This window comes from Phocoena sinus, chromosome 16 (assembly GCF_008692025.1).
Source record: "Phocoena sinus isolate mPhoSin1 chromosome 16, mPhoSin1.pri, whole genome shotgun sequence".
NCBI classification, from domain to species: Eukaryota; Metazoa; Chordata; class Mammalia; order Artiodactyla; family Phocoenidae; genus Phocoena; species Phocoena sinus.
In genome coordinates, this window is record NC_045778.1 from 11,443,942 (window position 1) to 11,506,997 (window position 63,056).

Genomic DNA, 63,056 nt, shown 5'->3' on the forward strand with positions numbered 1-63,056 from the left:
TTCGTGCCCCAGTCCAGGAAGATCCCACATGCCGCGGAGCGGCTGGGCCCGTGAGCCATGGACACTGAGCCTACGCGTCCAGAGCCTGTGCTCCGCATCGGGAGAGGCCACAACAGTGAGAGGGCTGCATACTGCAAAAAAAAAAAAAAAAAAAAGACACATGCACCCCAATGTTCATTGCAGCACTATTTACAATAGCCAGGTCATGGAAGCAACTTAAATGCCCATTGACAGACGAATGGGTAAAGAAGATGTGGTACATCTATACAATGGAATATTACTCAGCTGTAAAAAGGGACAAAATTGGGTCATTTGTAGAAACGCAGATGAATCTAGAGACTGTCATACAGAGTGAAGTAAGTCAGAAAGAGAAAAACAAATATCGCATATTAATGCATATATGTGGAGCCTAGGAAAATGGTACAGATGAACCAGTTTGCAGGGCAGAAATTGAGACACAGATGTAGAGAACAAACGTATGGACGCCAAGGGGGGAAGTGGCGGGGGGCGGGGCGGTGGTGTGATGAATTGGGAAGTTGGGATTGACATGTATACACTGATGTGTATAAAATGGATGACTAATAAGAACCTGCTGTATTAAAAAGAATCATACACATACTATATGCCTCAGTCATTCCACCCCTTAATATTTACTGAAATTTAATGAAAACATACATCCACACTAGATTTATACACTAATATTGATAGGAGCTTTATTTGTAATAGCCAAAACCTAGAAACAACTCAAATGTCCATCAATGGAAGAACAGATAAATAAAGTATGGCATATCCATGCAATGGAATCTTATTCAGCAATAAAGAGTGAACTATTGATACAGTAACATGGATGAATCTCAAAGTAATTATGCTGATGGAAAGAAGCTGAACAAAAGAGTATATATATTATATGATTCCATCTAAATAAAATTCTAGAAAATGCAAACTAATCTATAGTGGCAGAAAGCACACCAGAGGCTGCCTGGGGACTAGCATTGAGAGGTAGGTGAAAAGGGAGGGATGGATTATAAAAGAGACCAAGGAAACTTTTGAGGTGATGGATATGTTCATTATCTTGATTGTGGTAATGATTTCATGGATATATACACATGACAAAACTCTTCAAATTTTACACTTTAAATTTGGGTAGTTTATTGTCTGTCAACTATACCTGAATGAAGTTATAAGAATAAAAGACTTCACTGATGTGAGACCCCCTGAATCTTTGTAGAATTCATCTCCACCCTTCTGGAATACAAGGCTTCCAACATCCTTCTACACTTCTTGGTCTTCTAGGCCAGTCAACTGATGACACTGATGCTGTCAAACAGTGGATGAATGTGGTGGGCTATGGAATGCCCAGATATTCCAGGTCCTTTGGCTCTATATCTTGATAGAGGGAGAATTAACATATCTCTGGGGCAACACTTTACATGTATGGTACCGTCCACTCCTAGTGACTGTCCACTGTTCCTGGCCTTCCTTCCTGATACGGATGGTAAGGAGTGGATTTTGCCAAAAGTGTTGTGAACTGTGTGACTGAGAAAACAGTAATCTGCTCCAGCAAAGATAATACATCTGGCACAAAAGCTACAATTGGGCCACTACCTGGTTGAGTAGTGGTGGTCCACTGTCATCCTCCAAGATCTAGCTGGTTTTTGTAGCGGTCATTAAATGGGAATTAGATGGGAAGCACCAACCTGCATCTTTTTGGTCTTCTGGTCAGGTTTGGGGTTGGGGGAAGCAGATTTCAGAGATTTTCACTTGGACTCCCCCAACTATGATAGCACATAACCCACAGTGGGCCAAGGGACCAATGTGATTGTTCTCCAAGTATCAGATATGTCTATTCCAATCATGCATTCGGCACCTGGGAGAATGATCTCTGGCGGGTCCTTGGACACAGTGGACCTCCTGGAAGCCATTGGGCCAGGACTCTATTTATCACCTAGCTCTCAAATGCCCCCAACAAAAACAGGGGGCCACAGTGATGTTTTGGGTCCCCAGGTATCAATGTTAACTTGGACTCTGTGTCCAACAGTCCTTGAAATGTTTAGATTCCCTTTCACGCAGTGGATGGTAACTCAAGTAAACAACCATAGGTGTTTTGGGGAAGAACAGGGGAATCATTATCATTACTACACACCCCGCTGTGAGGTCACAGGGTCCTTCCTACTGGAGACCCAGCCTCTCCTTTGGGCACTGGGGTCCAGGAAGGAGACTTACTGAGTTGGCTCCCCTCAGCCTCATGCTTATTCATCTCTGATTTCTGTTGATTGTGTAGATTAAGCAGTAACTTCACTGGCTGCCCATCTGTGTTGGCCCTGGGGATAACTTACTGCGTCAACCACCTGCGTCACCCTCTGCAGTTCGGGTCTCCCTGGCTGCCACACTGATTATCATCATAATTGAGCCCACCTTTCCTCTGAAGTTTGAGCACAGCCCCCTGGTTTCTATGGCTTCGAGCCCTCCTGCTGGTGAGTAGAAAGAACCACTCTAGCACGGCCACTTCCCTTCTTCCACTGTCTTCCACAGCACTCTGGCATCTCCACTGCTTCCTCCAAGCTTCCAGGAGCTCCAAGGACCGTGTTGGCACCATCTCCTGGGTCCTCCCAGGATATTACATCCTCTATCATGGAAGAGTGCCCTCACATTAACAAACTCTGCCTGATATAACTTTAGGTTCTGCCCCCTCCCCATCTGGACCCAGCACCCTCAGGATTCCACCACATACTCTCCAGTCACCTTGGCCAAGTCCTGTAAGCTCTCCAGAGCTTGGTCCTTTTCCTTTCTTACCAAGCCCAACTCTTCTTCAGCCAAGTTTAGTTGAGTCTCAATTCAAGTTCTTGGTGGTGTTGCCAGGAGGGGGGAGGGGTGGAGCCTGAGGGGAGGGGAGGCACTTCTGCAGGTGCAGAGGGTTCGTGGAAATCTGAATACAACTGTCTGCTCAGATGTCCCCATGCTAAGCCTCAGGGAACTTCTGTCCCAACACAGGGAGGGAAACTTGCCAAGGCTGAGAGTTCTGTGTCTGCTCCAGCTCTAATTAAGCCCTGGGCCCGATTCTCAGCATTTTCAGCTCTCTAGCAGCAGGAAATAGAGTCTCTTTCAACACAGCCTGGAAGGCCCTCTGACTTTGACACTTCACTATCCGTTCGTTGGTGATGAGTCATCCTTAGCTTTTCATTGTCTTTTCCTAGTCAATGGTCTCAACAGCAGTCATCCAGTTTCAGACCTTATAATTAGTCCTTCCCCAGAACCTCTCAGAAGCCTGAGATATTGTGTCCCCAGTGCATTTTTTTCCCATTCCAATTCACCCCCTGTGAAAGTGTTAACAAGTTCACCTCTTCCCAGCATGCCAGGGGCATCAATACACCCCCAGCACCAGTGATTGGTGGGGGGAGGTTGTCACCAGGTGGCCGGTTGGCAATGAAGCGCCAGAATCCCTTGTAGTGTCAGCTTCCTTGACCCACCCTGGAGCCAACTGCCTTAGGTCAGGATCCCTGGGGAAAAGACTGAACTGGCCACGTGCATGCAGGAAGTTTATTAGCAAGTGTTCTTGGGAACAGTACCTGTGGGACAGGGATGAAAGCAGGATGGGCCGAGGAGGCGTGGCCCAGGACGACTTTGCACCAGTGCACTTGGTCAAGCCCACAGAGCTCTGGAGCTGGGCTGGCTGGTCAGGGATGTCCTGCCTTAAGGCAAGGGAGCCTTTACTCTCCTGCATTGCCAAGTCACTGGAGGTGGGCTGCCCCAAGGGAGGGGTCGTGGCTTTGGCCAAAGGCAGTTCCTGGAGGGGGACTCAGCTGAGAGTCAGCAGCAGTCACTATTCCCAGTAGCTGAGGCCATGAGTGCCTCTGTCTGAGGGGATCTAACCGTGCATCCCAGCCCCTCCTGCCAGTCCCGATTTCGGACACACACGACAGTGAGCGGTAGCTGACAGTGAGCAGCAACTTGAAGCGAGACCTTAGTTCCCTGACAGGTGATCAAACCCTGGTTGAGGTGGTGAGAGCGCCAAATCCTAACCACTGGACCACAGGGACCAGTGGCTAGAGTGTGGGTCCTTGTCTGCCTTGAAAAGAAAAACTTCTGACAAGGAGATGGAAGGCAGAGAGGAAAGTAAAGCCTTTATTAGAAAAGCAGAGTACATGTGGACAGGTGCATGGGCAATCATGCCTCTGGGAAGTTTCAATCCTTCATGAGGGGGCAGTCTTCCGGATCTTTGTTTTCCCTCTGGCCAATTAGCTTGCTTCGACCGCGTGGCTGATTTGCCTCTCGACCCTCCGCTGTGTGTGCATGCACCCCTCAGCAAGATGGATTTTAGCGGAAGGGCCTGGGGGGGTTGGGGTGTGTGTGAAATGACTTATTATGGTCTGGCTCCCCCTGCCTTTTGACCCGTGAGGAGCCTTTCTGAGCATGTGTAACGTCTCCCTTGCCCCAAGGATGGGAAATATATGACTTCTTGATCTTTTACTCAAATAGGGTTTAGCCCCTCTCTGTCCCTGACATAACTGTTATCTTAAAGTGTCCACAGGAAACAAAGTCCAGCTATTTACCCTGTTCCTGTCATTTCTATCTCAAAGTGGAGAGAGGAGGCTGGTCATAAATATCTCTCCTGGAGCCCACCTGCCTCCTGCCCCAGGAAATATAACCAGGAGTCTGGTTGTAAATGTGCAGCCTGGAGCCCATCTTTTTCCTGCCCCAAGAAATGTGAACAGGAGGCCAGTTGTTAATGCCTAGCCTGGAGCCCATCTATCTCCTGCCTCAGTCCTGCCCTGTAACCCCCCAGTGTCCAGCACCCCAGTTGCCCCTGAATATCTCGTCCAGTGCATTCCACCCTGGACTGCACAATGCTGTGGACACACCTCCAATTCCAAATGCCATGAGGGCCAAGGCTGACTCGCAGCAGTTGTGATGTGGAGAAGAGAAGGGAACAGACAGTCAGACTGAGCACATGGTGAGTTTGAACTGTTGTACGGGCATCTGGCTGCCTGGAGCTGATGCTGGGTGTTGGGGAGAAGCTGGAGATTGGGTGGAATAGGCAGGGTGTGGTCAATGGGCAGGGAGCTGAGCTGAGGAACTGCCCGTGACTGGGGAGGAAGGGGGAAGCCACGGGAGGTTTCCAGCAGGGACCAGACATGGTTAGAGCAACGCTTGAGAAAACTCCATCTGACCTGGAGGGGAGGAGTGGCCAAGGAAGTTTTTGCAACTGTCCACATGTGAAGGGATAAGGTGTGGGAGGAGGGTGAGTCCCCCAGGAAATAAGGGGAAAGAGGGATCTGAGAGACAGCTAGCGGCAGCTGGCAGAGAAACTGGCTGCAGGGTGGGCTTGAGGCAGTTCAGCTTTGAACCCGGTTCAGCCAGAAAGACCAGAAGAGCAACAGCAAGAGGCAGATCAGAGTGGGTACAAGCATGCATTTCCTGGGGCTGCGCAAGGGGCCCAGAGCACGGGTTTCACAACCTGCAGGAGCTTCAGGATGAGGAAGCAGGAATGCAAGAGGTAGAAACGAATGTGAGAGGCCAGAGCAGCAGCTGGGGAGGCTGAGGCAGGGCCCGTGGAGGGCACCCACAGGGCTTTGGATGAGTGTATCCAGGAGGCCCAGATCCAAGGGCTGGGGTGGAGCCTTGGCTATGTCTACACAGAGGCCTTACTAGATGGTGGAGTGAGGGCTGAAGAGAGGGCCGTGCACCTGGGGCAAGCCTGGAGCACAGCAGAGAAGAGGTGCCCTGGAACCAAGGGGCCAGTTTTTTTTTTTTTTTTTTGCTGCGGTACGCGGGCCTCTCACTGCTGGGGCCTCTCCCGTTGCGAAGCACAGGCTCCAGACGTGCAGGCTCAGCGGCCATGGCTCACGGGCCCAGCCGCTCCTGCGGCATGTGGGATCTTCCCGCACCGGGGCACGAACCCGTGTCCCCTGCATCGGCAGGCGGACTCTCAACCACTGCGCCACCAGGGAAGCCCATGGGGGCCAGTTTTTGATGTAGGATCTACCGCTATCAGCTGTGTGGCCCTGGCCGTGGTCCGGGTCTCTCGGTGCCTCCACTGATCAGTACAACGGTATAAAAATAGCTCCTGCTGTCTGAGTGTTCTCTGAGGGAAGGGGCAGTCAGAGAGGCTGGGACTAGCCCAAAGTCAGTCCATCAGAGAGCCAGCAGCGAGCATGTCAGGCAGGAGACAAAGTCCTTCCGGTAAAACACCCATGTGTTGAGTGCCAGCAGCCGGGCACCTCCGCCTCAGCTCATCCTCGGGGCCAACCTGGGGGGAGGTGTGCACTCATCTCCCACTGTCAGGAAAGGAGCCTCCTTCTCCCAAAGGAAGTGATGAGCCCAAAACAACACAGCCAAGAAGTGGCTGGTCAGGACCTGAACCCAAGCTGACGCCAGAAAACATATCCCTAAACGCCAGGCCCCGCTGCCCATGGTGAGGCTGCAGGAGGTCAAGAACAAAGAGGGCCAGGACTTCCCAGGCAGCCCAGTGGTTAAGACTCCACACTTCCACTTCAGAGGGCCCAGGTTCAATCCCTGGTCAGGGAACTAATCCTGCATGCCGTGTGGCACAGCCAGAAAAAAAAAACGAACGAAGAGAGCCAAGGAACAGCCTTGACAAAGTGGCCCCCAGTAATGCTGGGGCTGGGGGAGGGCAGAAAGGGAGTGGTGTGGTGGAAATAGACACTCCTAGAAGGACATTTCCAGAAAGGGAAGAAGATTCCCCGTGGCGGCTTGAGATCCTGGCAGTGTCTAATAGAGTCTGTTACAGGAGCTGGGAGAGAGGCCACAATGAAGAGGCCAGTGGAGGTGGGGGGAGTGGGGGAGGGGGCAATGAGCTCCGCAAAGGGCTGTGTGTGCACCGAGGAGAGTCACAAAGAAAGGTGGGGGAGGGGGGCTTCCCTGGTGGCACAGTGGTTAAGAATCTGCCTGCCAATGCAGGGGACACAGGTTTGAGCACTGGTCCGGGAAGATACCACATGCCGCGGAGCAACTAAACCCGTGTGCCACAGCTACTGAGCCTGAACTCTAGAGCCCGCGAGCCATAACTACTGAGCCCACATGCCACAACTACTGAAGCTTGCGCACCCTAGAGCCCATGCTCTGCAACAAGAGAAGCCACCACAATGAGAAGCCGATGCACCGCCATGAAGAGCAACCCCTGCTCTTCCAAGAGCAGCCCCTGAATGTAAGACCGGAAACCATAAAACTCCTAGAGGGAAACATAGGCAGAACACTCTTTGACATAAATCGTAGCAATATTTTTTTGGATATGTCTCCTAAAGCAAAGGAAATAAAAGCAAAAAAGTGAGATATCTAATTAAACTTAAAAGCTTTTGCACAGTACAGGAAATCATGGACAATATGAAAAGACAACCTACAGAATGGGAGAAAATATTTGCAAATGATATGACCAATAAGGGGTTAATATCCAACATATATAAACAGCTCATACAACTCAACATCAAATAAACAAACAACCTGGGAATTCCCTGGAAGTCCAGTGGTTAGGACTCTGTGCTTCCACTGCAGAGGGCACAGGTTCAATCCCTGGCCAGGGAACTAAGATTCTGCAAGCCACCCAGTGGTGGCCAAAAAAATAAATAAATAAATGAAATTAAAAAGTGGGGTTTACACTGTAAATAAAATAGATAACCAACAACACCCTACTGTATAGCACAGGGAACTATATTCAATATTTTGTAATAACCTATAAAGGAAAAGAATCTGAAAAAAATAGATATATATATGTATAACTGAATCACTTTGCTGTACACCTGAAACTAACACATTGTAAATCAACTATATTTCAATTTTAAAAATGTAAACAATAAAAAATTAAAAAAAATAAAAAGTGGGGTTTATTACAGGTGTACAAAAATGGATTCATTTGACTATCAATAAATGCAATTCACCACAATAACAGACAGAGGCAGGAAAAAGTATTTTACAAAATTAAAATATCCACTTATGATACATAAAACAGCTTAACAGAAAAAGAAGGGAGCATCGTAAATCTGTTAAAGGGGAAAATATGTGTAGATTTACCTTTCAATGAACAATAGTGAGCCAACTGGATTTCCATATGGGAAAAAAATGTACCTTGACTCCTGACACCATGCAAAATCGATTCCAGATGGAGAACAGGTCTAAACGTGGAGGTTAAAAAAAAGAAAGAAAGAAAAAACCTTTAAGAGAAAAACAGAGGAGAACATCTTCAGGACCTTAAAATAAACACATTTCTTTTTTTTTTTATTTTTTGCCTGCGTAGGGTCTTCGCTGCTGCGCACGGGCTTTCTCTAGTGGCAGGGAGCGGGGGCTACGCTTCATTGTGGTGCGCGGGCTTCTCACTGCGGTGGCTTCTCTTGTTGCGGAGCTCGGGCTCTAGGCTCGCGGGCTTCAGTAGTTGTGGCTCGCGGGCTCAGTAGTTGTGGCTCACAGGCTCTAGAGCGGAGCACAGGCTCAGTAGTTGTGGCACGTGGGCTTAGTTGCTCCGTGGCATGTGGGAATCTTCCCAGACCAGGGATCGAACCAGTGTTCCCTGCACTGGCAGGCGGATTCTTAATCACTGCGCCACCAGTGAAGTCCAAGCAAAGATTTCTTAAATGGCAGGTGATAAATAAATACTGATCATAAAAGAAAAAACTGGCAAACTGAATATTTTCAACTTAGGAATTTCTCTTCCTCAAAAAATACCATTAGGGGCTTCCCTGGTGGTGCAGTGGTTAAGAATCTGCCTGCTAATGCAGGGGACACGCGTTGGAGCCCTGGTCTGGGAAGATTCCACATGCCGCAGAGCAACTAAGCTGGTGCGCCACAACTACTGAGCCTGCGTTCTAGAGCCTGCGAGCCACAACTACTGAAGCCCACGTGCCTAGAGCCCGAGCTCCGCAACAAGAGAAGCCACCACAATGAGAAGCCTGCGCACCATAATGAAGAGTAGCCCCTGCTCGCAGCAACTAGAGAAAGCCCACGCACAGATACGAAGACCCGACGTTGCCAAAAATATATAAATAAAGTAAATAAATTTATTTAAAAAACATACCATTAAGAGAGTGAGAAGGCAACCCATAGGACCTGTATCTGGAATATATCTACAGAATTGCTACAAATCAAAGGGAAAGACAGACCATCTAGGAGAAGGGGCAGAAGACTCAGACCATTCCTAAGAGGAGATGCAAATGACCAGGAAGCAGCTCCACTGCATTAGTCATGAGGGAAATGCAGATTAAAAGCACAAGCAATGCCTACCAAAGAGCTTAGAAAATGTTGGAAAATGCCACGCCTGTGGTGGGGAGCAGCTAGAACTCTCCAAGGGAGTGTGAATTGGAACAACTTGGAACCTGTTTGGCAGAATCCACGCAAATCCTGTGGTCCTATGACTGACGTTTCACTGGCAGGAACATACCCAAGGGAAAGGTGGGCAGAGGTTCACTTAACAGCACTATTCTCAAGAGCCCAAATCTGGGAACTACCTAAATGTTCATCAACAGGAAAACAGATAAATTGAAGTATATACACCAATACAATTCCAAACAGTAAGGAGAATAAAAAGGCCTCGATCGCATGGGAAAAGCTCACAAATGCCTAAAACACTATATCCTGTGTGATCCCATTTATATGAAGTTCAAAAGCCAGCAAAACGAAACTATTGGATAGAAGTTGAGAGAGTGGTTACTGGGGCCGAATCAAAGGGGACAGGAGGGGCCTTTGGGTACCGGTAATTTTGGTTCTTAAACTGGGTGCTGGATACCTAGGCGTGCTCACTTTATAAAGATTCATCAAGCTGGACACTTAGGTGCACTTTTCTATGGGTATATTATACTTCAATAAAAAATTTCATTTAAGTAATCATTTTTAAAGTCACAAATTCATTAACAGAAGGATTTTTGCCCTAGGGACTGCCAAATTTATTTCTCACAGTTTTGTATGCTGGCAAGGCCAAGACCAAGGGGCTGGCAGATTCATTGTCTGGTGAGAGCCTGCTTCCTGGTTCACAGACAGCTGTCTTTTCACTGGTCCTCACATTGTGGAAGGGGTGAGGGAGCTCTCTGGGGTCTCTTTTATAAAGGCTCTAACGACAATCATGAGGGGTTCATTGTCATGAACTAGTCACCTTCCAAAGGCCCGCCTCCAAATACCATGACACTGAGAATTAGGTTTCAACAGATGAATTTGGAGTGACATAGACATCTATAGATACTAACCCCTATGTGTCAAATGATGATCAGAATCCTAACGCTCATGTTCATTTCACAGATGAGAAAACCATGGTTCACCATACTTCCCTAGGCTGGGACCCTCTGACCACAAACTCTGGATCATAGTGGCCACCAGGTCCTGCAGAAGACAACTGCTCATAATGGCCAAAAGCAGCAGCCTGTGTGGAATAGGTCCTCACGAAGAGCATTGGAAAGGTGCACACGTCAGCGATATGAAGCACGCAGTATAAAACATTTTATGAAACAGAAGGATTCTGACTGCCAGCTATGCAAGAAATGTATTACACGTCTTACCTCCCTAGAGACAGAAATGTAGATGGGTTTAATAAAAACTATGTGGTTATGTAAATATTGAAAAAATGAATAAAAAGTGTAGAATAGTGCTTAAATTAATTCTAAGTAGAGAAATGGTATATATATGCAAATATGTACCCATTTATCTCTGTAAATAATAATGTTTAAATGGACACTATATACATAGGAAAATAACCTTTTTTACATTTCTCAATAGATAATATACATACAGTGATTCGATAAATATATAATCAGATACTTAATGGTTAGTTAAGTGTATTTATTAAGGCACCTGTACGTTGTGAAGACAAGTTTTTCCCACCAAAATCTCCAGCCAGGTCAAGCCAAGGACAGTCCTGTCCAGTCCTGTGCCGAGGGTGCCAGTGGGAACATTGATCCAAGGGGGTAGCACCAGCCGGTGGTGAGAATTGATGAGAAATATGAGAATGTAATGGTAATGGCATTCCATAGGCACTGGGCACTAAGTATGTACCAGATGATCTCAAATTACCACCCCAGGTGGATTATTCCATTAACCCCAAGTTAGAGTAGAGGAAACTGAGGCCCAACAAAGGAACATGTGGCACACTGGTAACTTTATAAAGCTTTTAATTGTCATGAGAACTAATGGGATACTTAAGATTTTTTTTTTTTTTTTGGCTGCACCGTGCGGGTTGCAGAATCTTAGTTCCCCAACCAGGGATTGAACCAGTGCCCTCAGCAGTGAAAGGAGCCCTAACCACTGGACAGCCAGGGAATTCTTTACTCCTGATTTTTAAAAATTAATTAATTTAGTCTGTGCCGGGTCTTAGTTGCAGCATGCGGGATTTTTAGTTGCAGCATGCAGACTCTTAGTTTGGACATGCATGCGGGATCTAGTTTCCCCGACCAGGGATCGAACCCAGGTCCCCTGCACTGGGAGCGCGGAGTCTTACCCACTGGACCACCAGGGAAGTCCCTACTCCTTATTTTTAAAGGAAATTTCAGGTTAGAATAAATTTGCTGCACCCAAAATCTACTCCCCGCTAACGTGGGTGTCGGCTCAGTGAGAGCTGCAGAGGTGAAGGACCAAGGCTGAAACAGTCCTTGACTGCCACCTAGTGGCTACTGGGGGTGGACTCCAGCCTGTCTCCCACAAATGAAAACCGCCTTGGGATCCCACACCGTTTCTTGTCTGACTCAGAGGTGAGGCCACCAAAAAGACCCTGGGGTGGGTAAAATGATGAGCTAACCACTGGCTTCACGCCTGGCGGGGCTGTGGGCTGAGGGGGGTAGTTTCTGGGCCTGGCTTGGAGGGAGATACAGAGACACCTGGAGCTACAGTAATGTCACAGAGAAGCAAAGGCAGGGAGGCATTGAGAGACATGTGGGTATAGCAAAGATATAAAAATAAAGATGCCAACAACGCAGAGACCCGGAGGGATGAGAGAAAGAGACAGACAGAAAGAGAGAGAGAGAGCCAGACAGACCCAGAAAGCAATACCAAAGGATTCAGAGACACAGACACAGAAGGCTGAGGGCAGGGGTGGGGGTGGGTGGTGGGTGGGGGATCTCCAACAGGAAGAGCTCTTACCCCTGCTGTTCCCATGGACGTCCAGGCAGTCCTCCAGCCCCATCCGAACATCCTCTTCAGGAGGTCCTGGGCACTCTAATTCTTAGTCCTTTCTGGGATTCACTGGTACAGATTAGCTTTATTTCAGAGTTTTCCCCAGGACAGGCTGGGTTGCTACCTCTGCTGTGGTAGGTCCAGCTTTACAGCTTCTAAAACCAAGCTGCCATTCTCTCTTTGTCCTCCTCTTTCTCCTGGTGTATGTATTTCCCAGTCCTCCTTCATATACATTAGGCATATCTTCCTATGCGTAATAACTTCTGTAGCACTTGCCTGGAGAAAACAAAACTGACTGTGGGTTTCCTCCCATCTGGCTCTGTCCTGAGTAGGCTAATAAAGAGCTGTGAATTTGGAGGGCCCAGTGACCTTTCCTGGCTTGCTGAAGACCCCTGCGTGGCTGATGAACAACGGGACCTGTTCTAACACACTGTGGCCAGCTCGTGGCCTCATCTGCCCCATGCAATCTGCTAAATTCACTCCTGTATTCCGGGACCACCTCCCTGCTGGCACTTAGCAAGCTCCTGGAGAATGTGGGGTCAGTTAACAGCAGAGGGACTTGGGAAGGTAGGAAACTTCAACTCCCAAATTCAATCCACCGTTCTCCTGCATTATCCTCTTACCATCCCCCACTCAGCCTCACGCTGAGGCCACATTCAGGTTTCTTCCACAAACACTGCCAATGTCTACGGCCCAGAGGCCTAGATTATGGACCCCGACCTTCTGGATTCTAATTCTGATCTCACCACTTACCATCTGGCTCTCCTTGCCTCCGCTTCCCCAAGTATAAAATAGAATATTGATAGGGTCAACTTCATAGTGCTGTTGCGAGGATGCAATGAGTTAATATTGCAAAGTGTGGCACTGAACCGAGTTAAAATCAAGGATTTTGGAGTCAGACTGGCCTTGGGGAATTCACTTAATCCCTCCAAATTTCCGTTTCTCCTCTGTAAAATGGACACAGTGACTTAAATTCACAAGGTTGGGAGTATCTAATTAAATGTTGTGAGAGGCCCCTGAAGGGCCTGAGATGAGAGACGGGGCCACTGTGGCTTTCAAATGTCCTGTCCCTGCAGCTGTGCTTCTTTACCCCTCCACCACTTAGTCCCTACCTCTTCCTCTTCACCCCTCCCCATAAACCCCAGCCTACCTAGCCTGTGGCTGCAGATCCTCAGAACAATGCCTCTATTCCCATTTCAGAAACCAGAGCTACCTTTCCCATAAAACACTTTCCTCAAATTAAAAGTCCCTTTGCTCCCTCAGAGCTTCCTCCTACCCAGCATTCCAGAAGAGTCTTAACTATGACAACAGAGCTTAGGCTGCTTTTCTTGCGCAATATAAAGCAAGAAGGGCTTCCCTGGTGGCGCAGTGGTTGAGAGTCTGCCTGCCAATGCAGGGGACACGGGTTCGAGCCCTCGTCTGGGAGGATCCCACATGCCGCGGAGCGGCTGGGCCCGTGAGCCACGACTGCTGAGCCTGCGCGTCTGGAGCCTGTGCCCCGCAACGGGAGAGGCCGCGACAGTGAGAGGCCCGCGCACCGCGATGAAGAGAGGCCCCCACTTGCCACAACTGGAGAAAGCCCTCGCACAGAAACGAAGACCCAACACAGCCAAAAATAAATAAATAAATTTATAAAAAAAAAAGCAAGAAAAAGTGAACAGTGAATAGGCGGCACCCAGTTTAACAGACCCATTGTTACTGGGACAGGTGGAGCCTCCCTTTCTTGCCTCCAGAGGTAGGTAAGAAAGTCTTCCAGGCTGAATTGAGCGCTTACTTTTTAAATTGTTATCTATTCTAGTAGTTTCATTTATAGTTTTACTAGGCAGTACAGACTTGGGCTATATATAAATGTTTTTCCTCTACAACTTTGTTTCATTTGATTCGCTGGTATTCACCTTAACCCATGTACGTATACGTACTAGTTCACTCGCTTCACTGTGGAATAAAGTTCTAACCCACAAAAATGTGTACTTATCTATCTCCCGTCAGTGGTCAGTGGAGATTAACGTTGTTTCTAGTGTTTTTCTATTAAAAACAGTCCCGGTGGGAACATTTCTGCACTATAGAAGCTGCTGAAGCTGAAGCTTAGGGTCCCACGCTCCAGCCTCACCTGCCCAGGCCTCCATCCACTGCCAGATGCCCCTTCCCCGCCAGCCCCCCAAGCTGAGCTCCCCATCTGCACCCAGACTCCCTCATTTCCTGCCATCTCCCACCGTCACAACGCCTCAAAGTCCCCCCTCCCTACTCTAGCCACTCCCCACGCTCTGAGGGGCTTCCTGCCCCACGACCCGGCCCTCCGCCCAAGGCCAGCTCCCACCCACAGCCCCGAGCCCCTCCCACCTCACCGCCCGAGCTCCCTCACGAGCCCAGCCCGCCCACACCTGGGCCTCCACCCACACCTGAGACCCTCTTCAGTGCCTCTGCATTATCCCGATCTCCGCAGTCCACACCCCTGCCCCGCCCAAGCCCTGGCGGCCCACCCACACGTCCCAGCCCCCCGCCTCAAGGTCCGGCCCCTCCCCACACTTGGGGGCCTCCCCGACATCTGTTCCGTCACACCCGGGTCCCTTCCTCAGGGCCCCCCGCCCGCGCCTGCCACGGCCAGAGCTACACACATGCTCTATCCAGGCTCCACACCTCCCCCCTCCCCACACCTGGTCCCAGGGCCCCATCCAAGGCCTCTGGAGGCTTGGTGGCAGCAATGTGGTCAAAGAGCATCGTCGATTCAAAGAGTATTTGGGTGCCGTGAAGCAAAACGTGAAACACTCTGAAATCTTGCTGCTCCTACGTGAAAAACCCTCAATAGACGTTTTCCCGAATTTGACAACACCCCAGAATTTTACAGGATATTAGCGGTAATACATTGTGAAGCTGAAAGCGAGTTTTCTAAACTATTAGTAAAAAAAATTTTTAAAGAGTGGGTCAGCCATGCTGGAAGACTCAGTTATCTTACATTCTTTCTCATAGAAATGATTCTAATTTTACATGTTCTGATTTTAAATATTCCAGGGAATTCCCTGGTGGTCCAGTGGTTAAGACTCTGTGCTTTCACTACCAAGGGCACGGGTTCAATTCCTGGTCGGGGAGCTAAGATCTTACAAGCTGAGCAGGTGTGGCCAAAAGAAATAAAATAAAATAAAATATTCTAAATCACTATCATAGGAAGCAGTGGCTATGATTATGCAGTTAATGTTACCACTAAGATTGATATTTTAAAAGGCAATTAATTTTAAATTTGTTATCCTTGAAATTTTGTTGTCAGCTTTTAAAATTTTGCAATTATTTTGCTTTGTCATTCTAAAGAAATATAAACTTTCACACAAACATATTATGTTCATAATTTTGTGTTCTTTTCTTCCAGCTCTGGGCCGGCTTCAGCTCCTGCTTCCGGGATCTGCCCTCGCCCCTCTTCTGGGACAGGTGTGTATGTGCTCTGAGCGCCACACCTGGGTCAATACATCGCTGCTGGGCACCATGTTTGCACTATTTCAGTTTTTAGAAGCAGTGCCTCTTTCCCAAGCCAGGTGCGCCAATTTAGATATGGAACTGAGGTGCGGTGCATCCCACTCTGCCCAAGCCTAGGAGCCTAGAAGGTCTTAGTCACCATGGATGAAAAAATAGAATACAGCAAACTCCACCCAGCTCTAGCGGCAAAACTGGTTCTCCAAGCGCTCTGTGGTGGAAGGGGGATGGCTTCAGACCCTCACTGCGGAAAATTCCAATGTTGATCATTAGAAGTTAATATATTAATATTTTACTGGTTTATTAAGAACTTGAAGGCAAGTAATCGCTCTCAAGACTTTACCCATGAAACTACAAGACGTTCTACATGACAGGAAAAAAGTTAAAACTGCTACTCAATTTTTAAAATGTGATTTATTTATTTCCCATTGTTTACTAAACTTCAACTTTAGTGGTTCATTTTAATTTGGTAAACATTGCTTGGAGGTACTTGTTATTCTCCTTTGTAGTCTGATTGGAGTAGAACAGAACACTAGCTCCCTTTGTTTATTGGTAAAACTGCATAACAAATAACTGCAGAACGTTGCAGGGCTTTTAGAAGAGCTACTGCAGTGGAGACAACAAAGACTTTGTTAAGCTTTGATTGCATTTGAATCCAGATTTCAGGTGGCCACAAATTCAATGCATTATTTATCGAACAGACAAGATTCTAGAAACTACTGACATTCACAGTTATGTTCAATGCTAACAAACACAGAATTAAGACACTTTCCAATCATAGTGCCTTTCGTCTGTTCAGCCACTGTTTTCAGTTTTTCAACCCTAACATTCAGTGGCAGTAAAAACATTCTTTTATTCTATTATTGCCAGATAAGTAATTCTCCTAATCAGACACTTAATCTTATTATAACTAACTTATACAAAGATGTAGAGGAGACACATTTCTTGGAACGAGAGCAACTGGTTCTAGATAAGAGACACTTTTCATAAATTATGCTCTAATCTGAAACCTGGGGATGTATTTGACTTCATTGGCTCAGTTTAACAACGGAAAAAGGGCAAAGGGAAATTTATCACTATGTCATGCAAATGTTTTAAACCTATGTTTCTAACACTGACCAACTCTAACCTCCCAATCTAAGAAAGCATTCTCTCTACCCCATCATTCTACATCTCAGCCACTTTGTGTGTCTTCACTACATTTGTCAATCAATACTTGAAATATTATACCATCTATTTCTCTTTCTTACTTGTCCCCATCATAATATCAGCCATTCAAGGCAGGAGCTTTGCATTACCCGGTTGGAAACTTCAGTTCCTGGAGAAGTGCCAGAACAGTAGTAAAATTCAAAATATATGTTGAATCAGTAAATAAATATCAAGTAATTATACTAAAATGAAAATACTTTGAAAGTTGTAAAATCAAATTATAATGTATTAAATTTAAAAAGCATGGTACAGGAGACTTCCCTCTCCATCCAGTAGTTAAGACTCCGAGCTTCCACTGCAGGGGGCACGGGTTTGATCCCTGGTCGGGGAACTCAGATCCCACATGTCACGTGGCACAGGCCAAAAAGAAAAAGAAAAAAGCATGGTACACATAGTACATGCATAGTGATACAAACTTTTCCACAATTGGCACCTTAGTGAAAATAAAATGTACATTTATTGACACAAAATGTCTAAATAGATAGCCATCAGCTTAAAATTCACACACATGCATGCACACCAAAGAGAAATATATATATAATATAATATATATATTATATGTATATATATATATACCCTGTAAACACCCTAAAAAACATTGAAATTGTACAATTTAAGTGGGAGAATTGGTTCTACGTGAATTCATATCTCAACAAAGCTGTTTTTAAGTCACATTCAAAATAAATCACATGCACAATTTAACGTGGAGAGTGGTGATTAAGAGCTGGTTCTGGGGCCACCGCTTCCAGCTATGAGGCCGGGTGCTTCTCTTAATCTCTCTTTGCCTCATTTCCTCATCCTGAAATGGGGTGAGAGTCCTCCCTGGAAAGGTTGTTTTGAGGATGACATGAGTTAACACATGGAAAGTCAGCGCTGGAAAGCAGCCTGCCAGGTAGCAAGCTCTCACCAAGGCTGCCATTGTGGATGCACCCAGAGTTCGGGGTGCTAGTCCCCTAAGGGGGTCATAGTCTGAGGGAGTGACACACGTCAGTGATAATCCCCATATGATGTGCTCGGTGGTGGCCTGTGTGACCAGGTGGATACGGGAGTGACCTGAGATAGAGAACTCTGAAATAGAGAAGGGTGGGTATAGGGGAGGTGACACAATGGGAAGCTTTATTTCAGAAGTTGTTGACTGGGAGGTGTGCCCAAGAGGTACTTCAATTATAAGATCGAGGGCTAAGTAGTCTGGTTGAGAGACATGAGCAGTAGTTGGACAAGGGAGCTAAGACACCCTTGGGGCAGGAGGAAAGCATCTCTGAGCTCTAAGAGAAGCGGAATGAAAGGTCGAAGAGAAATGACGTCGCCTGGCATCTCAGTTTTGTGAACCCTTGCGCTTCTCTCCTCTATGCACAGGTTCCCACCCTTACTCTTCGAAGGACTTCCTCAAATACAAATCTAACAATGTCTCTCCCCGGCTTGAAGTCCTCCCTCCAAGGTCCACTGCCGACTTTCTGGCCTTACTCCACGCGGCCCGCCTCCGCCGCTCGTCCCCCTCCTCCCTGGCCTCCTGAGCTCACCCGATGCTCTGTCCCTTCACCTCAGCTATCCCTCACAGCCTCTAAAGTCCTAGGTCCTGAAGCCCACGACCTCCGGAAGATCGTGGCCATCACGGAGGCGCGAATGGATAAATGGGTGGACAAAGGCTCCAGAAGTGACTCAACCAGAGCCCCAACCATTACAAGAGGATACAGCGTGGGGGGGGGGGGGGGGGGAGAAGAGCTGCGTAGGCGTAATAGGGCGGCTGCTTGACAGGTACTTGGGTGAACTGGAGCAGCCAATCCTCACGAAGAGGGGCGGGACCGCTTCGCGACAGGAAAGCTCTGCCCACACTGCCTGCACGAGAGCGAGTGGGTACGGATGGCTTCTTGGAAGGGGCCTCCTAGAAGCCTATGAGGTCTTTTCTGGCCGGAGTCGGCCAAAGTGATCCAGACCTTCACTCCAGACTCCGAGGGGGAGTGGCTGCCGCAGAGACCTCCATATCCCCGTTCGTGAGACACTCCCCCACACCGTTTCTGTATCCCCTTGTCTAGAAGGCTCTTAGATCTTTGCAGCGTGAAGGGCCCCTCCCGCTGCCTCCCCAGGGCGTTGGAGTCAGCCAAGGCCGAGATCCAGCAAAAGTCCGTCATCCCTCAAACTGTCGCTACCCTTCAGATGGCCCTCCTTGCACCCTGTCTTACACCCACTCACCTCCTGCTCTAACACTGGTAGGCAGGTGAGCAGAGTTAGGCTGCCTCCTTCCCCACGGTCCTCAAAGGGAGTGAGACCCAGACCTGTGGGCAAGGAGCCCAGCACCCTGAGCACACAGAGGGGGACCTGCAGGACATGTCAGAGAGAGGGGAAAGAAGAACAGGGGGCTCCTGAGGGAGACAGCACAGGAAGTGGTCCAGGTGGGAGTTCAGTATGTCTCAGAAACTGGCAGAAGCCTCAGAGGGCAGAGATTCCCTCTATTCTTGTTCTCTCATGAATGGGGTCTTTTCCCTATTCTACCAGACCCTTCAAAATAGACAATCTCAGCTTCCTACTGATGCCTGTGACATTCAGTCCATCTTGTAAGTTAGGAAGAAAACACGTCATGTTCCTATTATGTGCCAGGCTTGATGCTATCCACTTCCCTTTATCTCTGGTCAATCTTAGATAATTCCTGTTTTATTACCTTTCCTCAGGGAAATTAATGACTTTGAGGATGCATCTATGTTCTTCGCAGAGCAATCGGTAGTGCTTAGAGAAGGGGAAAAGCACCGTTTGGGAGTGTGAGGGGCTGTGGCGGTGATTGACGTGAACAGAAGAGAGTCCTGGGTGTGAGTGCCGATTTTCAGGCGGCCACTCTTGGCAACAGACTTCCCTCCTTCCACACAAGGTCTTTTGTATCATTTGCAGCACTGAGTCCAGAAGGGGAAGAGAGAGTTCAGAGTTGGATCTTGCAGCTTTCTCTCTTTTTGGTACCTCTAGGTTCTCATCTGCACCCACCCAACTCAGGCTGGCTCTCCATCACCCACTCCTCCCAGCCTTTCATCATTGGAGTTTTGATTTCCCTGTAGGTCTCAGTGCCTCTCACCCAACTTTCCCATCTGGTAGGTAAGAAATCAGACCCAGGGGCTTCCCTGGCCGTCTAGTGGTTAAGACTCCATGCTCCCAATGCCGAGGGCATTCCCTCTGGTGGGGGAACTAAGATCCTGCAGGCTGCCTGGCGAGCCCCCTCAAAAAAGAAAAGAAATCAGACCCAAAGGGATGGCTCCAGAAATTCTGATAAGGAATGCATGCCCAAGAAGCAGGGCAAGTGGCCAGCCCTCCTCGAAAGTGACTTCCTGAAAACAGCCTTCACTGCCAGTCTAGCCCCTCAGGAATCACACCTTGAGAACACAGTTGTTCAACCTAAATACTCCTAACAAATGAGACACTTATTAATACACAAAGCTTTAAAAATTTTCTACACCCAGTTTCATGACTATTTATAAGTGCATCATCTAAGAAGCTAAATTCATTAGCTTGGGACCTGACTTGTGCCACTTCCAGTGAGGAAGGCATTGTTGCCCGCTGCTGAGTGTGTGTCTGGCCTTTGGGGCCTCTTAGAGGGGACAGATGCAATACTCAGCCCTGATGCACCTATACTGAACTTTGGCAAAAGGGGGAGATGAGGTGGTGACTTACTGTTGTGTGCTTGCAGAAGCCACACACAGGTAGCTGGGCTCTGTCTCCCTGGTTCTGCCCTAGGCTCAACCTGTCCTCTGTCTTGAGCCAGTGTCAATACCACCTGGCTCAGGTGAAGTTTTCTTTCTACCTGTTAAAGGTGAAATACCTCATGGTGATAGGGGTGGGAGTGGAGGATCCCTAAAGAGGGCAGAAGCTTCAGGATGGGGCAAAAGCACTAGAACCTTCTGGAGAAGTGGATCTGAGGTCCTTTTCATACTTCCTGGAGACCTTCCAAAGCACCTGGGACTTAAAGGGTCCTCTTCCTCAAATGCCTGCTTTCTTGCTGCTTATTCCCCACTGGAGGAGTCTGGAAACTTGAGCTGAGTCTCCATTCTGCTACCATGGCACAGTGTGACCTTAAGCAAGACCATTATCTTCTCTGGAGCACAGTTACCCCATGGGGGTCTCTCTAATGATGACCCCCTTTCTCTCATGCTGCAGATCTTACTGTGTGTATAGCAGGGCCATTCGCAGCTACAAGAACAGCCCCTGTGAACTGAGCAGCATAATCAGATGTCATCATCACAACAAACATTCAAAGTCGGCTCAGTCATCGTTCCCACTTCATGGATGAGCAAATAGGCAGGAATAGGGTAAGTCAGTTGCTCAAGTGCACATAGCAAGTAACTAACAGAGCCTGGATTTGACTCCAAAGTATGTGCTGTTAATGGTTCTTCTGACTCTCGAGGTTCACAAACTCTCCTCACACAGGGCCTGGAAAGCATTCATTCCACACATACAAATTGAGGGCTGGTCATGGGTTGGCCCTGTGCCACTGCAGCCCCTCCACCCCAAACCTCAAAGGTATGTCCTGTTGTTATTCCATTTTATTATTTTTTAAAATAAATAAATTTATTTATTTATTTTTGGCTGCACTGGGTCTTCGTTGCTGCGTGCGGGCTTTCTCTAGTTGCGGCGAGCGGGGGCTACTCTTTGCGGTGCGCGGGCTTCTCATCGCGGTGGCTGCTCTTGCTGCAGAGCACGGGCTCTAGGCGCGCAGGCTCACTAGCTGTGGCACGGAGGCTCAGTAGTTGTGGCTCACGGGCTCTAGAGCACAGGCTCCGTAGTTGCGGTGCATTGGCTTGCTCTGCGGCATGTGGGATCTTCCTGGACCAGGGCTCGAAACTGTGTCCCCTGCTTTGGCAGGCGGATTCTTAACCACTGCACCACCAGGGAAGTCCCGTTACTCCATTTTAGAGGAGAGGGAACTGAGGCTTCTAATGAAGGAGCTGCCTGAGATCTCCCAGCGAGCAAGTGGCAAGCTGGGCTTCACATCCAGCTCTTTCTGGTCTGGGAGCCCTGGTCTTAAGCTCTGTGCAAGAACCGAATCTTGAAAATAGCAAGCACCATGGAAGGTTTTCGTGAGGAGGTGCAACATGTTTGCACTAGGAAGGCCCTCCGGCTTCCTATTCACCTGAATCCTCCCCACCCTGTCTTTCAGGGCTCTGTCCTGCCCTCTGACCCCCAGCACTGGGAGCTGCTGGTGGCCTCCTGTCCTCAGTGACTCAACAATTCAATCAAAATCTATTTATCAGTATTGGGAATAAGGGCGGCAACAGTCTTGCTTCAGTTGGTCACTGCGCAGTGGGAGAAGAGGGTGAAAAGAGAGGAATCAGGGAGGCGGGACAGCAGAATAGAGGGGCCCGTGGTCGTCCAGCGTCAAGGGCACAGGTCGAAGGCACATGGTGGGGTGAGGGACAGGAAGAGCTTGGCCAGCGGTGCACAAGGTAGGCGTGGGGGTCTGCCGAGGGAGGCGGCCCACTCTTCATCCCAGGCCGGTGGTCCTCCCCTCACCCCACCACCCCGTCTCACAACCCTGCCCACCCGCCCCCCCGCCCCGCAGCAGGCAGGAAGCGAGGACAGGGCGGGGGGCTTCTAACTACAGCTTCCGGTCCCCAGGGGCTAAGTGGTTGTCAGGATGTGGTCAGAGGGTGGGCGATCCTGTGGGGTGCCCATCAGCCCCAGATCTCCCCCCAATGAAACCCAGTCCAAGGAAAAGCGATGCGACGGCCAAGTGAATGGAGCCTCAAGGCCAGCCCCACCGCCTCGCTGACACGATGTTCCCGGAACGCCCGCCCCCCCCGAAGTCCTGGAACCCGCACTTCTGGCCCAAGTACCCAGAAATATCTTGTCCCCTTCCACACATTTCTGGGCCCCTCGTTTAGGATCTAGGTGAGCTAAAGAAACTGAAAGCCCCCTTCTCACGAGACGGGTCTGAGGCCCAACCCTCCCCTCCCTCCGCTTAGCTTCTGAGAGGGCCTGGGGCCCTCCCTCTGTTCGGCGGGTGTGGCAGGTGAGCCGTCTCCTTTAAGAGTGCACTGGGGAGAGGGAGCCGCAGGAATCTTAAGGAATCTGACCAGTTCCTTCGGCCCAAGAGTATTGTTGCCCTGGGCGGGGCTGCTGGGCTTAAAAAGCTGGAACCCACCTGGGCTGGACGCAGCTCCAGGAGCCTCCTCAGACCAGCTCTCTGCACTCAGCTCTCAGGTGAGCAAGTTTCCACCAGGACTTCGGGGCTCCTGGGAAAAGGGATGGGGGCAGAGCGGGTATCAGTCTGAGGAAGGGGTGGTAGCTGCCTGAGTATTCTCAGTAACGTGTGTGTGTTTGGGGGACTGGAGGACTGGAGGCTGCCTGCTCTGTGCCCACTGTCATATGGAAGGAAGGTGGGGTGGAGGCTAGAGGAAACAGGAGCCAGTCTTTGGCCAAAGAATATGTAAAGTGGAGTTGTGACCCTCACGATCCAGGAATTCCAGGGTGGTGGAAGGGGCAGGGAGAGACAGATTGGCCAAAGGAGGGCCAGGTTTGGAAATTGCTCAGAGCCAACAGACGCCCATGTTCCCAAGGAGCGTGTTAATAGTTCCTCCTTCCTATGGCAAAAGGACCCGTGTACTTGTACATTTACTTATCGTAACACGTTTCAGTACTTAACTATGTGCTACACGCTATTCTTAGGCTTAACATATAGTAACTCATGTAATTCAGTTATAACCTTATGAGGTTGCTATTATAATTATCCTCATTTTTACAGGGCACTGAAGCACAGAGAGGCTAAGTAACCCAGCTGAGTCACACAGCTGTTAAGTGGCTGAGAGAGGAATTCTCTGGCACGTAATAACTGGGGTTGCAGTCTGGAACACTGACGACCCCTATGCCTGCCTGAGGCTAACAATAGGCAGAAAGCTGGTAGCAGTCTTATCTCAAGGACACAGCCACCCTAGGGACTAGTAAATGAAGATATGGATAGTTCCCACCCTAAGGAGAAAGAAGGAGCCATGTCCCACCCAACAGGCAGTTTCCTGCCAACAGCAGTCTGTACTCTGAGAGTGGAATTTGGGGCTACCTGGAGCAGGGCTTGGCCAGGGCTGAGGTGGGAGGCTCTTGCCTGTCCCTGGCACCTGTCCCTGGCACCTGCCCCCAATGCCTCCGCTTCCCCTGCCCAGCTGTTCACTCAGAGGAGTCCTGGGCATGCCCTAGGTGGAGGCTATCTTGGAATTCAGCCTGGTAGTGCCCCAGGCCCAGACCTTTGGATAGCCCAAGGCCTGAAAACCTTAGCCCTTTGAGCCAGGGGTCAGGAAGGCAGGCACCAAAGCCTGAGTTAGAACAGCAGCCCTGCTCTCCTGATGGTGTGTCAGGCATCTGATTACCAGATTTTAACAAAACCGCATATGGCACTTACTATGCACAGGCACTGCTCTAAGCACTTAACTCCACAAGGCATTACTATTATCATCTCTAGACAAGGAAACAAATTAGTAACTTTTCTAAGTCGACCCCATAAGCAAGGGCAGCCTTGAGATTTGTGCCACCAAGTGCCGTGAGCCTGGGGCCAGTCGGGGCTGTCTGACCCCAGCCTGCCCCCTTCCCCTGCAGCCGAGTCCTGCCGCTGTGTCATGGAGGGAGTGGTCCGGGGCCTTCTCCTCCTGCTGGCAGGTGAGTCCTCCCAGAGGTGACCCTGCTGTCACTCACCCACCCACCCACCAAGGCTGTGAAAACCAGGACAGCATCTCACAAAGGGGGCCTGATGTTGAATGAATGTGTTTTCATTTCAACTGTCAACTTAAAGAGAAACATAAAGGAAGTAACGGTACAGGTAGGAAGTAGCTATTGCAAAAGTTACCCGGGTTAATGGAACTTTGGGAGCTAACCATCTGTTGGCATGAAGAGAACAGCATTCCCTACTTCTTTAGGAGGCAGAGCATTAGCCATGACCTGTGTAGGAAGCTTTTCAGGAGAGGGTAAAAAGATACCAACACACCATCCCATTTTGAGTGTAAGAAAGAATAGCAGGAAGCCTGAGAAATTGCTGGAAGGGCTGGGGGGGGTGGGGACGGAGGGCGGGGGTGGGGGGGTGGGGGGCGGGCACAAAGACCAGGAAGTAGGAGACAAAATCCCAGGTCTGTTTGGGGGTGCGGAAGGTGTGAGGAAAGGAACCGGTGACCTCAGGGCCCCTCCATCCCACCTCCCCAGAGTCCCAACGAAGCTGGCTGTCCTTGCGCCTCTAGGCTGGGGTCCTGGCTGCTGATTCATTTTGAGACCAGTGCCATGAATTAACAGCCAGTCCCTCTGCTTCTCTCACCCAGGCCTCCCCGTCCTGGAAGCCAATGACCTGGTTGGTGAGTAAGGCCCCAAACTGCCCTGCTGGCCCTGCCTTAGCTGGCCCTAAGACCCCACATCCTGCCTCCTGGCTCTGGTCCTTATTTATTTTTTTTATGTTTTCTTTCCTGCAGATAAAGACAGTCCCTTCTACTATGGTAAGAGCTGATATCCCTTGCCCCCCACCCCTACCCTTGCCTATCCTGGACCTCTATGCTAGGGGTTGGTGAGGGGTGATGTGGAGCCCAGTGTAGACAGAGAGGGGCTTGAGGGAACAGGGAAGGAGGGGCAGGATGGGGCTGAGACTGGGGATTAAAGAACCAGAGTCGTCGTCATCGTCGTCGTCGACTAAAAGAGTGACAGGCCGACTCATAACATGGTCTTTGGGAGAACTTCATTCCAGCAAGGAGGTAAGGTGCCCACAGGATGTTTAGGAAGACTTCCAGGGAAAGGGGCTAGAGGCACCTGGCTAATCTCCTTTCTTCAACTCACTCTCTCTTGCCTTCCCCAGGACCAGCTCCTTGCTGCCTGACAACGCCCCAAGCAGGTTTCCGCTCCCTCTGCCTGGCACTGTCCCCCAACACAGTCCTCATGTGCTCCAGGTCTCAGCTCAAACGCCACCTTTCAGAAAAGCCTTCCTGGATCATTCTTCAAAGCCCATTCTTTTTCTGTGCTCTTCTGCTTGTTTTTTCTTCCTATCACTTGTTCCCACCAGATATTAGATGATGTACTTACTGGCTTGTCTTTCTTGTTGCCTGGAATGTAAGTGCATCTGTACAAGCAGGTGGTCATAACTATCTGTTGAACGACTGGGCTGGAGCCAGGCTGGTGCCAGCTCACTCTCTATGCTCCTCTAGACTGGGAAGGCCTGCAGCTGGGCGGGGTGATCTGTGCGGCGCTCCTGTGCATCGCTGGAATCTTGTTCGCCCTGAGTGAGCAGTGGGACTGGTGGGGCCGGGGTGGGGGTGGGGAGCAGCTGGGAAGGGGGTGGCTCAGGCTCCCCAGGCTCTTTGAACTGGCTGTCTCTTCCTTCACAGGTGGCAAATGCAAATGCAAGCAAGATCATAAGCACAGGTGAGACAGGGCCCTGGTGTGTGCACCTTGACCAGAGCAGAGCTATCTGGCGGTAAAGCCCTACAATTTGGAGAAAGAGGACAGCCCCCGGGCTGTCCCTGGGCTTGCAGTGGGATTTGTCATTCACAGCTCATCAACCCTGAAGGACCCCAAATCAGGGAAAGCTCTGACGCTTCGTATTGTGTAAAGTGGCACCAGGAATCTTGGTGGGGGAAAAGGACAGAAGGCTTGAGGATGCTAATGTGACGTGTTCCTTTCTCAGCTCCTTACCCGAGAAAGCTGTTCCACTCATCACTCCAGGTGAGACAGGCTTCGAGGGGCTTCCAGGCACTCAGGCAGGATAGCCATATAATTTGAGAATTAATAAATTTTATGCTGTAAGGCAGACTGTCCTGAGCCAGCCTGCCTTGGGGTCACCTGAGGCTGAGGGGGGTGTCCGTGGAGTGACCCAGTTTGTGAAGACCTGACCTCCATTCTCTCCACAGGCTCTGCCAGTACCTGCTGAGCACAGGACCGGCTTCACGGCACCTCCTGCACCAGCTCCCATACTGTCCCCTCCCCCTTGGGGGGGCTTTACCCTCCATGATGGCCTTTCTCTCCAAGGGTGGGCCCTTAGGCTCCCTTATGCTCAGGAGGCTGTCCAGAGCTTATTTCTAAATTAAACTTTTCTCCTCCCTCCTGTGGTCTTACAACCTTCTGTGGGTCTGGTTAGGGACAGGCAGGCTGGAAAGGGACAAGGAAATCTTGCTCAGGAAAGTCCAGGACCCTCAGCGGGACGGGGGGGGGGTGTCCCATAGATTGCTGATGCATCCTGTGGCCACATATCTGTCCTGAAGCCATTCCCAGCATGCCCCCCACTTTGAGGACCTCCTGATAATTGATCTCCTGCCTCACGCATGCATGATGCAAGACATCTCAATGTTCTATCAAAGAACCTTACAGTTTCCACACCTTGCCTGGAGACCTTATAAGTCCCGATGACCCAGATACCCATGACATCCTGTAACCTAGAATGATCCCCAGTCGTTTGCCCTCTGCTAAGACCCCACCTCACTCAGTGAGTGCTCACACAGCCCAGGAAATGGAGCAATTTCTTCACTAACTCACCCCAGTAAAACCCTATGAAATTCTCAGACCAACCCATGGACCCTTCCCCCACTCTAGGTAATGTCCCGTGAGACCCCCACTATAAGCAACATCCCAGCAAGCCCTGCATAGTGCCTTTTAGAAACAAAACCCATCCATGCCAATCTGGGTCTCAGTATGTCCAAAGTCCATTTCTGGAATACCTCACTTGAAAGGCCCCAGCATGCACGGGGTGGGGCTGGGGAAACGGCCCTCCCACCTGGGCAGCCTGTTCATCCTGCAGCCTCACCCCGCTTGCCAACCTCCATATCCTAAGGTGGGAGGAGCTGAGGCATACTGGCAGAGACCCTGGGGTGGAGACAGGCTGGGGCAGCAGACGTCTGCCCTGTCCCTGCCAGGCAGTGGCTCACAGTCTGGGTCTGGGCTGATGGGGCAGCCACCTGTCTTGCTGTTGCTTCAAGCCAGCTCTCTAATGGTACCCTGCTCCAAACCTTCCACCCATTTCCCAGCGTGATACTAGATCCTCTGGAAAGTATAGTGGATCCAAGACTTGTTGGCTGTAGTCAGGAGGCCAGCACAAGGGATTCTAGAGGCTGAGGACCCCACTTCCTGGTCTGCAGCCCTCCCAGACCCTGAGATCTAAAAACGAGGGTCACAGGAACTTCCCTGGTGGTCCAGTGGGTAAGACTCCGCACTCCCAATGCAGGGGGCCTGGGTTCAATCCCTGGTCGGGGAACTAGATCCCACACGCATGCCGCAACAAAGATCTCGTGTGCTGCAACTAAGACCCAGTGTGGCCTAAATAAATAAATAAAAATGAGGATCACAGACCTGTTTAGGGCCCTTGAATAGGACACATAAGCAGGATGAGGGGACAGTTCCAAGGCTGGCCCAGAGCTACAGCAGGAACTCCAAGAACCTGAGTGGGACTCAGGATACCTGGCTGAAATTGCAGCCACTCACGGTCCAAGGTAGGTGAGGGAAGTGGGGCAGGGAGCTACGGGGGGCCTCTTAGGCCTTTAAGAACCCAGCATTCTGAACCAGATACATGCTATGAAGAAAGTAAAACAAGCGTGCTGCAGCGGCTGGGTGCATGGGCAGCAGTGGGTGATGTGGTCAGGTCAAGAAGTGACATCTGAGCTGAATCCTCAAAGGTGAATGGTGGGAGGGGCCAGCTGCGCAAACTTCTTTCCTGGTAGAGGGAACAATGGTTTCTTGCCTTTTGAGAACCAGAGGAACGTCGGTGTGACTGGCACGTAGGTGATGAGATCAACGAGGAAGCAGGTGCGGCCACTGCAGGGAGAATTTTGCCCCATCCCGAGCTGGGAATCAATCGAGGGACCCGGATCTGCGCATGCGGCGGCAGGAAGAAGGCAGGAGCGCAGGCGCGCGGAGCCCAAGGAACGGCATAGCCCGGACGCGCCGCAGCGTCATCCGCCCAAAGGCGGCCTCCGACCCCGCCTTTTCGTCCTGGGGAGTGGGGTGCATGTCCCTCTCCTCCTTGGACACAGGAGGATGCTGGTGTGAATGGGTTGCATTGGAGAATGTAAAAATGAGCTCCGCCTAAGAAAGCAAAGTCTGTGGCCTTACGTGGGGCTAGAGTGGCAGACGCGGAAGCGATATTGGCAGAACGCGCCCCCTTCTTAGTGACCGACAACTGCTTTCTTTTAGAAACTCGGGTTCCTACCATCACAAACGGTGAGATGCTCTGCTGTTTGAAATCCAATCAGTAAGAAGAAAACCCCATGCTGCCAGGGTAACCTAAATCACTTTGACGCGAGATTCAGCTTCAATTCCTACCCGGGCGTCCTGCCCCGGAAGAGGGGTTTCTGGCGCAATATTCCACATCCATCTTAACGTTTTGGTTTCCCAGCTCCGCTTTGCGGTGGAGACCAGCTACACACAGTCATGATCTGCTTTCAGCCTGCCAAACAGCCTGTCCAATTTCGCCTGAACAAACGCCAGTTTCCTCATGTTCCATAAGCAACCGAAGGGCCCCACGACCCCCATACCCCCAACGTGTGCAGCTCCGTCATTGTTAAGTCAGTGAGCCTGGCTTTCTACAGTACAGGCTCCTGCCTGGTGGTTTAGGCTGATTCTACCTGTCCAACCAAGGCTGGGGCAAGGGGCTAATGGAGGGCATCTGGGAGCCTGGGTTAATCATGGTTGGGAAAAGTCACGGACTGTGATGGGAAGGTGGCAGGAGAGAGCCATGCAGGATGGAGTCGGTGTTAGCCTGTGAGGCTGGCGCATGGGCCCTGGAGTTGGGCTGCTGATTCCCAAGGGAAATAAGCTCTCCTCTCTTTCCTCCCAGGAGTAGGGAGTGGGAAAGGTAGTCAGTCATAGGATGGGAGGAGCCTCTGCCCAGGCTTCACCGTGTGGAATTACTTGCTGTGCCTCAGAGACCCCTTCCTTGGGCCTGTTTTCCCTGGGGAACAGGGGGTTGGGGGTGTAGGGAGGCTGGCTTTGTCTCAATTCCCACCTCTTGTCATCTCCTAGATGGGGGGCTGACCAGGAAAGAACCAGAGAAAGCAAAGGGTAATTGAACACTTAGTACTTTATGGGCACTGTTACAAACACTTCACACATGTTGATTTTCCCAGCAGCCTATGTGATGTGGATTCATATTATGCCCACTGTGCATAAGAGACCTAGGTTCTCACAGGTCATCTTACTTATGAGCCATTTCTGAACGACTAGGCTACACTGCCTTTTCTGGTATTTATCACTATCTGAGAGAGACCCCAAGGACTGTACCTTCTTGGGGACTATGTATCCCTCCCCACTTTTTATTTAAACAATCTTATTTTTTTCCAAATGCAAGCATCTTTCATGCTTATTACAGAAAACTGGAACATTACAGAGATAGCTCACTTAGAAGATAAACCAAATTCTAACCCAGCACTTAGAAATAATCAAGGATAAAAGTCTGCTATACAATCAGAGTATTCTATAATTCTCTGGAGCTCCAGATTGTTACATGAACCAATAGTTCATTACTTTATTTTGCTGAGTAGTAGTCCCAGGCAGTGTTGTATTAATGAACACAGTTTGGGCTGCAGCCTTACCTCAGGGCGCTGCGCTTCCCTCCCTCTGCTGGACATTGTCCCAATTCCCCAGCATCCCTGCATCACCAATTCCCTTCCTCCTTTAGGCCCTGCCCTTTCAGGAGGCCTCCGGGCCGGGCCACTCTATAGCTGTACCACCAACATGCGACCTCTCATCACTGTTCACTGCTTCTTCTCTTTGTACTCGGCCCTAATTCACATACTACTTATATTTTACTGATTTATTTGATGTGGTCTCCTACCCCTACAATAATGTAAATTCAAACTGGCACCTCAAGAATTTTCTGAGTTTGGGCTCACAGGTTTACTTGTTTTCAGATTGTTGTTTTATGATTCCCACCGAATGCATATTGGTCATTTTAGGCTTCTCATGTTCTCAGGGTAATTTTAAGAAATCTGGTTGCATTCCTTCCACCAATCCCCTCACAGATAATAACAACACATAGGTCTTATAGTCATCCTATGCCTACAACTTAAGTACACAATATCCGGTACCCTACAAAAAATATCCATGCATAAATGACAAACTTAAGCCAGACAGACAACATAAACACAGAAATGTAGATGTTGGAACGATCAGACTTTAAAAACTGTGAGTAATGTGTTCAAGGAATGAGCTATATGGAGATTTTCAGAAGAAAATTAAACCTGTGTTTTTGGTTAAATTGTGTCCTCCAAAAAGATATGTTCAATTCCTAATCCCCAGTACTTGAGACTGTGACCTTATTTGGAAATAGAATCTTTGCAGATAAAATCATTTTAAAAAGAGGTCATACTGGATTAGGATGGACCCTAATCCAATGACTGGTGTCCCCCTAAAAGGAGGACAATTTGGACACAGGGAGAAGGCCGTGTGCCACCCCAGGCAGAGAGGGAAGGATGCAGCTGCAAGCTAAAGAACACCAAGACTGCCGGCAGGCACCAAGGCTAGAAGAGGCAAGGATTCTTCCTCAGGGACTTCAGAGGGAGAATGGCCTTGCCTGCACCTTAATTTTGGCTTCTTGCAACCAGAATTGTGAAAAAATTAATTTTTCTACATTATGTAAAAAAAAAAAAATTAAGAAAATTTTACAACTAAAAGTTCATCAGTTCTTAAACATAATGGATGTTTAACAACCAATTAGACTTAGCTGAAGAGAATGAGTCATTGGAAGATAGATAAAAGGAATACACACACAAGAAGGAAAAAGTATTAAATAAAATCCAACATTTACTAGCGATTAAAAAATAAATTTATACTAAACCTTAAGTAAATGGAAATCTCCTAAATAAAGGGTATGCAACCAAAAACCAGTATTTTAATGGAGGAATGTTATTGAAAGCTTTCAATAAGATGCCCTCTGACCCCAAATGTGCAGCATCACATTTCCTAATGATAAAAAATAAACTTACCTTTCTTTGCAACAAGGCAAAGAAAAAAGTACATAAGGATTAGAAAGAAATTAATCAAAATGTCATTATTTGCAAATGGCATGACTTTGTAGAAAATCCAAAGAATCTACATTTAAATCAGCATAGGTAAAAGATTTTAGCAAGACCACAAATGTCAATATAAAAATCCAGTTTTGTTTTGTTTTTTTTAATCCTTGTATTTCTAGTCCCAGGAACAAACTCTCAGCAAGAGAAATTTAAAAGACACCATTTAAAATATAATAAAATACCTAGAAACAAGTCTAACAAAATGTCCAAGAATTTTTACACAAAAACTAAAACCAAAACTGAGATACCGTAGAAGAGCTTCAGGACTTGATGCAACTGCTAACACTCAGTGCAGGGTGAGCACAGTAGCTCCAGGAGCTGCTTTGAATAGTAAACGGCTCCCTGCTGCAGAGAACGTTGTGTTGATTCCTACCACTCAGGGGCTGAGCTGCCACTGTGTAGTGAGACATCAGAGACACCACACAAAACCATTTGAACACAGATACCTGGATGATGGAGCCTACTCTGTCCTTTGTAGCAGATGGCAGGGCAGCTTGCAGAATCCAGGCAGCCTTCTAGTCACCTGGTAATTGGGTATGAGCACTATTTTCAAGTGTAAAATAAGGTTTCTCCAAATCCAAAAGGTCCTACCAACAGTTATGCTTCTTTCTTGGTGATGCAGTACCTTGACCTTTCCATTGGAGGAAATGTTCCAGTTCTGCCCAGGTCCAGAGGTCAGCAAACATTTCCTATAAAGGTTCAGAGAGTAAGTGTCTGCTAGGCTTTGTGGGCCACATGGTCTGTGATGAAACTACTCATCTATCTGCCGGTGTAGCTCAAGAGCAGGCTAGACAAAATAAATGAATGCACACGGCTGTGTACCTATTTACAAAAACAGGCAGCAGGCCAGATTTGGCCCATGGACCCTAGTTAGCCAATCCCTGCCCAAGACCATTAGACCCTGAAAATGTCCCTGATATGGCAGAGCCCTGAATTCTTCCACCCCCTAGCACACAGGTAGGTGTCTTCCTACGGCATCCCAAGTACTCACTGCTTCCTCCTCACCAAGACCAATGAGCATGTCATCAATATAGTGGATCATGGCAAGGTGATCAATGTCTCTCCAGACTGTATTGTAACAGAGAACAGGAGTTACTATACACTTGGAAAAAGACAGGGAATGTGTTCTGATGTCCATGTTATAAGGTCATTTTTAAAAAAATCTTTTGCTTGACTCTGTTTGAAAAGAACATATTCGCTAGGTCAGGGGCTTCCCAAGTCCCAGAGGCTTGTTGATCTATCCGGGCAAACACGCCACATTAAGCACTGAGCTGTGACTGGGGCAACTACACGGTTAAGTTCCTGGTCTTTTGCTATCATCTGCTGGAATCCATCTGCTCTTTCTGGGGAACAGGCAGGCAAATAAAAAGGGCTAGGCTTGCCTTTTTATTACGTGTTTCAGCATGGCCCTAACCCCTTTGTTCACTGTCTTGGATGGGGAATGCCTTCTGAGAGGTTCCTCTTGGCCTTTCCTACCATGACGACTCTTCACAAGCCAGGGACCCAGTGTGGGGTATCTGTCAACTGCCTAGGGTACCCCTTCCCACTCGCTCAGGGAGATAACCTAAGGGGTCTGCAAACCTGTTTAACCCACAATGAAATGAACATGTCACCTGGACTTCCTATGCTCCCAATCTTAACAGAAGGACCATGATCGCACTTTGGATGCCCTGGTATCAGTATCAACTCAGACCCCCTATCCAACAGCATGTAAGAGACTCGGGTCATTTCCTACCCCTGGCCGCAGAGAAGAAGATGTATAGAATCTTTATTACATAGTTGTTGCAATGCTGTCAGGCCCTTCCTCCACTCCAGTTGATGGTCTCTGGGACTGAGACCTGGCTCTGTTCTGGAAATAAATATAACAAACCTCAGAGCTGTACCTGTATGACTCCTGGACACACAGAGGTCTGACAGCCTTCACCACAGATCTGGCCGGCTCAAGGCTCCTCCTGCCTTTAGGGTTTTGGTGCCCATCATGACAATTATGCTTACCTCACCATCTGATGATTGCCACCACCTGATCTCTGCTCTTCTGGAATCCTTTTACCCCTATTTTCTCCTACTGCCAACACTGGCCAAGAGCTTCCATTAATGTCTCAAAATGCTGGTGCACCTCACCAGCACGTTATCGAATTTAGTGGAATGTCCTTGGATCCTTCCAGGAGAACATCTTTTAGCTGGTGTTTTTTCTGGCCTTAAATACTAATCTTCTCTAGCATGCCCACCTGAGTCCCCCAACCCCCTTTCTCAACACCCAGCATCTCTTCCTCCTATTGGCCATCGTCTCCAAGCTTCAAGGGTCAACTCTAGATTAGGATGGGCTCCAAGAATGCTTAGAATTTATATCCTGAGTCACAAGAGATGCCCCACATCAATCGTTTTATACTCAACCCTCTGGCCCAGCATCCTCAAGATCCCCTTGTGTGCTACAGCTCCTGTTCATACATACTAATCAGGCCCCGAAGTTTCCTTCTGTGCCACACTCAGCCCTGATACTAGTTTTCTGAAACAGGAGTCAGTCATTTCCTTTAAGGGGCTAGAAATAGTAAAAATTCTGCAGGCCAAGGGAAATTTGAAGTTTTCACAAATTTTTTTTGGATAAAACTAAGACACTAAGAGCAGTATTTTGAACTACAGGTCTGCTAATAAGAATGGTATTCTTTTGGGAGAGATTCTAATTAATTGGGGTTTCCTGCCACCAAATTGACTCAACTGGAAACCATTCTTAGCTCACGAGTTATACTATATACTAAACCATATGGCAGGCTGGATTTGGCTTACCATCAGTTTGCCAGCTCATTCTTCCAGCAGACTTGGAGAGCAGATATTATCTGATCAACCACATACCTCAGGTGATGCCTCTGGATAAGTCTTTCTTCTAATAAGAGGCACCAAAGCAACTGCTGCTGGCCCAGAAATTTGAGTCACTGTGGGATTTAAGGGCATCTAGCACATTCCCAATTTCCCACCCCAGGTTCTTGGAGCCCACTCCTTCCATATCTGAACCTCAAAATTAGCAAAGATCTACGGGGAATAAACGTACTCCTTGAACCTTCACTGCCCTATTAAGCCTTGTCTTTTTTTTTTTGCGGTATGCGGGCCTCTCACTGCTGTGGCCTCCCCCGTTGCGGAGCACACGCTCCGGACGCGCAGGCCCAGCGGCCATGGCCCACAGCACAGGCCTGTGGGATCTTCCCGGACCAGGGCACGAACCCGCATCCCCTGCTTCGGCAGGCGGACTCCCAACCACTGCACCACCAGGGAAGCCCAAGCCTTGGTCTTTTAATCACATCCTAGCCCTTGCTATCACAGGTTTCATGAACTCCCAGGTTTTCTGCCTGGGTTTCTCTGGGTCTTTCTCACAACCCAGATGGCCTTTGCCTCCCTACAGTGGACTGTCACTCATGAGATGAGCAGACTGTGAACACAGCCCAGAACAGATGTATGGTCTCTGCACAACTCACCTGCCCCCCAATTATGCTATCCAGTCTTCTCAGTTGACCTTCCCAGTTCTGCCTCTGGCATTACTGGGTTATGCTGCTGCCCTATCTCCAGCCACCTGAGTCTGTAGAACACTAGTGGGAAGAATGGCAGGGTGGGGGTGTGAAGCCCAAAAAAGCCAGGAAAGGCCTAAGACTCTCCAATCTACCTATAAAACCATCAGAGGCTTGGCTAACACAGCAGCTTCTCTGTAAATGAGGCCAGTGCCTTAAAATGAAGATACCATACAAAGATCCTATTAATGCTGGTGAAACTTGGATAACTGGGCTACATTGTATAGTTATTAAAGTGGAAAAGTAAAGCTGGGAAAGTTAATAGCTATCAAGCAAAGTTCTTTTTAATAAACTTCATTCACACTTTAAAGTCTTGATGGTTTTAGTGTATGTGTTAAGTTTAAAATGATGGATCGCTGTGTGCAGAGCTACCTGAAATTTGGAACTTGTTTCCAACTGCCAGATAGACAATTTTTTTTGCGGTACGCAGGCCTCTCACTGTTGTGGCCTCTCCCATTGTGGAGCACAGGCTCCGGATGCACAGGCTCAGAGGACATGGCTCACGGGCCCAGCCACTCTGCGGCATGTGGGATCTTCCTGGACCGGGGCACGAACCCACGTCCCCTGCATCGGCAGGCGGACTCTCAACCACTGCGCCACCAGGGAAGCCCTAGACAATTTTTTAGTAACAATTTGGAAATGGGTTTCAAACTTGAGATTATGTGTATCCTGCAATAACCAGTAACTGTAACCCAGCAGCGTGTGCTACAGAAATAATCCTAAGTATGGAACAAAGACTTTAAATCAGCACATCTTACATTAAAAAACAAACATAAAAATTGTGGCTAATGACTCAGTGTATGTAGCACACAAAACTAAAAATCTCTAGCTATGAACAGGTGCCAGCCGGCATAAAGGAAGGGAAGAGCAGGACATTACAAATGGCTGATGAACAGAACACAAGTCACAGGAAGATGGGACTGTAGGCTTCTACTCTCATACTTTGTAGTCACCATTTCCACTCATATATTTAATGTTTTTAAATCTGAATGTTTAATTTAGCCTCGTTTTAAGAATACAAGGGAAATCATAGTGCTAAATTTTAAAATTCACACTGAAATACAGTAGTAAAATGAAATTTTCAACCACCCAGTCATTTTGCTATTTTTTGGTGAGTATATAGTCTGTGCCAGTCATTGTGAAAAAGTCTTTTTATTTTAAGAAAAAAATTTAGTCAACAAAAAAAATGTAACAAGTTTCACTTAGCAAAATACACCCAAAAGGAAATCACAGTACAAAGAAAGTTTTAAGTCAAGGCCTCACCAATTCCTACAGTATTAGTAATGTGTCTCAATTTTCAAAACTAACTTTTAAAAAGCTTAAACTTAACCTAAAAGATTTTAAATGAAAATAAACTAGAATGAACAAACATGAGAAATGTTCCTCTTTGAATTAGGGATCTAGCACCTTGAGTTTTCCAAAAAAGCACACCTCCCCAATGTGTTCACGATGATGTGGTGTAAAAGATCCACATTTAATGTACTTAAAACTACTTTAACTCAGATAACATCACTCCAGAAAGTACACTACCAAAATGTTGAGAAAAGCTGAAAATGGTTTTAGTTTACTCAATATAACATGCTAGAAGAAAGTTTGCATGAGAAAACACTGAAGAGGTAATTTTTTAATCCAGATTTTACAAACTCATGGTGCAAAATGGGTCCCACAGCTTCCTCTAGAGTAATAACTGCTTTTCACTGCTTGTTGGCTGCCTGTGAAAATCTGATGAAATAACTCAAAAGCTACTACAAAACTAGTCATATCCACTCATGCTATTCTGGCCACCATAGCTAGCCGCCGCCCCATAACAGCCACTCACGGATTGGCTCTCAAGGCCACTATAAGTGGACGGGGTTGATACCCCTATGCCTTGCATCATCTGGCTGCTATATGCCCCGTTGCTGGACCCTGTCGTGGAATTCAAGAAAAGTTCTATGTATCTGTGCTGCATGTTAGCCCTGTCTTTGGACATGGCCGCCACAGCTTCTTCGTGAGTGGCAAATTCGACATCAGCTTCACCGGTCACTCTTCCATCAGGGCCAATCTCAATATGGACTCTCACTGGGTTGAGTGGAGAGAAGAAGTTGTAAATGTCGTTCTCCGTGGCTTTGTAGGGCAGACCTCTCATGTGGACACAGTGTCCAGTGGTGCTCTGGACAGTGAACTCGCCATCTCCATACCTTTGGTCATACATCCCAGAGAGACAGTAACTGAGGTCTCTTCCAAACAGGTCGGTGGTGAAGCCGTAGCCATCGCTGAGGCCACTGTACTCCTCATAGCCCCCATAGCCTGCACTGTAGGCACCAGACCTCATCCTCTCCAGGCCTGCTTGCTTGACAATGCCGATATACCTCCTGGCTGTGCCAGGCCGGTCATAGGGCCCCGGCCGCTGCACTGACATGAACTTCAGAGGGGGATCCGAGTATGACCTAACTTCTTCCTGACTGCTCTTGAACACCTCAATATACCTGTGCCCTATTCTCTCCTTGTGCTTCCCTAGAGCCTTCTCAGCTAACTCCTGTGAGGCAAACTGCACAAAGGCTTCCCCTGTAATCTTGCCCTCGGGGTCCACAGGCAATGTGATCCCGTTTGGCACGATTTCCAACCCTGAGAAGAACTGAATGATTTCTTCCTTGGTGCATCCAAATGGGAGTCCTCGAAGTCGCACGAAACCATCATTGGCGGTGTCAGCACTGTTTGGACCACTGTGCTTCAACACCCAATCCATCTCGGTTCTGTGGGACTTGAACACCTCAATGTACCGATGTCCCATGCTTTCCCTGTCTTTTTTAAGGGCCATTTTTACATCATCTTCTGATTCAAGTTCAACAAAAGCCTCACCACTCTGCCTGCCTTCTCTAGTGTAGATAAAGTGAACGCCTGCGACCCCATCATGAATTGTGCAGTCGGAGAGGAAATTCTGCACATCCTCAACAGAGCAGGACCAGGGCAGGCCACGGAGCTTGACTACAAAGCCTTCACCTCCCTCGGGGCCCAACATCATGGACACTTGACAGAGCAGACGTCAAACAAACTTGGATGCGGCTTTTTGTGGCTGAAAAGAAAGCAAAAACTACTTTACATAAATTTTCATTTAATATGTATAACAAGAATATACAGTAAATAGTTTCCATTTTACAGATGAGGAAGGATGAGTGAAATTAAAGATGTTAAGATATATGAGCAGAGATTCAATCCTACGTCTCTCCAAAAATAGTTACATTACTCACAGATAGATTGAAAATAACAAATTAGGGGGTCTTAAAAAAAAGAAAAAAGTGAAACAATAGAGAGTAAAATTTGAAGAGCAAAATAGTGATCTGGAAGCTTCAATCAATAAGACAAAATCTACAAATTCTTATGATCAATTACTATGAGTTCTCTAAGGAAAGACAAGAGAATGAATTGAGGCAACATTCAGAAATACTAAGAACTTGTCAGAACTACAGGAAAACAGATGAGCTGTACTGTTGCATTGCTAAAGTAAAAGGCAAGGGAGGGTAGGTGTGACCTGGTACTTCGAACACAGAACAATCTAAATATTAGGCAGGGCATTTTCTTGTTTTATTTAGTCCACGTTATCTGTTGTGATGAAATTTGGTGGTTCATTTAAAACAGCTCCTGTGTGATTCTTCAACTACAAGCCCTACATTTAACCAATTTGCTTGTTTGTGGCAAGACACTACAGAAGCAAAAAGATGTGACAAACAGGCTATTTTAAATCACAATGCAGAATAACATTTCCTGTGACACTGGGGTGAACTAGAATCAGTGTTCTTATCAGCAACAATGATGCAAGGATACAAGACAGCAATGGCTTCCAGAGCCTAAGGAAGTATCATTATTCCTATTGTCAAACCTAAGTGTGAGGTCAAATTAAGACATATCCAAACAAGCAGATTAGTGCATCAGCAATATCAGTTAAGTGTGACGCAAATGTAAAAATCAAATTATATGCTTCTCAGTTTCATATATTAAAAAAGGATCAACTGGGAATTCTCTGGTGGTCCAGTGTTCAAGACTCGGCACTTTCACTGCCATGGCCTGGGTTCAATCCCTGGTTGGGGAACTAAGATCCCGTAAGCAGCACAGTGCGGCCAAAAAAGAAAAGAAAAGCGGGGTTGGGGGGAAGATCATAAAACACATTATGGGGACTTCCCTGGCTGTCCAGTGGTTAAGACTGCGCCTCCCAGTGCAGGGGGTGAGGGTTCGATCCCTGGTCGGGGTACAAAGATCCCACATGCCTCGAGGCCCAAAAAACGTAAAAGAGAAGCAATATTGTAACAAATTCAATAAAGGCTTTAAAAATGGTCCACATCAAAAAAAAAAAAAGGAAAAAATCTTAAAAAGAACACATCATGTTGATCAACATAACACACATACTTTGCTGTGTTTCACTGAGGGACTACAAAGGGAATGAACTCCTCAGTGTACAAGAGGCGTGACAGGTGCCCTTCCTGACAGGGAAGTGCAAGTGGCATCTGACACCCAAGAGTCCAAACTGAAAAAGAGTAAAGGTCAAATCCATGTAAAGGGCTGTATTGTGAAGAATAGGAGTTGAGTCATCAGATAGCAATATACACATAACAGAGAGACAATAAAAATACAGATAGGACCCAAACTAGTGATCAATGCTCAAAACGGGTGCTACTACAAGGAAATTGTTTCATGAAATTGTCATTTCACATCAAGTGTAACAGATATAGCTGTTAAAGGTAAAAGCCACCTTTTGAAGAAATCTGGGCACGTTGGTCATTATGTAGAAAAATATAAAGCAGAATCCTACCTCAGATGAATCCCAAAACTATCCCAGATGGAATGGGGTATTTACACTATTAGAGCAAAACAGACAGATTTCTAAAAACCCCACAATTTAAACAAATTAGAAAGCATGAATGGTTAAGAAAAAGAAAAGCAAACTGCTAACAGAGACACAGTGAAGCAAATTAGAACAAGATTTAGAAATTTATAAACAAGGAGTTGCTTCTTCTCATAGCTGAGCTCGTTATCTGTCGCTCTGCTCCGTCAACTCTACCTGTCCCAAGAAATCCCCATCTTCACAAATGCTTCACAGAACACTATTTTCCTTATCAATTAAGGAGATTATCTCATTTCTAACCAACCCTGTAATATACCCCTTCCCTAATACCAAGTTTGTCTCCAGCTACTTGCTGATTTGCTTTCCCTTTCAGTAAAATCTCATCCTCAAAAGGCCTCTACCCACCCCCACCATAAAAAGAAGGGCATGATCTCACTCTGCCAAGGACCTCCACGGCAAGAAAGGAACATTTTTTTACCTCCATCTTTTCAGTTCCCACAGCAGGATTTAACCATTCTCTCTGGAAATCCTTTCTCCCCATGGCTCTTGGTTTTCCGGTTAATTCCTTAGGCACTCTGCCCCTCTGAGCCCTTCCTCAAGGCTCAACTGTATGCAATCACTGGCCCTTCTTTCTTTTATGCCCCCCCCACCCCCGCTTTGTAGGCAGCCTCACCTGATCCTTATATATGTCCAGGGCCAATTCTGGGCTCCAGAACCCAAGTTCCCAGCTTCAGGCTCCCTGAGGCCAAGACTGGTATACACAAACTCTACTCCATAGTACCACCTATGTACCACAAATGAACACAGCCTTTTTACTGTAACTCTTCTATAGCAGCACCCTGGTCAGCCTTACCTGTCACCCAGAAGCTCTAGAATGAAACTAAAGTAATCCTTGAACAACTCCCAAGCCCTTAAATCCAATGAGCTCATCATTTCTTTGGGGGTCATCCCATTCTCCACCCTAATCCTATTGCTAACCCATACCTAAATTCTATTCAGTAAGTCTTGACTCCAACAAGCAATAAAGGTTTCTCACATCTCTTCTCAGTCCCTAGCACACTGCTTGGCATTATGATTTGAATTATCAAATCATCATCATCTTTGTGCACTTCCCTCATATCCCTTTCTACTTCCTCTTTCTTTCTAATCCCAGTACCAATAGCCCTTTCCAGGACACATTCACATCTGATCCTTAAAACTTTTCCTACCCTTACTGCAACCTAATCTGTAGCTCTTTTAAAGTGACTTTATGTCACTCTCCTGTTCTAAGACCTCAGTGGCTTCCCACTGCCTGGAACACAAACCACGGGGCTAAGGGGGCGCTCAGGCCTTGCAGCTCTGACCTGCAACACACGCTCACATCACTTGCATTAAAAAAATATACATCCTCTTATTCCTATATTTCTCTGCGCCTGGAGTGTGCCAGGCTCTCTGCTGCCTTGGGTGTGACACATGTGGTAATTATCTCTCCAAATATACTCCACCCAACCTTCTGTCTAGCTAAATCCCACTAATCCTTAAGGTCTCAGCTCAAATATACCACCTTTCCCATAAAATCTTCCCCTACCACAAATTAAGTCTTACAGTTCTATGATCCCACAGCATTCTAGGGAAACAAATTCATGATTTGTTTAAAACCCTTCAAAAATGCAAGAGAGCCTAGCAAGGACAGACTGATCTGTTCCGGAGGTCACTGTGGTCCCACCCCCAGCACAGCAGGCCCAAGATTAGCAAGAGATTAACTGATGGTCAGGTGGGGCGAACACCACTCTCTAGACTATGGCAGCCTGGTTAGGTTAAAAAAGACAAGCAGGGGGAAAAAATAAAAAAAGACAAGCAGGAAACATAAAAGAACACAGACATTTCATGTAAGGACTACTTAAAACGCCCAATATAAAACAATTATAAATGTTTTTTGTTTCAGAAAATAATGTTTCAAAAATAAAGTGACTTCTCCTCTGAAGGCAATGTGAGGAGAGCACTCTTCCAAAACACTTATCTATATTTCTAATGTACGTAATGCAATATCCTCATCTTTGCCCTCAGAATCCTCTACATTTGGACTCTTTGCAGACTTACAGTACTTAGAACATTAACTACACTTGAGAAAGTTAAGAAAGCTGGAGTTCTGCTCAACATTAGATTTACAGCTAGTGAAAAAAAAATTTACTTCACACTCAAGAAAGTGTTCTGTGTCAATAAAGTAAATCAATTATAAACTGAGAAATTACTTTTCTTAAAATAGCTCACCTTAAAGAACAGCGGGGGATGCCCACAGTCGAAGACACGCCAGGCAGGTAACGAACTGTCCTAAAAGAGAGCGATAAGGCCGTCTTGCCGCAGTGCCCCAGCACTCCCAGAGTGAGCAGAGCCAGCGGTTCCCCGGCTTGGCTGGGCTCCGGGCTCCCTTCCTCCGGAAAAGCCAAAGCCCGGGCTGTGGGAGGCCGTTTACAAAACCGCGGGGCTGCCTTCAAGAAAGTGCATGCCCGCCAGCCCCCACAGCTTTGAAACGCTTTACCTCTTTCCTAGGGCAACGCCGAGAGTACCAGCCTGGAACCCTCCCACTTGCCCTGAGAAATGTACTCAAAACGCGAGTTCTATACGCGAATACCTGAGCGCGCTAAGGCAATTTAAATATCGAGGGCGGGAGGGGCACTACCGGGATGGAGCGGGGGCAAGGTCAGCGCGGTTCCGGGAAGTCGCGGGCGGGCGGGGGGCGGGGGGCGAGGAGCTGCGGCGCCGACTCGCACGGGAGGCCAGAGGCGTGGCCAGATTTTCACAGGGATGGGCTCCAGAGAAAGGTGGTTTGCTAGAGACTGTTCCAACAGTATTTACAATTTACAAGCATCCCTGGAGGACTGACTGGAGATACTCAAGACTTTCTTTCCCAGTTTTATGTGATAGCTTCACTTCTTGAGACCTAATGTATTTGATCTAACATTAATCTTTTAACTGAGGAAGAGTGAGGGGAGGAAATGTTGAAATATGCTTTTCAATAGGAAAAACATCAGGACCATCATCCACAGCCACAGGACAAAGCTGTCCCCAAAATACTTATGGTCCAGCGAATTAGTTTGAGAATTAAAGCACATTCTTAGTTTTAGAAACGTAAAACTGAGAAAGTCAAGTTAATTTCTGAGCCTGCTGTCTTAGAGGTAATATCTGCCTTGCTTTATTAACGTCCTGTAATTATTACACGGGATGCTATTTTTGGGTAAAGACCTATATAAATATAAAGTATTACAATTTAAGAAGTAACAGTTTCAGATTCTCTAGAAGAGGGTTTTCAAGAGGCTTCATCAACCGTCCCTCTCCTCTGCCCCCAGAAAAGAGTGAAATCTAAAGGGTAGAACCCAGTCACCCTAACGGGCGGAACCCCTTCTGCCTAGGTTTACCCCTGCTCCTGGCTCATTCCAGTGTGGTCCGCACACCAACGGTTGAGGCGCCTCCTCGGGCACGCACACTCGGGGACGGCCAGAAGCAAGGAAGCCGATTCTCACGAGACTGAACCGCGTCGCACACAGAGTTGAAGCGCTGCGGGGGAACACTGGTCGCCCACCCTTCTCCCCGGCAGCACCCTGCAATCGCTGCTGGCGGCGGCGGCTAACAAAATACTGCTCTCGGGTGCTGCAACTGGAGACCGACTGAACGTACCGAACGGGGGGGGACAACCAAGGATCTTACGCGCGCGCCACACACCCGCACACACACACACACACGGCCGCAACTGGACTATGACGTAAGTGCGCACACGGACCACCCGAGGATCTTGTTAAAAATTCAGATCCTAAAACAATAGATCTGGGCCGGGGTCGAGACTAAGCATTTCTAACAGGCTCCCAGGACTCCTGGGACGGTCTCCAGAACGTGCTCTTCCTCACTCTAATATACAGGTTAGGCAGGATTTAGTTCGGATCCAGGTGGACCAATCAAGATAAAAAGGGTGCGCCTGAACGCACGGCTGATTAGGTTTCTCTAGGGAGCACACAGGGCGCTTTTTAAACTGCACCCGCACCGTCTCTCTTCAGAGACGGGAACTCGGCGGGTTCCCAGCTTCACCCCCTTTATTTGTGTCCCAGTGAGGCGTGAAGAGCATTTCGTCCTCATTTGTAAATTAATTTTAACCTACAGCTGGCAGCACTCAGACTGTTCTGGCTGTCTTAATCACTCAGAAAGTTCTCCCTCTTAAACCACAGTCCGCGTGAGACCCGGCCTCAGATTACGCGGTTAACTCTTTGGCCCTAAGACTTACCGCTGAAAGGAGCAGGACCGATTTCTATCTTCATGAAGCAAGCGCGGTTCACAGCCAAAGGACCCCCAATTCCACCCGACGCTTAAAAACGCAGAGGATTCCGGGGAAAGGCCAGGTGCATCTCCTTTTGTTATTAACCTGAAACTGAAACTCAACTGGCTGTGGGGAAACGCTTCAAACGAGGCTTGAAAGTGCGCTCTCAAAATCGCGGGCCGGCAGGGGCGCGTCTGAGCGATTTCGGCGGGAAGCGCGGTATGGGCCCCGGACACCAGGTTCCTGGCGGACGCACCGGTACAAGGTGAAGGGGTTCGCTCGGCCTCCACCGGGCGATCCGACAGTCTCGGGTCGGCCAAGCCCTACAGGAACGCGCGACAACAGGGCGCCCCATCCCCGGGCCTGGGCGGGGTCAGCGGGAGCTTCCGGGGCGGGGCGAGCTACGGGTGGGGGGAGGGAGGAGAGGCTTCCCGGGTTGCGCGAGTTGGGGGGAGGGGAAGGAGGTCACGAGGCTAAGGCTCCCCGAGCCCGGAGGTGGAGGGGAGCTCCCGGGGCAGGGGGACTCACTGGAGCAGGAAGAGGTTTTAGACCGGAGAGGGAGGCGGGAAGAGTTGGCGGCGAGATGGGGAAGAGTTCTCCGGCCGGGCTTCCTGGAACCGCGGGGGGGGGGGGGGGGGGGGGGGGGGAGGCGGAGCTCCCGAGTCAGAGGGGCTTCTAGGGGCGGCGAGGAAGAGTTCGCGGGACCCGAGGTCGGCGGACGCCTCCCCGGGCTAGGGGCGGAGCTCCCGGGTCGGGTCGGGGGGACTTCCTGAGGCCGTGGGGTTGGGGGGGGGAGGGGAATTCCCGGGGCAGCGAGGGGGAAGAGTTCCGGGGATAGAGGGGGCGGCTGTGCGGAAAGAGGTGGGGAAGAGTTCCCGAGACCCGCGGGGGTTGGGGGGAGTGTGGGCGGGGGTCGTCCGCTCGCGGCGGCTCACCACGACGGGTCCGGGGCCTGGAGTCCGGAAGGCCGGCGCGCGGGGCTGCGTCCCGGAGGCAGAGGCCGCGTGACTGGGAGGGCGGCGAGCCGGACGTGGGTCACGGGGTGTAAAGGAGGAAGTGCCACCGACGGGCCCGCCAAGATGTCACCAATGGAAACGCGTCCTGCAGGTGCGGCCCGCGCGGTCGGCCAAGGCAGGAAGTGGGAGGAGGGAAGGAAAGCAACGAGGAAGACCGTTCTGAGTGAGCTCTCAGGAGAGGTGCCAGGGTGGAGCAAAGTCCAGAGTACGGGCGGAGGGGAGGGGTGACCGGCACCAAGCATGTGGAAGGAGAAACCATACAATTTAAATTTAAATTTTAAAAAAGAATCATCTCTGAAGGCAGGAAAGGATTCAGAATGGAAACTAATGAACAAAAGGTAGAACGTCTTTGTGTATACAGTACCATGTTTTGTAGATTTGAGCCTAGTCATGTAAATATTTTTGCACAATTTTAAAAAGATTAATTTTAAACACGCAATGTTTAAACTTCATAACCTAACAAGCAGTTACATTTTATTAACTTTTGACTCAATTCAAATGAACTGGAAAACAATTATAAGGCAATTGCAGTAATCTTAGCAGTGACTGACTTTACATTAAGAAACGATAAAATTTTAGTTGTAGCTATGCTGCTGTGATTTTTTAAAAAAGTCATTAGATATACATCTGATGCCTAGAATCTGTTTCTAAATAATCTGCAGCGAGTCGGAGTATGGATGAAACAACATGGGCCATGATTTAGTAATTATTGAAGCTGGGGGATAGGTACATGGAGTTTCATACTTTTGTCTCTACTTTTGTGTATGTTTAATACTTTTAGTAATAAAATTATCTAAGAGGAAAAAGTCTTAATCTATTTACTAGAAATAACGAACAAACTACAGAATTTACAGGGAAAAGGAATGGTTCTAGGTGAGAATATGATAAATGCAGCCTACAAAGCCAGACTGTGGGTACTCAACAAGGACAATAGCCAGCCATTCAACAAAATATCTCCAAGGGAGTGCTTACTGAATTAAAAAAATTTAAGAGAATTATCAAGGATTCACAATGCATGGGACATATTTGGATCCTGATTCAAACAAGTTGGTCAACATTTATGAGACAATTTAGGAGATACCTGAACACTGATTTTACTTATGTCAGATATGATAGAATTGCAGTTATGTTTAAAAATAAAGAAATTTTTAGAGTTATTTTAAATACTTGTTTGTAGGTGAAATGGTGTGATGGCTGGTATCTGCTTCAAAATTATCTAATTCAAAATCCAGCCATCCCACAGAAAGTGAGAAAGACACTAAAAACTCATACATTCAAAAGAAATAAAACAATATTCTGAAGAAAAATTAAGCCACAAAATTGGCTTGTTTTTGGAAAGAGTATCTCTATGGAAATGAGTATCTTGACTGCTTCACGAGCACTTATTTTCACTTCTTAAAATCCTCTTCAAAATACATTCTTGGTAATTTAAACGACTGGCATCCATTTTCTCACTTATTATATTTGCATGTATTTGTTCAGTTAAGTAGCGTTACATGTTCTTCCTTGGCTTAACTGGTTGGTGACACTGGCTAACTGGCTAGTCGAGTGTTAATAATTGATCAGTCATGATAGGGTTCCTGCCGGGTGAAGGAACAACATGTACAGAAGACACAGGGGAAAGTGTAATGCTGAGACAGAAAGCACCTCAAAACACCTGCAGCCAGCGGGGAGATCCACGAAACGGGGAAGCAGAGTAAGATCCTCCAAAGCCCTGAAGGCCTGATTCGGTATTTTGGACTTTATTTACTCTAAGGGAAGACACTTAACTATTTCAAAATGGAATGTAGTATAGAGTTTTGTTTTTCAACAGTCTAGCTGCTCTCTGGAAAATGAATGATGGGAACAGATGCATGGAGACGGGATGGGAAGAAGTGAGACAAATTTAGGAAGAACTGATGGTACGTACCCTGCAACAAAAACATTGTGGTGGAAACTGAAGCATGTGAAAGGATTTGAGTGATGTGCAGTAGATAAAATTTACCCAATTTCAAGTCATTCATTAACCCAGAAATATTGTGCACTTACAAGATGCAGGTACTGTGCTAAGTCCACAGAACAGTGGACTAGGAAATCAATAAAGAAACAAACAAATGTATGACAAATTCTGAAAACTCAAATTAAGAAAACAGGGATTAACTCACATTGGGGTTCTGAGGAAGTGACATTTAAACAGATCAGAAGCATGAACAGGGGTGGAAATGTTAAACTTTCTCCCCCTGGTAAAAAAGCTAAGGTTTAAAAAGTAGAAATTAGGGCTTCCCTGGTGGCGCAGTGGTTGGGAGTCCGCCTGCTGATGCAGGGGACACGGGTTCGTGCCCCGGTCCGGGAAGATCCCACATGCCGTGGAGTGGCTGGGCCCGTGAGCCATGGCCGCTGAGCCTGCGCGTCCGGAGCCTGTGCTCCGCAATGGGAGAGGCCACAACAGTGAGAGGCCGGCATACCGCAAAAAAAAAAAAAAAAAAAAAAAAAAAAAGTAGAAATTAGAAGACCATATTATTCTATTTTTTCCTTTGTACATTACCTACTTATTTCCCCCAGATACTTGTTCAAATTATTTACGTTTTTAAAATGCAGCCACTTGTCGGGATATGTTTTGGTGTTGGTTGCTTTGTAAAAATATTTTTATTTTGTGGTGAATCCTTTTAATCTTTATATTCAGTTCTTACTAAATTCAAAAAAGAGAATTTTAGATATCGTTTCTGCTACTGTCTTTTTTCCACTTGAGCACACATGGGGTCTGGGGAAGAAGCAATTCCCAGTCATGGGACAGTATATGAGCAGAGCCCAGATTCCTACTTGTTATGGATGTTTTCCTGTTCTATTGGAAACTACATTAGAAACCTCAGGACTCTTCCAACCCGGCAATTTTATAAAGTCCCAATTCAGTGGTTCTTAAACATTTTTTTGCTGTCAGGGACTCCACCTGAGAATATGATGTAGGTCTGGATCAACTTTTTTTAAAAGTATACTCACACACACACACAACTGTACCTAAATTATCAAGCAGCTCATGCCTCTCAAGTGTGAGAACTCTGACCTAATTTGTACAACATACCAAGTTCAACACATAAAACTACCTAAAGGCTATTAAAGAAAAGAGAAGCTTTAAGATACAAAGTACTATATATAAAATAAACAAACAAGGTCCTACTGTATAGCACAGGGAACTATATTCAATATCCTGTAATAACCATAAATGGAAAGGAATATGAAAAAAAATATGCATAAATGAATCACTTTGCTGTACACCAGAAACTAACACAACATTGTAAATCAACTTCAATTAAAAAAAAGAGAAGGAATAGGCAGGGTGATTAAAATAAATGACATTTTAAATGTTCGTTGCTATTACTACATTTTTATCCATCGAAGAAAATATATCATAATTTGTAAGCAACAGGAAAGCTGTTTTCCATTATCTTTTAGCTATTAGGCTCTTTAGCTTACTGTAGCTAAGTCTGGGGTAATATTACACTATTTTCCTCAGTGTTCATTTCTCAAAAGGTGTGTTAACTAAAAAGCAAAAATAGTGTAATGTTAGGTAAATTATGTCTATAATGCTTGAACTGAAATTAACACAAGGGACAAATTATTAGCCGCCATAGAACAAGCAATCACTGCTCTGTATTATTGATTGCATTAGTGACTCAAGAATCAAGATCTAAAGTTACAACAGAAAAAAAAGTATCAGGTGGGGTGTTCATAAAAAGCAACCTCCAGGGACTTCCCTGGTGGTTCAGTGGGTAGGACTCTGCACATCCAAGTGCAGGGGGCCGGGGTTCGATCCCTGGTCGGAGAACTAGATCCCACATGCATGCCGCAACTAAGGCCCGGTGCAGCCAAAATAAATGAATAATTAATTTTTAAGAAAAAAATAAGAAAAAGAAACCTCCAGTGTTAAAGATAAAAATCTGTTCTCCCCAACTGAGGGAAATATTTCGTCATCTGTATTAATGAATGCCCACAGCCCCTTCAGGAGGCCTAGAGCTTCCACTTGGGTCTTAGTGGAGAGCTGACATCTTGTCAGGTCCCCTGCAGCTCCCATAGGAGTGGAGGCAGCTGTAGCTCCTTGTGCTCCATGTTTGCTGCTCAGGGGACCGTAGCACACTGCCCCGGGGAGGTTGGGGGAGGGCGGGGCGGGTAGAGAACAGAGCCAAGAGGAGGAAAGGAACATGACAATGTACTTGAGAGGGGTTCCAGCACCAGAATACCACAAATCGGACAACAGCTTAGAACAGCAGACAGTTTTCTGGGAACAAGAAGTACTGTACAAAACTGTAAATATTTTAACGGAAAAAATAACAAGCACTCTCAGATACTTGATTACAGAATAAAAAACTTTCCAGTGCTAAAACTTGAGTTTTGAATTTATAAAGTTAGTAATGAATTGAAAGAAAGGGTAGAATGAATTGAAAGAAAGGGTAGTGGCCTGGAAAACCAAGTGGAAGAAATAGCTCAAAACAAAGAAAAAAACCCAGAAACAACGAGGGGAAAAAGATGAAATTAAGAGGAGTAAGAGATAACATGAGACAGGAGAAACAACATGTGAATGATAGGAATTCCAGAAGGAGAAAAAGACAAAATGGAGGCGAGAACAGATAAAGAATGGAAGGAAACTTTCCTGGCTTAAGATAAACTCAGTGGTGTAGTTCCCAACAGATACTTTAAAAACACACAACCCAGGCATACGATGGTAAAAAAAAATTTAAAATACAGAGAAAAACTGCTTTGGAAAAAGAACAAGTTAGGTACAAAGGATAAAAATGTGGTACCAATAGCCACACACTGCTACTGAGCACTTAAAATGTGCCAAGTACAAACTGAGATGTGCCCTAAGTGATAAAATTTAGTACGTATAAAGTGAATTGCAGGCAATTCCCTGGCAGTCCAGTGGTTAGGGCTCTGTGCTCTCACTGCCAAGGGCATGGGTTCGATCCCTGGTGGGGGAACTAACATCCCACAAGCCTCTTGGAGCAGCCAAAAAAATATTAATAATAATAATTAAATTTAAAAAATTAAGATGAATTGCGAACGTCAAAAACAAGAACCTAAAACCTCAACTTCAAAATACTGATTACATATTGAAGTGATACTTTGGATGTGTTGAACCAATCAAAATATATATTAAAATATACTTTATTAAAATATTTTCCAACGCATTCTATATACAAGGCCAGTATTAATTACCCCCTGTTATGGGCTGAACATTGTGTCCCCAAAATTCACATGTTAAAGTCCTAACCCCCAGTACCTCAGAATGTGACCAGGTTTGGATATAGTCTTTACAGAGGTAATTAAGTTAAAAATGACATAATTAAGATGGGATGTATTCCAACATGAAGAAGGGGAAATTTGGACACAGATAAGCAGAGGGAAGACAGCCATCTATAAACCAGAGACAGAGGTCTGGAACATATCCTCTTCCTCAAGCTTCTTAGAGGAAACCAAACCTGCTGACACCTTGATGTAGGACTTCTGGCCTCCAGAACTATGAGACAATAAATGGTTTAAGTAACCAAGTCTGTAGGACTTTGTTATGGTATCCCTAGCAAACTAATACACTTGTAGATATCAAAACCAGACAGACATTTCAAGATAACCCCTTATGGGTACAGACACAAAATCCCAACAAAATACTAACAAACTGAATCCAGCAACCTGTAAAAAGGATTATACACCTGACCAAGTGGGATTTATCCTAGGAATGCTTAAGAATGCTTAAGGGTGTTTCAACATAAGAAAAGGTACTGGGTCATCTGCAGCCACATGGATAGACCTAGAGATTATCTCACTAAGTGAAGTAAGCCAGACAAGAAAAGCAAATATGATATCCCTTATATGTGGAATCTAAAAACAAAAACAAATAACTTATTTACAAAGCAGAAAGAGACTCACAGACACAGAAAAACTTATGGTTACCAAAGGGGGGGGGGGTGTAAATTAGCAAGTTGGAATTAACATATACACACTCCTATATATAAAATAGATAACCAACAGGGACCTACTGTATAGCACAGGGAACTATACTCAGTATTTTGTAATATCCTCTAAGGGAAAAGAATCTGAGAAAGAATACACATACGTATAACCGAGTCACTGTGCTGTACACCTGAAACTAATATATATTGTAAATCAACTATACTTCAATTTAATTAATTAAAGAAAGAAAATATACTGAAATTAAATAGTGGGGATGGTTTTTACAACTTTTTTACAAAAAAAAAAAGCACCTCTGAACTGTACCCTTTAAAAAGGTGAACTGTATGGTATGTGAATTACATCAATTATTTAAAAATTTAAAAAATCATTCACATCATAATTCTATTGGACAGCACTATTTTTTTTAAACTGGGTGATCAAATGTTTATTTTAATTCTTACAAAATACTATAGAAATGAACCCAAACTAAACAGGTATGTACATGTGCATATGTACAAAATTTTAAACTTCTGAAAAAGAATCTATAAAAGTAGATGGTTAAAATGGAAAACAAACAAACTTAAAAAAGATTTAAAACCAGTACTATGAAGCTGATTTTCTCAAAGCAAAGTAATTATAATTTTAAATTGCGGGCTGTGGCCAGTCTTCTAGGCTTATTGTGAACAGCACTATTCTAACCAAATATTCATGTAAAGCAGAAGAGACCTCAATTAGGGGAAGATGAAGAATGGAGATGTCAATGATGGACCATCTTTGCATGTAGATAAACTTAAAAGGAGAGAGTGTGGTAGGAATTTGTAAAATATTTATACTATATGAGGATTTTTGTAAAAGGCATACTGTAAGGGAAACATAATAGTTTACAATTTTCTTCATTCTTGTCATTTTTTCCCCTTAAATGATTATCGCTTTTTGTGTCCTGTTTAAGAGACCTTTTTCCTAGCCCAAGGCCATATGGATATTTTTTTTTAACTTAAAGCTCTGTTGTTTCCATCGATGTTTTTTTAACATTTTGATCTACAATAAACTTGGAATTGATTTTCCAAGAGTTTTAGAATTAGTTTATCAAGTTTCACAGGCTAATTTCATTCATGAACTCACATGAAAAATTCCTAAATAAACATTAGCCAACCAAATCCAGCAATACACAAAGCTATTTAATACAACATGACCAAGTTGGATTTATTCCAGGAATGCAACTTTAATTCATCATTTCAAAGTCAATCACTGATACTGTCACATTAACGTATTGATGAAGGTAAAATATGGGTTAACTAAGAATTTTTCATGTTTCTAAGAAATACCCTAAATAACAAGAAAAATAGACGTGGATGAATTGTCTTTACACTGGCAGTAGGGAAAACTTTCCTGACCATGACTCAAACCCCATAATATAGAAAAATACACAAATACACACACATAAACAAAACAACCTAAACTTCTTATGCATGGCTAAAAATACCATAAGCTAAGCAAAATACCAATGATAAAATGGGAAAGACATTTGCAATTTATTTCCCAAAAGTGTTAATACCCTTAAGGTACAGAGAGAGCTTCTAAAGAAACAAAAAGTCCAACAATCCAAAAAAGAAAATGGGCTAGAGGTATGGACACTTGACAGAAAAAGAAATGCCTTTAAACACGAAAAGATGCTCAACATCACCATGTAAGATAAATTAGAATTTTAAATGAAACAACATTTAAAATACCTATCACACTGGCAAAAATACAAAAGTTTGACAACAAACCTGCTTGGAGAGGCTGTAGATCAGCAGACACTCTCAGATACTGTTTGTGGAAATGTTAAATGGTTCAACCCCTATGACCAAGAAAATGAAAAGACGCCTGCAGAGGCTATCCATTGCAGCACAACCCAATTGCCCATCACTAGAGATCCAGTTGAATAAACTTTGACAGATCCACCTAATGAAGTATTACGCCTTAAACCAAGGAAGCCAAAGACCACTGAAATTGTGTCAAGAAAGGAACCAATCTGAAAGGCTCCCACTGGCCAAAAATTGAATTGGAGCATCAAAGAGAATAAAAGCTACAGTGAATTAAAGCACATCCTATATGTTAAAATCCATGACTTCATAATGATACCAGAAAAATTAGCGTCTAAGGATTCAATTCATTATGCTGGATATGGATACTAAATATAAAAAAGGAATCAAAAACTTAACCTGCCTTTTATAAGGTACATCTTAGAGTAATCAAATGATTAACAAAGAAAATTTCCTCTCTACAGAAGTACACCTGCTAATAACTGAGAAGGAATATTGAATTAAAATATCACTGATCTGGAAACAATCAACAAAACAACGCATTCAGAGAACGAACATCAACAGCTGCTATCATCACAAAGAAGGAACACCAACCAATACGTGCCTCTGGCAGGAGTACACAGCACCTCCCATGCAGTATTTCAAAATAAAATCTCAACGGAATCAGGATAGCCTGTAGAGGATAACTACCATTTTACAGGAAATGCAGAGGACAGAGATTCAAACACCACCATGGGAATGCAGTCAGAAAAACCCAGAGTCTGGGGAAGGAAACCTACGTGACACACAACCTGATTTGTTCAAAGAAAAAACTTTTAAGAATAGAGAACCTTTAGATCGTCACTGTCTAATAAGGTAGCCTCTTGTCATACTTGACATGTGCCTGGTACAAGTTGAGATGTGCTATAAAATAAGCATACACTGGATTTTGAAAGCTTAGTTCAAAAAAAAAGCATGAAAAATATAATATAAAAATTTACAGGAGAAAAAAAAATTTATTGGGGGACTGCCCTGGTGGCGGGCACAGTGGTTAAGAATCTGCCTGCCAATGCAGGGGACACGGGTTCAAGCCCTGGTCCGGGAAGATCCCACATGCCACAGAGCAACTAAGCCTGTGCGCCGCAACTACTGAGCCCGCGCTCCTCAACAAGAGAAGCCACCAGGATGAGAAGCCCGAGCACCACAACGAAGAGTAGCCCCCACTCACCGCAACTAGAGAAAGCCTGCAAACAGCAACGAAGACCCAACAACAGCCAAAAATTTAAAAAAATAATAAATTAATTACAAAAATTTATTACATGATGAAGTGATTATTTTGGGTCTATTTTAGATATATAACATGTTAAACTAAATTACTAAAGTGAACTTTGTTTCTTTTTATAAGAAAATGTAAAATTATATGGCTTGCATTATATTTCTGTTGGACAGTGCTGCTCTGTCTTAAAACATAACTTAAGAGATATATATCTACTAAACATATAATGACCTTGTTCGGATCCCAAATCAAACCTACCAGCTATATAAAAATATTTACTACACAATCGGGTACATTTGAACACTGGGTATTTGATGATATCAAGGAATTATTATTTCTTTAGTTGTGATAATGGTATTGTGGTTATATTTTAAAAGTCCTTAGAAATACAAACAAATAGTGAAAATAAGCCAGGCTGGTCTTAGATGAACCTGGTTCTCCCTTTGCCCAGTCTTTTGTCTTCCACAAGAGTCTTTGCTCAGGGCAACTAATTAGGGGCAGCGGCCCTGGCAGAGGACTGTCCCTGTCAGATAGATCTGAGTTCCAGTCCCAACTGTGTTCCGAGGACACATCTGCATGATGGGAATACAGTAATACCTCCTTGTACACTGGTCTCGAGTACGTGATTAGAAAATGTGGTCAAGCACCTAGCTCTGTGTGTGGATCCAGTACGGGTCAATTAATGTGTTTCTACAAAGAGCCTGAGAGCCAGAGCTCAGACTGGAGAGGGCAGGTTGGTGGGAAAGTCACCTCTGTGGAAGGAGGCCCCCTCCCACTTCTGTACCCCCTTCAGGCACCTACTCCAAAGGACACGCACCACGTGTCTCCACTCTCCCTCAGTTTGGGCCATATTCAAGAACTAACTCTCCTCCTAATCAATTCTTTCCCTTAAATCAATTCACATTTTTATTCGAGTTATTTTATGTTTAAAGGAGCCTTGTAGCAATACTCAAGTGAAAACCAGCCACCTGCCAGTTAAAACAAAAACAAAAAGCAAATACTACAAAAAGAATGTTACTAAAAGACAAAACTAAAAATAAAAAGGAGACCATAATATGGAAATCATAAACCTAATTAATTTACAGAAATTCATATAGGAAGATGAGATCCCCAAGGGAAAGGCTGGACCTGCTTAACACCAGTTATAAAGCAGTGTCTCTCAATGTTCATTAAGAGCAGAAATTAAAAAAAAAAAAAAAAAGCAGAAATATACTCACTTGAAAATGACGAAATCCTGTCTAAAAATTAGCACTGAAAACATTACTTTTCACTGATAGACCCTGACATTTTTGTCTAACCGGAGAACTCGAGGTATTTTCATTCTTACTAGAAATTCAGAAACAAATAGTTAACTTTTAAAAACGTGACTAAAAGTAAGAGTGAGAATTATATTAAGATCGATAGTTTCGATGATGTCCTTCACTAAAAAATTATTTGCAGCCTTCCACTCTCCGGGTTCCACGAGGGTCAGACCAGCCGAGGCCCGCCCCTAACGTCTGCCGCCCGGGGCCCCTCCCCCACCTCCACCGCCGCCAGACCCAGGCGGTTCCGGGAAGCGGCCGCTCGTGGGCCCCCCGGAACCTCGAGAACACTTGTGAAGCATGCTGGCTCGTCAAGGCCTCGGGTAAAAAAACTGCCGGAAGGGCGTCCCGCGGAACGCGCGGGGCTCGCCGGTGGCCGGGGAAGGGGTCGGAGGGGGGCTCGCCTGGGGTTGTCTGGCGGGAACCTGTGGGGGTCCTCCGAGAGACCCTTTAAGGTACAGATTAACGGGGAGGGGCTGCAACCCCCAAGCGATTCCGTAAAAGACCGGGGCCCAGGGCCGGTCGGGTCCCCGAAACTCGCGCAGCCTCCCCTAGGCCGCCCGGCACCGCCTTCCGTGAGCCACGCGGGGACAGGGCGGCGGAGGCGCGGCGCGAGCGCCGGCAGCGTCCAGAAGTTTCTTGGGCGCAGTCAAGAATCAGCAAAGTACATTCAAAGATAAAAGCAGCACAGGACAAGGAAAAAGAAACGGCCGAATTAAGTTCGCTTAACAGAAGTGTGGTCATCAGGCAAAGACAACGAGAACCAAAGAGTTTCAGCCAAAATACAGACACGATACCTCTGAGAGCAGGAGACAAATGCAGACAAGGGCTCAGGGCACACACGCCGCACGGAGAGAAAGAAAAGGCCGCAAAGCTCCAAAGTGGAGGCTCGGCGAGCGGGAACGTGGGAGGGGGGAGGAGTCAAGCACCCAACCAGTCTTGTGCAACTCGCGGACGCGTTCAGCCACGTGCAAGTACCGCTTTCATTTTAAAATGAACCCCCTCGCACGGTCGTCTGGTTTTCTCACCCTACTCCCGGCAGGGGCGCTCGGCTCTGCTCCCTCAGGAGTCCGCACGAGGCTCTTCTTCCCTTCGTCGCTTCGGACTCTGCCTCCCCGACCCCAAATCTCAGCCCCGCGGTCCAGTCCCCGAACGTAAGGCCCTCGACCTCAGACCCACCTCCCCTAAGCCCAAATCTTAGCCCCGCGGTCCCCACCCTCAGCGGGCCGGGTCCCCGCATTCAGTACTCAGTCGGTCCCCGGGTGTATGGCCCCTGACCTCAGATCCCACCTCCTCCGACCCCAAATCTCAGCCCCGCAGTCCCCAACCCCCAGTAGGCCCAGTTCCGGGTGTGCGGGCCTTCACCTCCGATCCCGCCTCCCCTGACACCCAAATCTCAACCCCTCGGTCCTCCATGGTAGGGGCCCCATTCCCCGGCCGCTCCCCGGTATGCGGGCCTCAGACACGCCGCCCGTCCCACCCCTCACCTCGGGCTCCAAGTCTCCACGCCCCCGCTTTTCTTCACATCCGGCACCTCGGTCGTCCCTCTGAGCACCTATAGGAGGATGGAACGCGGGGGACTTGGCAGTTGTAGCTGAGGCAGTTGAGGATTGTTTACCATCACTATGGAAACCCCTGGCAGCGCGCCCCGGGAGAGGGCCCCCCGGAGAGGCTGGGTCAGGCGCGCGGCGGGCCCGAGGCCACAACTCCCGTCCGTAGTGCGCACGCGGCGCTTCCGGAAGACCTTCGGCTCTCGGAGTGCCCTGCCCTCCCTCGGCCCTGCGCCCAAGCACCCGGGAATAGCAGCCCCAGGAACCCGCGCCCTCGGCCCGCTCCCGGCTGCCAGCGTAACCGCGGGCCGGTTTCCCTGCAGAACCCTACCTTTTTCTTCAGGAAGACGCGGCGTAGTCCCACTTCCAAGACGGAGCCGGAAAGACGCAAAGACCACGGCGAGGCTGGGGCTCTGAGACGGTCGTCTGTGGGCGGGGCCGAGAGGGCGCATTGTGACGCTCCCGGAGCGGAGCCAGGGATTGGCCGGCCAGTAGTAGGGCGGGGCCAGGGCCTGAGGACCGGAAGCGCTGCGGGAAGGGGAGGGGTGGGACGTGGGCGAGCCCTGGTCGGGGGAGGGGAGGAATTGTGGGGCACGGCTGAACCTCTAAGGACAGTGACTGGGAGAGTCCCCCAAACAGTGAGCCCAAAGGACGCCCGGATTGAAGACTAGGGTGACAGAAGAAAATGAGAATCATTTCCGGACGAGAGTGAAGAAAGAGGGAACTGAGAACATCGGAGACCGATAAAGGCGGCTCCAAGGCAGGGTTTAGGGAGGGATTAGCAGGTTGACTGAGGTTGCTTACGTGACTATCACTTGGGCTGAGAAGCCCCAAGGTTTCTGAAGGTGACCCTCAAGACGCCGAGGCAATGCACAGTGTTCAGTCAGAGCCCCTGAGCCGACTGGCTGGATGGTAGCTGAAATGGCTACCCTGCCTGAGGCAGTGGAACAGATTCTTTCATGTGTTCTGGGATTAATAATTCTTACCATTTTATTTTTGGAGAATCCATAAAGAGGAAGATATAAATGCACTCATTACTGGTGAAGCAGAAGATTATTTTTTAAATCACCAGTTAAATTAAGGGGATGCTTGGAATAGGGCCAGATTATGAATGGGCGACCATAGTAAAGGAAGGAGCAGTTTGTCAAAAGAAGCTGATTGCAGGAAAAAAAAAAAGGGAAGAGTAAAAGGAGGAGGTGAAAATGTACTAGAAAACTGATGAGGCATAATTTCAGAGAACAGGTCCTACAAAAATCAAATAGGTATTCATAAGAAACCCAATGACTCCATCACAACTCAGGCTGTAGAAAAGTCTGTTTCTGGAGAGAAAATACAAGTAGCTAATCTGAGGCAAATATTCAAATTATATCCCCTCCCCCCCCAAAAAAAAGACTTCAGAATTTAGGGACTGAAACCAGGTCCAAGAAGACATGTTCATGCAATCCACTAAGAGGGCCTCTGAGCCATGGGGGCTTTTTTTTTCTTTCTCGGTACGCGGGCCTCTCACTGTTGTGGCATGGGGGCTTTTTGATCCCCTCAGCAAGTCTGACAGTTCTCCAGCATTCATAAATGATGCAATAATCTTTGAGGCCTTCTTTAATGCAAGAATAGGGCTTTGGCCTGATGATGAGCGTTCCCCTGCTCCTAGGGAGTCCACTACAGTATCTTTTGCAGGTGAGCACCAGCACAGTCACATGTTGGCCCTCGTCCACAGTAAGGGTTGGGATAGCTCAGACTGGTGTCACAGATCCCAGACCTTTTCCACAGATAGCATCTCACCTCACCAACTGGAGGATGCTTGCACACACCTGGTCCACTTGGACTACCTCCTCAGCCGTGGGGCTTTAGAGGCCTCCACCTTTTCTTTTCACCTCTGTGTCCGCAAAAGTGTCTCACCTAAGCTCTGAAATCGAAAAAGACACATTTGTTCGATTCTTACGAGTACCTGCACCGAGGTGCACCTCTACTGTCTGGTTTAAAAACAGTTGAGGGACTTCCTTGGTGGTCCAATGGCTAAGACTCTGCCCTCCCAATGCAGGAGGCCCGGGTTCAATTCCTGGTCAGGGACCTAGATCCCACATGCTGCAACAACAACAACAACAAAAATCCCTAAGGGGGCTTCCCTGGTGGCGCAGTGGTTGAGAGTCCGCCTGCCGATGCAGGGGACACAGCTTGGTGCCCCGGTCTGGGAAGATCCCACATGTTGCGGAGCGGCTGGGCCCGTGAGCCACGGCCGCTGTGCCTGCGCATCCGGAGCCTGTGCTCCGCAACGGGAGAGGCCACAACAGTGGGAGGCCCGCGTACGGCAACAACAACAACAACAAAAATCCCGTATGCAGGAACGAAGATCCCGCGTGCCTCAACTAAGACCTGACGCAGCCAAATAAATAAATAAATATTTAAAAAATAAAGTGAAGTAAAAACAATTGAATTCAGCACAAATGAAAATCACCCCAAGATGTATCCTCTTACAGATTGACCTGCCTGCTTATTTCCTGTTGTTAATATAAATAGATTATTATCACAGATTTAATACCTTTTAATAAGTATTTTAAATTTTAAAAAATAAGCTCGTCTCTGGAAACCACTCGTCCACAACAAATGGTACAGAGGTTTGTATTGTCTAGAATTTTACAACTGGTATCCCTTGAAAGAACAATTTGCCCTTTAAGCTTTGATACCCCCCTCCCCTTCTTTCCCAGGAGTGCGCCTGGATAGGCAGGATCACCAAGGCTCAGAGGAGGCTCTTACTCAAAATCCCGTTATCTGTCAAATAGCAGTGGCGGTAACAATAGTGAATATGTATTGCACCTTCACTGTGGTTTGCACTATTAGGAGTACTTAATCTCATTTAAGCATCATAGCAACCCACCAGTAGATGTTACTATTACCATCACCACTTAGTAGAAGGATACAGAGGTATAGAGTTGTTAAGGTAACTTTCCTAAGGTCACTCAGCTTGTGGATAGCAGGTCTGACCATTGGGCTAAGGCACTCTATTTCCAGGGTCTTGCACTCGTTAAAATGCTGCACTCTCAAGTGCAGTGAGAGATAGGTCTTTCAGGCTGGCTCCCAAGCCCCTTCTCTGCCTCCCTTTCCCATCTGAAAGAAGGAAAGAATGAAGTGGGAAAACAATCGAACTGCCCAGCCACAGTGTAGGTCCAGTCCAAATGTAATGATTCTCCTTTGGTGCTGTAGTAGCCAAGGATGAAGGATAAGATAACCTAGGTGAGATGCCAGCAGGCTCAGCGGTCACAGCCTTGTGTGATCAATTTTCTTGACCAATATAGAAAAATGTACCTTTGAAGCAGCACCAATGCTTATTCAAGAAATAAGTCACAATAGCCAGGACGTGGAAGCAACCTAAGTGTCCATCAACAGACGAATGGATAAAGAAGATGTGGCACATATATACAGTGGAATATTAGCCATAAAAAGAAACGAGATTGAGTTATTTGTAATGAGGTGGATGGACCTAGAGTCTGTCATACAGAGTGAAGTAAGTCAGAAAGAGAAAAATACCGTATGCTAACACATATATATGGAATCTAAGAAAAAAAAAAAGGTCATGAAGAACCTAGGGGCAAGATGGGAATAAAGACACAGACCTACTAGAGAATGGACTTGAGGATATGGGGTGGGGGAAGGGTAAGCTGTGACAAAGTGAGAGAGTGGCATGGACATATATATACTAACAAAAGTAGAATAGATAGCCAGTGGGAAGCAGCCGCATAGCACAGGGAGATCAGCTCGGTGCTTTGTGACCACCTAGAGGGGTGGGATAGGGAGGGTGGGAGGGAGGGAGATGCAAGAGGGAAGAGATATGGGAACATATGTATATGTATAACTGATTCACTTTGTTATAAAGCAGAAACTAACACACCATTGTAAAGCAATTATACACCAATAAAGATGTTAAAAAAAAAAGAAAAGAAAAAGAAATAAGTCACAATAGCCAGGACATGCAAGCAATCTAAGTGTCCATCAACAGAGGAATGGACAAAGAAGATGTGGCACATATATACCATGGAATATTACTCAGCCATAAAAAGAAATGAGATTGAGTTATTTGTGGTGAGGTGGATGGACCTAGAATCTGTCATACAGAGTGAAGTAAGTCGGAAAGAGAAAAACAAATACTGTATGCTAACACATATATATGGAATCTAAAAAAACAAAATTGTTCTGATGAACCTAGGGGCAGGACAGGAATAAAGACACAGATGTAGAGAATGGACTTGAGGACACAGGGAGGGGAAGGGTAAGCTGGGATGAAGTGAGAGAGACATATATACACTACCAAATGTAAAGTAGATAGGTAGTTGGAAGCAGCTGTATAGCACAGGGAGATCAGCTCGGTGCTTTGTGACCACCTACAGGGGTGGGATAGGGAGGGTGGGAGGGAGATGCAAGAGGGAGGGGATATGGGGATATAGGTATGCATATAGCTGATTCACTTTGTTATACAGCAGAAACTAACACAACATTGTAAAGCAATTATACTCCAATAAAGATGTTAAAAAAAAAAAGTCACCACCACAGAAGTCTGGACCCCTGGGTTATTTGCAGTTCTTTTAAGATACTTTTCAGTTCTTTCAAACAGCACTTTGTGTTAAACAGTAAAAGAGGGGTTATGGCACCTAATGAGTTTGGTGGTTACTTGCTTGAACTGGTTTCTTTGCCTCACCAAAGACTGCAGGGGGACTGGGTGGTACTGGGCAGTGTTGTGTGGCTGCCCTTACTTTGACCATTTCCACAGCAGGCCTGGCCAGCAACAAGGCCTGACTTAAGCTATGTCTAGCTCTGTCACCATGCTGAGTTGTCCCCCTTTAGCTTGATAATGGGCTTTCCCCACCAGAAATATGTACAGTTAGGCTCCTTCACTTCTGCGGGGGCCTCAGGAGAGGCAGAAAACTTCATTTGCATCAAGATGTGCTATTATGTGTCAATTATATCTCAATAAAACTAGAAAAAAAAAGATGTGCTGGGTGCAGGTCAGCTTGCAGCTTTTCTCTTTCTCATTAACCTCCATTTTATAGAGATTATGGAATATTTAAAACATACAGAAAATTACAGATATTGTAAAAATCTAAGAGATAATGCCATTTGATATATTTACTACTTCCTTTCATTGTTTTTGGACCAAAAATTACGGATAAACCAGTGTCTGAGATGCTTTTCAACCCTTCAACTCTTTAAAAAGCAGTGACTTGAATTCCCTGGTGGTCCAGTGGTTAAGACTCTGCACTTCCACTGCAGGGGGGCACAAGTTCAATCCCTGGTGGGGGAAACTAAGATCCCACATGCCCCACGGTGCAGCCCAAAAAAAAGCAATTAGTATAATACTATTTTTTTTTTTAATTTTTGGCTGTGTTGGGTCTTGCTGCACGCAGGCTTTCTCTAGTTGCAGCGAGCGGGGGCTACTCTTCGTTGTGGTGTGTGGGCTTCTCATTGCGGTGACTTCTCTTGTTGGCTCTAGGCATGTGGACTTCAGTAGTTGCAGCATGCAGGCTCAGTAGTTGTGGCACGCGAGCTTAGTTGCTCTGCGACATGTGGGATCTTCCCAGACCAGGGATCAAACTGGTGTCTCCTGCATTGGCAGGCAGATTCTTAACCACTGCGCCACCAGGGAAGTCCTATAATACAATTTTTGAATGATGAAATATTTCAAAATTTGAGAAAAATTTTGAAGATAATATGTACATACAATGTGGAGTAATGAAGTCTTGAGAGCAGAAAAGTAACAAAATGTATAGTCCATTTACATATTTTTTTAAAGAATATTG

At 46.8% G+C, this 63,056-nt stretch overlaps 2 protein-coding genes across 11 annotated transcripts; one reads left to right on the forward strand and one right to left on the reverse strand.

The window, feature by feature from the left end:
• The first annotated feature begins 22,794 nt into the window (after positions 1-22,794).
• FXYD4 (FXYD domain containing ion transport regulator 4) lies at positions 22,795-26,805 on the forward strand. The gene is made up of 8 exons (XM_032608772.1): positions 22,795-22,947; positions 24,331-24,390; positions 25,041-25,073; positions 25,188-25,211; positions 25,911-25,985; positions 26,091-26,127; positions 26,390-26,427; positions 26,613-26,805. Exons 2-8 carry the CDS (start codon positions 24,351-24,353, stop codon positions 26,630-26,632), a joined length of 267 nt encoding a protein of 88 aa, XP_032464663.1. The 5' UTR covers positions 22,795-22,947; positions 24,331-24,350; the 3' UTR covers positions 26,633-26,805.
• A 9,245-nt stretch (positions 26,806-36,050) lies between these two features.
• On the reverse strand, positions 36,051-57,701 carry HNRNPF (heterogeneous nuclear ribonucleoprotein F). 10 transcript variants are annotated; one of them, XM_032607666.1, is made up of 6 exons: positions 57,602-57,701; positions 57,208-57,275; positions 45,357-45,522; positions 44,389-44,532; positions 42,387-42,446; positions 36,451-38,372 (listed from the first exon to the last, which is right to left on the reverse strand). In XM_032607666.1, the coding sequence occupies exon 6, from the start codon at positions 38,319-38,321 to the stop codon at positions 37,071-37,073; it is 1,251 nt and encodes a 416-aa protein (XP_032463557.1). In that variant the 5' UTR covers positions 38,322-38,372; positions 42,387-42,446; positions 44,389-44,532; positions 45,357-45,522; positions 57,208-57,275; positions 57,602-57,701; the 3' UTR covers positions 36,451-37,070. The 10 variants fall into 10 exon arrangements, with proteins under 10 accessions (XP_032463554.1, XP_032463552.1, XP_032463555.1 ...); XM_032607667.1 differs by lacking the exon at positions 45,357-45,522; XM_032607663.1 differs by lacking the exons at positions 44,389-44,532; positions 45,357-45,522 and having other exon boundaries at positions 36,051-38,372; positions 57,602-57,700.
• Positions 57,702-63,056: the final 5,355 nt, after the last annotated feature.

Bases quoted from the DNA above. Each gene is read 5' to 3' on its own strand.
- HNRNPF (XM_032607663.1), bottom strand. From the start codon at position 38,321: ATGATGTTGGGCCCCGAGGGAGGTGAAGGCTTTGTAGTCAAGCTCCGT.
- FXYD4 (XM_032608772.1), top strand. From the start codon at position 24,351: ATGGAGGGAGTGGTCCGGGGCCTTCTCCTCCTGCTGGCAG. The intron at 25,986-26,090 runs GTGAGCAGTGGG...CTTCCTTCACAG, and splicing joins TGGAATCTTGTTCGCCCTGA to GTGGCAAATGCAAATGCAAG. The intron at 26,128-26,389 runs GTGAGACAGGGC...TTCCTTTCTCAG, and splicing joins AAGCAAGATCATAAGCACAG to CTCCTTACCCGAGAAAGCTG.